This window comes from Sorex fumeus, unplaced genomic scaffold (assembly GCF_029834395.1).
Source record: "Sorex fumeus unplaced genomic scaffold, SorFum_2.1 ptg000098l, whole genome shotgun sequence".
NCBI classification, from domain to species: Eukaryota; Metazoa; Chordata; class Mammalia; order Eulipotyphla; family Soricidae; genus Sorex; species Sorex fumeus.
Window position 1 is genome coordinate 47,483,891 of NW_026606155.1, and position 72,089 is coordinate 47,555,979.

Consider the following 72,089-nt stretch of genomic DNA (forward strand, 5'->3'; position numbering starts at 1 on the left):
TTTTCAAGTATGAGATCATGTATAGCATGCACATGCTACCAAAGCTTGTGTGTTACTGCTGAATGTATGTGGTGCCTGAGCACATGTGGCACTTTAATCTCTCCTCTTGAGATGTACATTTTTATACTTTTGTATCTAATGTTGAATGTGTACTAGGGCTCCCTCTAGAGTGTGTTATTATCTCTTTCTCTCTCTCCCTCTCCCCACAACCCACTTTCCCCTTCCTCAAAATTGATTTTACTTTACTTACTGATGGATGGCAGAGCCTGGTAACCTACCCGTGACGTACTTGATATGCCAAACACAGTAACAAGTCTCATGATGGAGACGTTACTGGGCCCGCTCGAGCAAATCGATGAACAACGGGAGGACCGTGACCGTGACCGTGATGGACTCTTCCTGAAATTTAAAACTCTTCTTGAAATTTAAAAAATTTAAATTTAAAATGTAATTAAAATACTAAATTTGAAATTTAAATTTTAAATTCAATTTAAAATTTTAAAATTTAAATTCAATTTAATTTAAAAATAAATTAAAAATAAATTTAAATTAAAATTTAATTAAATTAAAAATTAAAATTTAATTTAAAAATCAAATAAAATTTAAATTTAAAAAATTTAAATTTAAAAAATTTTAAAAGAAAGAAATACAAAAGAGAGAGAGAGGGAGAGAGAAAGAAAATAGAAAAAAACCTTTATATATGTTTTAAAAACATAAGGAATAAACATAATAGTCTCAACTAATTGAATTGTCTTAAAAATCAATCACACAAACATTGTTTCAAAATCGCTGAATATTTAGATTGAAGCAATGTGCTTTTAGTGACCTGTGAGGCAAAAAATAGTAAATAAAAATTTTAAAACTAAATAAAAACTTTAAATATTGCTTACCATGATTTAATACACAATAAAAGCAATGCATAGAGAGACAGTCATAATTGTATACATTAGACAATATGGAGCAATAGCACAGGTAGGGCGTTTCCCTTGCATGCAGCCTTCTGGTTGACTCATGTTCGATTCCTCCACCCCTCTTAGAGATCCCTGCAAGCTACTGAGAGTATCTCGCCCACACGGCAAAGCCCGGCAAGCTCCCTGTGATGTATTCAATATGCCACGCACAGTAACAACAAGTCTCATAATGTTATTGGGCCCGCTCAAGCAAATTGATGAACAACAGGAGGACAGTGCTACATAATAGTGCTATATAATGGAAAATAATAAAGTTTTAAAACTAATGTCTTTACTTTTTATTGCAGAAACTAGAGAAAGAAAAAAAAACTTAAGCACAAAGCAAGAAGAATAAAATAATAAATTCTGCAGAAAGGAGTAGAATTTCAAACAGAAAACATGGAACTGTATGAAAAATGAGCTGAACCACTCTTTGCATGTAGAAGGATCAAGTTCAATTTCTGGCACCACATATCATCTAAGCCTTACCAGGAGCATTGATATGGAAACAGTACCTTAGCAAGACTTGCTGTGGTTCATAAATTAATTAGTGAATTAGAGAAATGTTAGGGAAATAGTGTACAAATAAAAAAATAATACTGAATGAAAATTTCTAGGCAACTCAATTATTTTTTATTCAAACCATGTTTTATTGAGAAAACAGAATTGTATTTTTCTAATTTGAACTCTTTAAGAAATGCATTATTTCCAAAGCAGTTGAGTTTGTAACTTACATTAATATTAAAATTCTTATTTTATTGCTGTTTTTTTGTTTGTTTGTTTTTGGTTACCACATTCAGTTGTCAAGGCTGACTTCTGGCTCTATACTCAGAGATTGCTCCATAGGAGATTCAGAGGACCATATGTGGTGTCTGGAATCAACCTGGGTTAACTGTGCATAAGGCAAATCTCCTAACCACTGTACAATTACTCTGAATCCTGAATCCTTATTTATTTAATAAGGCTTATTTTTAACTTGTTATTAATTTTGAGGCGGGACCTCCCAATTGAACAGTAGTCTCGAGACATGAGGTCCTTCCAGGTGAGAATCAACTAGGTCTTATGGTCCAATGCAGTGGCTCAAGGATCTGTTACCCTATTATTCAGAGTGTTTTAAATCATTCTTTTTGTTGTTGTTATTATTGTTAATATTTAGCTACAATTCATCAAATACCTCACCCATTTTTCCTCATTAGTCATTACTCACCTGGATGAGTAATATTTGTCTTTCCAATTTCGGCCTCAAAAATTTTACCCATCATTTCTACTTATTCTGTAGAACGCATATTTTATATAAACTGTTCCATTTCATCCTAGTTTTCAAAATGTGTATGAATAGATTTTTTTATAGTATTTCTTTAATATATTTGTACTGTCTATAATATAAGTAGTGATGACAATTTTTTTTATGTAGTCTCTAGTAACTTTCCTATTCTAGCTTGACAAGAGGTTCATTTTATAGGTATTTTAAAGAAACATTTTAAAATTTTATTATCTTTCACAATTGTTTTCAGCTGTGTGTAGAAGGAGGGGCGGGGGATGTCATACTTGGCAATGCTCGAGAGATAGTCCTGGCTATACACTCAGGAATCGCTCTTGGCAGTTCATGGGAGATCACAGGGAATGCTGGGGATCAAATCTGGGTCAACCGCATGCAAGGTAAATGCCCTACCTGCTGGACCATCACTTCTGCCCCTCCAGTTTTGTTTTATTCTTCATTAATGTCATTGGACTTTTTTACTCTGGTCTTTATTTAATTTTTTGGTCACAACCAACAGTGCTCTGGACTTACTCCTGGCTCTGAGCTCAGAGGACCAAACCAAGGTTTCTGCTTACAAAGCAAGTGCCTTACTCACTGTATTATTGCTCTGGCCCCAAAGCTTGTGTTCTCTCTTAAACATGTTTCTCTTTACTTCCTTTGCTTATTCCACTCTGGGGAAGCCATGACTCTTGAACAGTTGATCTCTCTCTCTCTCTCTCTCTCTCTCTCTCTCTCTCTCTCTCTCTCTCTTCATATTCTCTGTACATTTATGTCAATAAAAACTATTTTGCTATTTTGCTTCAGTAAAAAACTAAAAAATGTCTCTGATGATATTAATAGTTAACACATATATTTCCTTGATTGAAACAGAAAACACCTCAGAAACTTAATAATGTTTTCCAACAGTTATTTAAGAAATTAAAAAATAGGGATGAGCTTATAAGAAAGATTTCTGAATGAGTGACTTGTCTATTAATCTACTGATAAACAGATAACTGAGCCAGCAACCGTTATATCAGGATTTTGAGCTAGGAGAGGATATAATTTTCATCCATGTGTCGGTTCCACGTACCCTGGCTGTCCAGAAGAAGTCTTGCCCTATGCAAACAGTCTTTAAAAGGCTCCATATAATGTTCAGACCCTGAAAAAATTCCTCTGGGCTAAGTAGTGTTTTAATCTGTTGACAGCAATTTAATTTTCTTTTTCTGAAGAACCTCTGAAGGAGGCCCCATGGAGAGAGAAAGCAGGTCAAGAGGAAATTAAAAGTGAAGATCTTGCTTTTTCACAACTAGTATAAATCTGTTAATTAAGCCAACCCAGAAAAATATAGGTGATTTTAATTTACAAACCGCTGAAAGCTTGCTATCAAATAAATTGATTAGCAGCACTCATAATCAAAAGCTCTAGATTAGTAGTTAATTTGTGAATTCAATTAATTGTACTTTTTATCAAGTGATATTTGCCTCCAAAGAATAACAAAACCATGGCTGTTATGTTCCTGAAGATAAGAAACTCTGGACTGCAGCGCATGCAATGATTCCCAGCTATGTGGCTCTATGTGAGTTTGTGTTTTCTTGATTTTTTTTTAATTTCAAGAAGTGTCTTCTTGAATAATAAGATTTATTTTTATTTTTTTTATTGATTTGCTCAGGCAGGCCCAATAATGTATCCGTTGTGACAACTGTTACTGTGTTTGCATATCGAATACGTCACAGGTAGCTTGCCAGGCTTTGCCATGCCGGCAAGATTCTCTCAGTAGCTGCAGGGCTCTCCAAGAGGGGCAAAGGAATCAAACTTTGCTTGCATGGCAAACAGCCCTACCCACTGTGCTACGGAGCGATAGCACAGTGGGTAGGGCATTTGCCTTTCACGTTACCATCCCCGCGCCTGCACGGCAAAGCCTGGCAAGCTACTGGTGACGTATTTAATATGCCAAACACATTAACACATGGCTCAAAATGGAGACGTTACTGGGCCCACTTGAGCAAATCGATGAACAACAGGAGGACAGTGTCAGTGTCTTTTTTATTGAGGTAATATTGTATATAAGAGTTTAAATGTTGGGAATGAAGCAGGGGAGTTCATAGGATGCTGGGGTTTGAACCCCAGTAGGACGCATGCACTGTACTATCACTTTTGCACTGTACAACCCTACCCACTGTAATAATTATTTTTTTATCTGTTTTATATTTCCTTAAATTCCTATATATTTCCCTTATTTCCCTCTTCTATAGATTCATGGATTTCCAAAGTGGTATGCTTTGATTCTATTTTCATTATCTTATATTTGTAAATTGACATGTATATGTCAATATGTGAGAATGTGAGCATGAGTGAATGTGTGTAAATGCATGCGTATGAGTGTGTGTATGACTGTGAACATGTGTGAATGTGTCTGTGAATGTTAATGTGTTGAATTTTGTTTAAGAGGTCATAGCTACATATATGTTCAACTCTGAACTTTTTTGATAAGGTTGGGGTGTTTGGGTCTCAAGGGCTACTCCAATTTCTGTGCTCATACCTACTTTGAATGTGAAATTGATATGACATATACAAAATTTGAAGTGCTTTCCTAAAACTTCCACTAAAGGAATTTATTTAAAAAATCATTTTCATCCACAACAGTGAAGAAAGTTTAGAGGCATTACTAATAAGTCACTTACTGCTCATATAAATCTCCTGCTCACATAATCAGGGTTTCTGATAGTATAAAATTGCTGTATAAGGAATTTATCTATTAAAGATGAAAGTTATGTAGCACTCCTAAAATTACTTGTGAAAAATAAAGATATGTGTCATTTGTGGCTGCCAATTTTTTTCTGCCTCTCACAACCAAAATGCAATCAAAATGACCAAAAAATCCCCAGAAACTATTCATTAAAATTGATTTTTCTGTCTAGTTTCATTACCAGTAAAAATATATGAAATACAGAAATTTCATTTAGAGGAATACTTTTCTTCTCCAATAATGGAATGTCTTTCATAATATTTTTAAATAAGTCTATATCTCTAAAATAGGACAAGCAAAATTACTTTAATTTGTCATCGATATCAGGCAAAACCTTTGCATAAATAGGGAGAAATCTTAGATGTTTCTACTTATGGATTTTAAAATTTCAAGATATGATGAACATATACCTAAAATAGACTTACACCACTCAATTACCTTGTTTTTCTTAATTTTAAAGTTAAAGAACAACAGTAAGAAATTAATAAAGAGCTGAATGGCATCCATAGAAGTAAAGAAAAATCATGATACAGAATGTCATTCCATGTTTCATTATGTGGAGGACTTAATTATTACAGAGAAGGAAGGCCAAGAGGAAAAGAATGACAATTAAGAATATAAATCACTGTCACTGCCACTGTCCTTCTGTTGTTCATCGATTTGCTCGAGTGGGCCCAGTAACATTGTGAGACTTGTTACTGTGTTTGGCATATAGAATGTACCATGGGTAGCTTGCCAGGCTTTGCCATGCAGGTGAGATACTCTCGGTGGCTTGCTGGACTCTAGGATAGGGGCAGAGGAATAGAACCTCGATCGGCTGCGTGCAAGGCAAACGCCCTACCCAATGTGCTATCGCTCCAGCCCAAGAATATAAATAATAATTATGATCTTTTATTTTGAAAACTATTCAGAAAAGGTGGTTTCTTTACATTTTCTTTGTGAATGCTTTAATTGCAAAACTATGAGTATCATATAAAATCACTAATTTCAAATTCAACCTGCAGTCTATATATAATATGTGAATTCTTGGAAATTATCTCTTTTGAGATTTTTAGGTTTTTTTTTTGATAACCACTGTTATTTAATTATCTCTAAGTAAACATTATACAAAAACTCTTCTAGATTGTCTTTGCTCTGTTAAAAAATTACATATATTAAATTGGATCTGTTACCTCATAGAACCATATATATGTATCTATGCATACTATATGTCAATATATAATCAATATGACACGAAAACTGTCTGATTAAAATGGTCTATATATGAGAGCTCTAATACACTATTAAGGGAAACTGATAGGAAATGTCAAAATGTGTTTATTTAAGAGAAGTACTTATTTGATAATAGCCTTCAAGAAAAGAACATGAAGCTTCTATACCTATATTGTAATACTGTAGCATCCAACTGATCTAATATAAGATTCAGCTACAGACAACCATGTCATACTAGAATTCTTGTTTTATTAGTATTATTTCTTGTGCTTTTGCTTATGAACACAATATTTGTCTATTACTTTTGCCCCAGGAAGTCCTGTTTCAAAACTAAAAACAATAAACACTGTTAGAGTACTTAAGCATCTTCAGCTTCATTCTACATGCTACTTGTTAAAAAATTTTTACCCTTGGCAGGTTGCTTTGGCAAAAAGCTTTCAAGATTATGTGTCAGCCACGGAGTACAATAGAAAAAGCCAACATAGTGGTTTATAGAATTAACACGAGTAGCTATCTTCCTTGACAGATTGCTCTGTTTAATTATAGCTGTTGGGGATTGAGTCAGCTGCTTGAACAACAAGGAAAATCAGAGGGTCATTAAGATGGTCTATTAATTTTCTGTCACGAGTTCTGCATTTCCATGATCTGCTTGTGCAGAAGGGCAGAACACTGTCAAAATTACTGGCCTTTTAAACCCCCATGGTAATTTCTTTTTAATCCCTCTGGTAACTTAAGGGATAAGAAAAATATGGTGATTTCAAATGCAAACTTATGATAGTTAAAATTCGTCAGGTAGAAAATTTTCAATGTGAAAATATTTTTAAAGAAGAAAATAAAAAGAATCCATCTAATATATCACCATCTTCTTTCACAACTGTTCTGTTCTCACATATGAGAAATGAAAGGCACATTATATTCATTTCTTGGCCCGGTTTTTTCTTGGAAAGTGAAACATCTATTACAGGTATTAAAATAAATGTTGCTTTAAAATAGTAACAACAAAAAGTGTCTACAATATGCCTTTCAGGCGATATCTCAAAAATAAATAATCAAAACTTCCATTATGTGTCAGGAAAAGTCACTGAAGCAGGAGCTGCAATAATATTTTTGGTAACAAAACAGACTCTTAAAAGATAGCCCTTCACTGGTGGAGGGATGGGTATCTGATCATTGTATAATCGAAACCCAAGCACAAAAAAATGTAAATCTACAACTGTACCTCATGGTGTTTCACTAATAAAAAAAAGATAGCCCTAAACAAGAGCCAATTTATGTATTCTTTAATAACAACCTTGGCTACATCCTCAAATACTTTAGCAATCTAGTATATCCTTCAGAAGATATCATGAGAATATCATCATAGCAGAGTCAGTGCTGGTAATATTTCTCACTCCTACTACCCAGTACAGACAAGGAACTGGAACTGCAACTGACAATTCATGATTAGTACATGTTGTCCCGCAGATCTTGAAACTCTTGTCATACACAATTCATAGTATCTTAATATTAAATATCAAGGTTATTTTTGATATTTGGGAAGTTGGATTTTTCATTACAGATGCTCAGATTTGATAATTAGCTTTACTAGAAATTAGCAGGGAGAATATCAATTTTAAGAGACTTTCTAATCTACATATCTGATTATGGAGAAAGGAATTCACTTCTTATACTTAAGCCCTGTGTTTTCCAGGAGCAGGAAAGCATTTAAACAATAATTAGATAGGGGAAAAAAGGATATAAAAAAAATGACACAACTGTGGCGGTTTTATTATGTCTGGTGCTCAGTTGCAAATTTAGAACTGAAAATAATCTATGTTTCTATGGTTTAATCTAAGAAATGACCAACACATTCTATAATAAAATCATCTTTGACATTATTAAGACATTTTTAATTATGATATCTATTTCATTGCAACTGTATTCATCATGAGTAAAACAAGCTCCAAGAAATGTTTCAAACCTCTATTTTAGATATTGTTAAATTTATATATTCCTAAATTAAATAATTGTCTCCATCTTGATCATATCTCAATTTTAATTTTGTTGGGTATTTTGTTGTTGTTCTTTTATGAGCTACACAGAAATTATTTATCTTTATAAATAGGATGACCCCTTTTAGGAGAAAGTGCACACCTAGAAGTGATCAGGGCTTACTCCTAGTCTGAACTCAGGAATTTTCCCTGGCTTGCAGGATCAAACCCTGGTTTGGTAGAGATTTGCCTTGCAAGAATTCTGTCTTAATATTTTAAGAGATATGGAACTGTATGGGATTATACTAGGTAAAGTAAGTCAAGGAGAGAAAAACTGTAGTTTTTCTACACAGCATTGTAGCACAGTCCTCGCCTTGTTCATCTATTTGCTCGAGCTGGCACCAGTAACGTCTCCATTGTGAGACTTGTTGTTACTTTTTTTTGACATATCAAATACAACATGGGGAGCTTGCCAGACTCTGCTGTGTGGACAGGATACTCATGGTAGCTTGTCGGGCTTTCTGAGAGAGACAGAGTAATAGAACCTGGGTCAGCCACTTGCAAGGCAAACGCCCTACCATATTTCATTTGTGTGTGGGGAAAAAAATAAACAAAGCAAAGGAATAGACAAAATAAAGATAAAAAATCCTTTGTATTCTTACAGCAAAACTAAGTTTACCAGAATGAATGGGAGTAACATAAAATGATTCTACCAAAAGTGCTATAGGGACATTGGTACTCTGACTGTGGATGTGGTTTGGTAACATATATTTAAAGAGATATGAATCTGAACTCTTAAATTATATGCAGTGTTACAACTAAATGTTATATCAAATAAATAAGTATATATCAAATAAATAAATAAGTATATATCTCAAATAAATAAGCAAGCACCTTAACTGCCATACGATCTTTACAGCCCACCTAGGAGGTATTTTATTTATATATTTATATTTTTATATGGGCTGGAGCAATAGCACAGCGGTAAGGCATTTGCATTGCATGTGGCTGACCCGGGTTTCATTCCTCCGCCCCTCTCAGAGAGCCTGGCAAACTATCGAGAGTATCTCGCCCATACGGCAAAGCCTGGCAAGCTACCTGTGATGTGTTTGATATGCCAAAACACAGTAACAACCAGTCTCACAATGGAAACGTTACTGGGCCCGCTCAAGCAAATCAATGGACAATGGGAGGACAGTGCTACAGTGCTACAATAAATAAATGAGAAAATAAATATGTGTGGAAGAATCCTAGGAAATTTATATAAATTCATAGAATATAGATACCTACTTATCTGGTATGAACTGCATATACATAGAGGTGTTCTTTAAGAGAATAATACAAAAAGAATCATTTTAGAGAGAGGACACAGGATAAATATCCCCTGGGTCATCACTGTATCACTGTATCACTGTCATCCCGTTGTTCATTGATTTCTTCGAGCAGGCACCGGTAATGTCTCCATTTATCGTAGGCCTGAGATTTTAGCCAGTGCCACATTGTAAGCTCTTTCAGGGTTAGGGGAATGAACCCATCATTGTTACTGGGTTTTGGCATATTGAATATGCGACAGGGAGCTTACCAGACTCTGTCGTGTGGGCAGGATACTCGCAGTAGCCTGCTGGGTTCTCCAAGAGCTTGAACTAGACAAGCTTCTGGGAGTTTGGTTTTATAGTCTCTGGATCTTGACCATTGATGGGATTACACAGCGCTGGGGCAGTTGGTGGTTGTAACTGTCTAGCTACTGGAAGATGGGGAATCTGTGTGGAGGAGGCCCAGTCCCGATCGAGTAGGCTTGGAAATCTCAGCCCCGGGTCCTGCACACCTGGATTCCTCTGCTAGTTCCTTCATGTGTGAGGCTCATCCGAGCTAGAGGAGAGTGGTCTTAAGCCTGGCTGTAGCTGGGTTCCAGAGGTCTTCAGCTACTGGGACTTGTGCTTGAGGTGGGAGGGAAACTCAACCCGCCCCCACCCAAGGGGCCCTAGTGAGAGCAGTCAGGAGCAGGGACAGGAGACTCTGCCTGAGGGTCATCACTGTATCACTATAATCCCATTGTTTCTCGACTTACTCGAGCGGGCACCAGTGAAGTCTCTATTCATCCCAGCCCTGATATTTTACCAGCCTCTCCGAACTTGTCTTTACCAACAATTGGAGGCTCTTTCAGTATCACTGCAATGAGACCTGTTATAGTTACTGCTTTTGGCACATAGAACACCCCACGGTGAGCTTGCCAACCTCTGTTCATGCAGGCGGGACACTTATGGTAGCCTGCTGGGCTCTCCAAGAGGCATAATATATATATATATATTTGTTGCCTACTCATGTGATCGAATTTAACAACAATGGTACAACAGAAAGTTTTGTATTTCTATGATACAGGACTATTTCTTACCAAACCCCTAAACATAGGTGTTCTTTTAATAAAAAATCAGAAGTAAATCTTAATGATTGATCATCTATGAAATACTTGACTAATATGCATCAAAACAGCTAGATCATAAATGTCATGGAAAGTTGGAGAAAAAGCCACAATACAAAGAAGATAATAATGACAGCAGGTAAAAGAAAAAAAATTAAGAAATCTGAATAAGTATCAATTATGATTTTAAAGTTATCAACCAGAGAGAATTAATCAGGCTGTAATCAAGAAAGCATTTGTTTGATAATAGAAATCATTATCCAGAATGAAGGCAAAGGTGCAGTCTCAAATTTTGTTCTGTCAGGGTCAGAAAGGGATAGATTTAAAGGGTCTGAGAGCAAGGATGTAAATGGTATAAATTTAGGTCAGTTATTTTGAAGCTTTGTGAATTAATTCTTAATTTTATTCAAAAGTCATGAGCAAAGGTTTTCAGACTCAGACTACAATGTACAGGTTTTACTGTGATAATCAGCAGATGTCTTCCTTTTCTTTGCAGTAACTGAATTACAGCCTCAGCAATTTACCTACAGGTCTCAATGTTACAGTTAGAAATGAATCTGTCTTAAATAAGGTTCCACAATCATTTTTGGAGAAAATATGTTTCAAAGATACTCAAGAAAAGAAAAAAAAACAGAAATTACTTACAATGAAGTAGAAAACAGAGTAACTACAGATATTTTCCTTTGATTATTTCCCTTTTTTTCTTTCTTTTTTTTAGTTTGCTGTAAGGATTACACCTAGGGATATTCAAGGGTTACTCCAAATGCAATGTGGGCTGTGGGTGGAGTTCGGGTGGAAGGAACGTTTGTGCATGCAATGCTGGGAACCAAAACTAGAGCCTCACTTGTTCTCTGTCAAATTAGCCATGTCCTGGACCCTATAGATGTTTACAACACTTAAAAGATGATAAAATATATTTGACAAGTTAATAATATCAATGTTTTTTAAGCGGTAGGGTGTTTGCCTTGCATGCAGCCAACATGGCCAACCCGAGTTCGACTCCTCCGCCCCTCTCGGAGAGCCCGGCAAGCTACCGAGAGTATCTCGCCCGCACGGCAGAGCCTGGCAAGCTCCCCGTGACGTATTCGATATGCCAGACACAGTAACAACAAAGTCTCCAGTGGAGACGTTACTGGGCCCTCTCGAGCAAATCGACGAACAACGGGAGGGTCTTTACTTTTACTTTACTTACTTTTGACAATAATCTGACATACAAAAAGACATGCAAATTTTAGGTAGTACATGATCTATTGAAGTATTCAACCAGTTATTAAAATACTGCTCTAATACAGACAGGAGGGAGATCAGGAGGTGGTACAGAGGGTGTGGCGCTGGTCTTGTATGAGGCAAACCTTGGTTCATTTGAACCATCTGTTATGGTTCCCTGAGTTCATCCAAGGATGATCATTGAGCCTGAGTGAAGAGCCAGCGGTAAACCCTGAGCACCACCACTGTCAGTAAGGCCTTAAAACAAAAACATAAGAAAGAAAGAAAAGGAAAAAAGAAAGAAAAGGAAGAAAGAAGTAAGAAAGAAAGAAAGAAAGAAAGAAAGAAAGAAAGAAAGAAAGAAAGAAGAACACATTTACTTTAATCTATTTGTCCATAAAAGAGGACTCCAGGAAGCAATTTTTGTGAAGATTTGCATGTCAGACACTAAGGCTGATGAATACTATAAAAATTCAAAGTCAAGAAAAGACAATGAAAAGTTTATGTTTATATTTTCATAATATAGTGAGGAAAAAGACAAATTTTGTCAGATTAGATCTCACCAAAGGGTAACTATAGTTGCTCATTGACTGACCAATCTGAAAACCTTGGTCCTGTCTTAAATATTATTAAATTAGTTTTGTGAGATTTTAACACAGTAACTTGTCTATAAGAAATATTTTTCTTGCATTAATTTTAAATAAAAAGTAAAAGGAAGCACAGAAGGCACTCTGATAAATTTGTATAGAAATAATAGCAGATATATTTGTTGTGTAATTATTCTTTCACTCAAACTTCATGAAGTTCTATTAATTTTTTTGTTGTTGTTGTTAGTTACGGCACTTAGTCTCCTGCCCCCGTGCCTGGCTGTTCTCGCCGGGGCCCCTTGGAGGGGAGCGGGTTGAGTTTCCCTCCCCGCCCCGACCTGGGCTTCGGCAGCCGAAGACCTCCAGAACCAGCCACCACCATGCTGAGACCACTCTCCACACGCATGAAGGTACTGGCAGAGGAACAAAGGCATGCGGGTCCTGGGGCTGAGATCTCCAAGCCTGCTCAGATCGGGGCTGAGCATCCTCCACCCAGATCCTCCAAATTCCAGTAGGCAGGGGTCACACCCACTACCTGGCCTCTTGGATCCGTGTAATCCCATCAACGACCAAGACTCAGAGACTATAAAACCCAGCTCCCGGAAGTGTGCGGCCGTGCGACATCTTATTATCTCATTCCTACTCTGGACAAACTTGCAGGCTACCGAATGTAACCTGCCCACACGGAAGAGTCTGGCAAACTCCCTGTGGTGTACCCAATATGCCAAATACCAGGAACAATGATGGGTCTCATTCTCCTAACCCTGAAAGAGCCTTGAATATGGCACTTTTTAAAAAATCTAAGGGCTAGGACGAAGGAGACGTTACTGGGGCCTGCTCGAGGCAATTGACGAACAACAAGATGGTCGTGATCATGATCGTGATGGCACTTTAACCAATGTAAACCTAAAGAAAAGGAAATTAAATAATTGAAACTATTTCTTATAGCTATTGACCAGAATTTAAAAAGAGTGCCAGAGAGATTGTACAACAGGTAGAGTGCTTGCCTGGCATAAGACCTTTATCACTTGATCACATGATATCTCGTTACCAATTTACTTGAGCGGGTGCCAGTAATGTCTCCATTCGTCCCTGTTGAGTGCTAGTGTAGCCCAATAGCATCTGCTTGTGACAGGAAAATGAAAAACCTCAAACCATTTGTTCAGGGTCTTGACGAAGAAGTCTGACCATCTTGTAGGTGGGTGGCCACCCGTTCTTTTGACTTCACATGTAATCCAGTCGGTAACAGCTCGTTCTAGCCCAGTGGTCATCTTCAAATCGCATTATGTGTCCAGCCCATCTGATTTTTGATGCTTTGGTAAATGAGACAGCATCCCTGATTCTCGATCGTCAATGGAGGTAAGAACTTAGGATTCTTTCTCTCACTTGAGTGAAGTGTGGTACTCCAAGCATAGCTCTTTTGATTCTTCTTTAGGTGACCTGAATAGCATTCTCATCCTGTTTTTGTAGGGCCCAGGTCTCTGAGGCGTATGTTAGTGCAGGGAGAATGGTGAAGTTGAAGATATGTGCGCAGATCCATAGGTTCTTCATCCTCTTAGCTATTTCTTCAATGCTCTTGAAGGTGTTCCACACTGCTCTCTTCCTCCTGTGCACCTCAGGTGCCAGGTCGTTTGTCATCTATACCTAGGTACACATAACTGCTGCATTTAGAGATGTTCATTCCATTGAGAGTAAATGGAATGTCGGTAACAAGTCCATTTTTCATAAACATTGTCTTCTTGAGATCCAGCAGCAGTCCGATTTTTCCACACTCAGGGTCCAAGTCAGGCAGAATTTGTGCCGCTTGGCTAATGTTTGGTGTTATTAGAACGATGTCATCAGAGAAGCGGAGGTAGTGTAGTTGCCGACTGTCTATCTTCACTCCCATTCCTTCCCAATCCAGTTTCCACATGATGTTATTGAGGGTAGCACTGAAGAATTTCATGAAATGGTATCACCCTTCCGAACCTTTCTATGTCGATGATCACTTCCTTGTATAATGGTGAGATCCTGGTGGTGAATCCGTAATACAGCTCAAGGAGCATTCTGATAAATTGAGTTTGAACGCCCTGTTTGGCTAGGTTTTGATGACTGCTTAAGTCTCAACAGAATCAAAGGCCTTCTTTAAATCAATGAACGTTAGACAGAGCACCATCTTGAACTCCCGAGAAACCTCAATAAGCTTGGTCACCATGTGGATATGATCAATTGTGCTGAATCCTTTTCAGAATCCAGCTTGCTCACATGGTTGTCCTTCATCTAATGTTCTGCCAATCCTATTCAGGATGACTCGAGTGAACAGCTTGTAGATGATGGACAACAGGCAGATTGGGCAATAGTTGCCAATGTCGTGGATGCCTTCCTTCTTTTAAAGTAAAATGGTACTGCTGGTTTTCTATTGGGAGGAAAACTTGCACTCAGACAAATAGTCTGTAAAGAGCTGCTGCATTATCGTTCTGGCCCTAAGCTAAGTAATTTATTTTAGAACATTTTGCAAATAAATATTTGGAAATCTTTGACTTTAGTAGGATATTTCCAAAATGTAATCATAATGAATAGATAAAGGATGCTGAACAAACAGCACTAGTTGAAAAAGGTTACAGGTATTCACCACAAGTTTGTAAAATGGTGTCCATAAATTTTTTCTGTAAACACGTGGCAAGACCTTCACCTCTTTATTGACCTCAATGTAATTTTACCATGAAAGATAAATGAGCTAATGAACAGTTAGGTTTCACACACTGATTTCAACTGAAATCATTTTTTATTTTAGTTTATTTTTATTTGGAAGCCATCCTCAGCGGTACTTAAGATTTACTTCTAGTTCTGTGATTAGGGATTTCTCTTTGCAGTGCCTTTAGGGGCCATATGTGGTACAGGAGATGGAACCAAGGTTGGCATATGATAGGCAAGCAGATTAGTTTTGTATTGCATTGATGACCCTATAGTGCTTTAATATTTATACTTCTAGCACAAGATAAATTTTACTGAAAATGTAAGATAAGGTATATAATCTACAGTATATGTGGGTGGGTTTCCTTGGTGTGATGCTTTTGGTGGCAGAGAGCTGCCTCCCAGTAAAGGAACAAAGAGATAAGGGAACCCCAAACTGATGGTCAAAATGGCCGGTTTCTTTTCCAAAGTGAATAGTCTATTATAGAGAATCTGAATTGATCCAAGGTACACAACTGCATATAGGTGCAATTGGTTATTTTCAGAGGTAAAGGCAAAATGTTCTGATGTTGGTAATTCTTTCTTGGGGATTATATTATACTGAGAAATTTGCTCAGGGGTGACAAGCATCCGTATTGCTTTTCTCTTTCCCTTGCTGCTAAAATATATTCAATAATTATATTAAGTTTTAATATTATCAGTTATTTGGAAAAACATTAAGAAATATAGATTCTAAAACTTATTTCTCTGGGAACAAGGGGAAAAAATTAAAACCAGGTGCCTTAAATTGTAAATCCAGGACTAAATCCTCAGAACAGTTTTACTTTTCACTGCCCATATCGATTCTTTCTCTTATTTGAGTGAATGGTAATACACCAAGCATAGCTTGTTCGATTCCTCTTTGGGAGACGTGAATAGCGTTCTCATCCTGATTCGATAGGGCCCAGGTCTCTGGGGTGTATGTTAATGCAGGAAGAACAGTGGAATCAAAGAGATGTGCACAGAACCGGAGATCCTTCATCCTCTTAGCTATTTCTTCGATACACTTGAAGGCATTCCAAGCTACTCTTTTCCTCCTTTGCAACTCAAGTGCCAAGTCACTTGTCATGTAGACTTCTCAACCTAGGTACATATAACTGTTGCATTCAGAGATGTTCACTCCATTGAGAGGGAATGGAACATCAGGAATGAGACTGTTACTCATAAACATTGTCTTCATGAGATTCAGCTGTAGTCTGACCTTCCCACACTCACGGTTGATGTCAGTCAGCACTTGTGCTGCTTGGCTAATGTTTCGTGCTATTAGAACGATGTCATCAGCGATGCAGAGGTGGTGTCATTGCCGACCATCTATCTTCACTCCCATTCCTTCCCATTCCAGTCATCACATGACAGTCTCCAGGGTGGCACTAAAGAGTTTCGGTGAAATGGTATCACCATGCCGAACCCCTTTCTTTTTTTTTTTTATGTGAATAATAATTTCTTTATTTTATTTTTTTTAAAGTTGTAGATTTACAATTTTTTGTGCTTTGGTTTCAATTATACAATGATCAGATACCCATCCCTCCACCAGTGCCCATTTTCCACCACCATGGATAATATCCCTCCCACCCCCATCCCCCCATCCCCCCTGTCTCTGTGGCAGGGCAATCCCCTGTGTTCTCTCTCTCCTTTTGGGTGTTGTGGTCTGCAAAAGAGGCATTGAGTGGCAAACATGTTCAGTCCATAGTCCACTTTCGACATGCATCTCCCCTCCTGGGAGGATCCTCCAAACATCCTTTATTTGGTGCTCCCTTCTCTATCTGAACAGCCCTTTCCTCTAGGATACCCGGCTGGCCTCTAAGTTATGGAGTAATCCTCCTAGTGCTGATCTCAGCTATTCTTGGGTATTAATCTCATACTTTGTTACTTTATATCCCCCAGATGAATGCAATCTTTCTATGTCTATCCCTCTCTTTCTGACTCATTTCGCTTAGCATGATACTTTCCATATTGTACCACTTGTATGTAAATTTCATGACTTCATCTTTTCTAAGAGCTACATAGTACTCCATTGTGTAGATGTACCAAAGTTTCTTTAACCAGTCATCTGTTCTTGGGCATTCAGGTTTCTTCCAGTTTCTGGCTATTGTAAAGAGTGCTGCAATGAACAAACAAGTGCAGATGTCACTTCGACTATACATTTTTGGCTCTCTGGGATATATTCCCAGGAGTGGTATTGCTGGGTCAAATGGGAGCTCAATTTCTAATTTTTTGAGAATCGTCCATACTGTTTTCCAGAAGGGCTGAACCAGTGGACATTCCCACCAACAGTGAAGGAGTGTCCCTTTCTCGCCACATCCACGCCAGCATCGGTTGCTTTTGTTCTTTTGAATGTGGGCCAGTCTCTGAGGTGTGAGATGGTATCTCATTGTGGTTTTGATCTGCATCTCCCTGATGATTAATGATGTAGAGCATTTTCTCATGTGCTTTTTTGCCATTCGGATTTCTTCTTTGAGAAAGTTTCTGTTCATTTCATTGCCCCATTTTTGGATGGGGTTGGATGTTTTCTTCTTGTGGAGTTTAACCAGTATTTTGTATATCCTGGATATCAACCCCTTGTCAGATGTGTATTCGGTGAATATCCTTTCCCATTCTGTAGACTGTCTTTGTATTTTGGTCACTGTTTCTTTGGAGGTGCAGAAGCTTCTTAGTTTAAGATAGTCCCATTTATCTATCTCTGTTTTCACTTGCTCGGCCAGTGGCGTGGCATCTTTGAAGATACCATTAGCTTCAATGTCATGGAGGGTTTTGCCAACTTTATCTTCAATGTACCTTATGGTTTCTGGTCTGATGTTGAGGTCTTTAATCCATTTTGATCTTACTTTTGTACATGGTGTTAGGCAGAGTTCTGAGCCTATTTTTTTGCATGTAGCCGTCCAGTGATGCCAACACAATTTATTAAAGAGGCTTTCCTTACTCCACTTCACATTACTTGCACCTTTATCAAAGATTAGATGAGCATATGATTGAGGAGAGATGTCAGTGTATTCAACCCTGTTCCATTGGTCTGCAGTTCTGCCTTTGTTCCAGTACCATGCTGTTTTAATTATTACTGCTTTGTAGTACAGTTTGAAGTTCGGGAGGTTGATTCCTCCCATTTTCTTTTTCCCAAGAATTGCTTTAGCTATTCGTGGGGGCTTATTGTTCCATATAAATTTCAAGAGTGTTTGCTCCATTTCTTTGAAGAATGTCATGGGTATCCTTATAGGGATTGCATTGAATTTATACAATGCTTTCGGTAGTATTGCCATTTTGACAATGTTAAGTCTCCCGACCCATGAGCAGGGGATATCTTTCCATTTCCTCATGTCCTCTTTTATTTCCTGAAGTAGCGTTTTGTAGTTTTCTTTGTACAGGTCCTTTACTTCCTTAGTTAAGCTGATTCCTAGGTACCTGATTTTCTGGGGCACAATTGTGAATGGGATTGTTTTTTTCATGTTGCTTTCTTCTCTCTCACTGTTTGTGTATAGGAAAGCCATGGACTTTTGGGTATTGATTTTATAACCTGCAACTTTACTATACGAGTCTATTGTTTCTAGGAGTTTTTTGGTGGAAGTTATTGGGTTCTCTAAGTAGAGTATCATATCATTTGCGGATAGTGAGAGCTTGATTTCTTCCTTTCCTACCTGAATGCCCTTAATATCTTTTTCCTGCCTAATCGCTATTGCAAGTACTTCCAGTACTATATTGAACAGCAGTGGAGAGAGTGGGCATCCCTGTCTCGTCCCTGATCTTAGAGGGAAGGCTCTCAGTTTTTCCCCATTGAGGATGATGCTTGCTGTAGGCTTGTGGTAGATGGCTTTAATTATGTTGAGGAAGGTCCCCTCTATACCCATTTTGGCTAGGGTTTTCATCATAAAGGGGTGCTGGATCTTATCAAATGCTTTCTCTGCATCTATTGATATGATCATATGCTTTTTATCTTTTCTTTTGTTGATATGGTGGATTATGTTGATTGATTTCCGAATGTTAAACCATCCTTGCATCCCTGGGATGAATCCTACTTGGTCATGGTGTATGATCTTTTTGATGAGTAGTTGGATTCTATTTGCTAGTAGTTTGTTGAGGATCTTTGCATCTGTGTTCATCAGGGATATCGGCCTGTAATTCTCTTTCTTTGTGGTATCTCTGTCTGCTTTTGGTATCAGTGTGATATTTGCTTCGTAGAAACTGTTCGGAAGTGTTTTTGATATTTCAATTTCGTGGAAAAGCTTAAAGAGCATCGGGATTAAGTCCTCTTTAAAGATTTGGAAGAATTCACTAGTGAATCCATCCGGGCCAGGGCTTTTGTGCTTGGGGAGACTTTTTATTACCATTTCAATTTCCTTGATGGTGATAGGTCTGTTCAGGTATTCCAGGTCTTCTTGGTTCAGCCTTGGGAGTCTGTAGGAGTCTAGGAATTTATCCATTTCCTCGAGGTTTTGATGTTCCGTGGCATAAAGCTTCTCAAAGTACTCCCTGAGGATCCTCTGAATTTCTGTGGTTTCTGTTGTAATGACCCCCTTTTCATTTCTGATTCGGTTTATTAGGCGAACCCCTTTCTTGACATGGATGATCACTTACTTGTAGAATGGTGAAATCCTGCTAGTGAATCCATAATACAGCTCATGATAATCATATGGGAATAAAACTGTTTAAGAAATGAGTACGCTTTGAGGAGTTAAAGATGGGTTTATACATTTTTGTACAGTAAAGGAATGAAGGAAATATTATTAGAAATCATTCATAAGATTAGGATAAGTTTTAGAATTAGTAAATTGGAAAGAAAACTTGAATGCCGAATTATTTTATTAAAAGAATTGAAATCACATTTAAGCAATTACATCATTGTACTTTTAGTTAGAAACATTTGTGTACAAACATTGTAAGTCCAATATTGGTAGACAAGGACTTTTCATAAAATTTTATAATCTTCACAAGTTTACTTGCAAAATAATACGTTTTATTATAATTGAAAAAGCACATCATTGTTTTTTTTAATTTTATATCTGAGTCAATGTTAGATATCTAGTTACAAAACTGGTTCAGATCAGGTTTCAGTCATATGGTGATCCAACACCCATCCCTCCACCAGTGTCATCCATTTCCCACCATCAATGACTCCCAGTTTTCTTCCCACCCCTCAACCTCCTCCAGTCCTCCTCTATGGCTCTATGGAAGCCATGGTGCTCTCTCTCTCTCTCTCTCTCTCTCTCTCTTTCTGTGTCTCTAACTCTGTCTTTGTCTCTGTCTCTATCTCTGTCTCTCTCTGTCTGAAAGTCTCTATCTTTGTCTCTGTCCCTGTCTCTGTCTCTCTCTCTTCTGGGCACTATGGTTTGCAACACAGATACTAAGAGGTTATTATGTTTTTTTCTTTACCTATCTTCAGCATGCATCTTCCTATCCAGAGAGATCATTTCCTACTATCTTTGTCATAATGGTCCCTTCTCTCATTGGGGAATTTTATGAGGAGATTTTGCAGTTAAGAAAATTTAGTCCCAAGACATAAAATACAACAGTTCAATCAGTTATTGTGGAGAAAAAAAGGAATTCACTTAGAAAAATAATATAAACAAAATTCTATAGTACAAAACAATAACAATAGATTTCTGCAACTTCTTTAATGAGAATAAATTGACATTTAATCATATATATATATATTGGCTTTTCACTAGTAGTATACTTCTTCAAACATTACTAAAGTGTCATTATCTGAGGTGTACAATTATTAACTGATCATCGAATTAAAGATTAACTTTCTTTGGATCAAATAAGGTAAAAATCTCATCAAAAGTATATCAATTTTAAATCTTTCTGAATAGATATAAGGGGAAAATTCTCATGCATACATGCTATGCTTTAGTTTCCAGAAAAATATATACATTTCTAAATTGAATAAGATAACTTTATTTATCCAGAGTGCTTACTTTCTGGATCCTGCTCTTATTCAGGTTCTGATAACTGTGCTGGAGCTGTTATCGCTGGAATCAATTTGATTATCAGAGTACCTTCCTATTTGTTTGACAACTTTTTATCACTATCCAACTTAAAGCAAATTCAACTTAAGTTCAAAACACCAAATATCATTTTACACAAAAAGAAAGAGCTATTGGTTTTGATTTAGTTGAAAATATAAAAGGAGTCTAACAAGTTATATATATCAGCATTTGAAAAAGGCTAATATCCATGTCAGATACCTCTGGAATCATACAAAACTGGCTTTATTTCAGTTGTTTTGGAGATTCATCACAGATAATTTTCCAATGTTAGTTTTTCTCTTGTTATTTTATAAAGCAGTAGGTTAATACATCTTATTTAAATGCCATCAATCTGGAGAAACACAATAGAGTACAATCAAAGAGAAGGGAATCATGAAAGATCATGTGCTTCCTTGCATTTTTCCAATACGTCAACCCACGTAAAGTTCTTTAAATTATAACATAATAATAATCAATTGATGGCAAATTTTAAATGACTACCATATATATCAAAATAATTTTATAAAAACCTAAAAATCACATGCATTTTATAAAATACAAAATCGAAGCACATATTTTGATCAAAAAAAAGTGCTTATAAGTATTTCCTTAAGAAACAGAAAAGTTGAGCTGGAGAGATACTAGAAAGAAAAAGAGTGCTTGTCTTGTATATATTGGACCCCAGTTGAATCTCCATCATAGAAAATGGATCCGTGATCACTTCTAAAGATATTTCTTAGCACAGATACAGGAGTAGTTGCATCTGGTCATGACGCATTGTCATGAGCACAACTTGTCATAAGCAGACACATTTTTTGCCTAGGAAGAGTATTAACTAGTAAGACAAGAAAGATGAGCAGTTAAAAGCACCTAACCCTTTAAGTGGTAAATCTAGAATTTGCTACTTAGTGATTTCTAACAAGATGGATTAATGGCTACTTAGAATATTAGCTAAGGTATACACCATAGACTATGGGCCCACTTGAGAAGATCAAGTGGCTTCCCAGATAGATCACTTTAAGTAAAATGGTTTTGATAAATTCACTGTAGTTGAACACCTGATTCAAAATTATTTAAAGTAAGAATGGATCAAATTCTAGTTTAGATACTCTTTAGCCAAATTCCTAAAGATGTACTATAAAACATTACAGAAGCATTAGGTTTCTCATCCAACAGTCAAACCATTTTATCTTTTAAATAAAATACATGATAAAAATATCTGAAAACTTTGAGAAAAACCAAATAAATTAATAATTATAATCATATATTTAATGTTATCTGTATCTTTACATTGGTAGTTTGACTACCACTGAAACAAAATGAGTCATATTCTTTTTCTCTAACAAACTCTGTCTTGGAGAGTGCTTACATCTTGACACAAACACCATTTTCTAAGATATTTCCTTCATTCCTTCCTTCCTCTTTTCCTTCTGCTTCTGTTGATGATCATGGCCACTTTTAATGATTCATAATTTTCAAGATATTTAAATACTCTCATCAATTTCCTATAAAGTCTGATGGTTTAGAAGCCATTCTTTTCTAAAATGTGAATGCATCTACATCTATTCTTTTTCTTCATATCTTAAGGTAATATTTAACATATCTTCAATTGATTGAAGAGCCTATTTTATTTTCATGAATAACGATAATAATGCACCAGATATTTTACTAAACAATTTTCACAACTGAGTAAGATGTTATTATTAGTAGTAAAAGGTAAAGGTAAAGGCCCTCCCGTTGATCGTCGATTTGCTCGAGCGGGCCCAGTAACGTCTCCATTGGAGACTTTGTTGTTACTGTGTCTGGCATATCGAATACTCTCGGTAGCTTGCCGGGCTCTCTGAGAGGGGCAGAGGAATCGAACTCGGGTCGGCCATATTGGCCGCGTGTAAGGCGAACGCCCTACCCGCTGTGCTATCGCTCCAGCCCTTATTAGTAGTAATTTATAATAATGATATATGTAAATGGAGATGATAAACAATTACAATATTATACCTATTATTTAATTTGTATATTTTCATATAATAAAAGTAGATCCCTCCTTTATAAGTAGAAAGTAACAGACAAATTTTTATTATACAAAAGACATTGTAGTAACTATCTGGAGTCCAAGTTACAGAGAGAAATAACTTAAAGAGAAAAAGTAAGAGATAGAAAGGCCATTGAAACAGTTACTCCAATAATCAAGTACAAAACAATAAAGCTAGAACAAATGTGAGATGGGCTGAGGAAAATGATTCATAATCAGAGATGAAAAAGAATCAGTCAAGGATGTAAAGTCTTTACTGGTTAAGAAAGTTGCCTTGCGCGTTGTCAATTCGGGTTCAGTCCCCACATGTGGTTCTTCTGAGCACCGAAGGTGGTGTCTGAGTTAGGAGTAAGCCTTGAGCATAGCTCTATGTGGTTCCAAAGCAACAATCAAAACAAAACCAAAAGAATTAGTCTAAGTAATTCAGATAACTGAATCGGTTAAGAAGTGAAGATAAAATGACTTAAGCAGGAGGAGGAGAACTGTGTAATGTCTGATGTGGACAAATAGCTGATGGTGACAGCCTGTACTTTACTAATTACAATTAATGAAAAATGGGAATGACAAGCAGTTAAGTTTCAGACACATTAAAATTAAATATCTGCTAGGAGTTACAAATAGAAATATCCAGTAAGAGGTTTACTGTCAATGTCCTGCAGAAGAAATGTTTAATTAAATGACTAGTGTGAAAAAAAAAACATGGATCTGATAAATGAAGACCAGGATGCAATTCAAATTATTCAATGAAAATTGGTAGAATATATGAAAAAAATATGAAAATTATGGGAGCACCAATATACCTGAAGTAAGGCATATATCCTACGAAAATTATATGAAGACAAAGAAACTGAGAGAACATTTCAAAAGGGACTTCATTGAATGTCATAACTTCCCTTTATCCGAAATTTTGAAAAATTGATTAAGCTTGAAAGGAAGCAAAGGGTTTTAAAACATGATTTTGGCCAAACTCCTGATCTCATCTTACCTACTTTCTATTCTTATCATACTATTAGGGCCAGCACTAATTTGGAGATCGATAGAAATCTTCAACTCAAATCTTGGACTAAAACAATCAAAGTACAACAGCATATAAACTAGCTTGTTTAATTTAAAGGATTGCTTCTCCTATTTTCTTTGTCCCTGAATAACAAAACAAGAGAGGACTAATTCGTATGACCAACATAGGGTTAATTATCCTAATTGATGAATAACAATTGCAAATTAAATATTTGATTTTTTGGTAACAGTTTTCTTATCTGAAAAATTGAGTGTCATCTGGGCTCTGCTGGAGTGGTATTAGGGGGCAGGTCACATGTCTTGCACGCCCCGAGCCTGATCAATCTGATGGGGCACCAAAAATGGGATGGCCAGGTATAGCCTGGTCACCAAGAGCCAGCCACCACTGTGTCCTTGGACCCTCCATTGTACTGATTGCCAAATCACCAAGAAAGATCTCCAAGTCTCCTGAGCATCACTTGAGAGATTGTTATATCCCTCTCCCCTAAATTTAGCGTGAGTTGGAATGTAATTTTTACATCTGAAATGACTTTTATATCTGAATACTTTTGGGATTTTTTGGGGGAAGGTAGTATGGAGTCATAAACAGGTGCTCAGGCCTTACCTTTGGATCTGTGTTCAGAGATCATTCCTGCTGGTGCAGGGGGACTATACTGGGGAGACAAATGCAGGTAGGCCTCTCTTGAGGAAAGTACTTAATGTACTATCGCTCCAGTCCCAATATTATATTTTTTTGCTATCTGTATGTTACTGCTTCCCTCTGTTATTTTGAGTTTTAAAAATATGGTATTTAAAAAATATATACTAAAGGGCCAGAAAGATACTACAGTGGGTAGGGCACTTGCCTTGTCTGCAGTTAGATCTCTAACACCACATATGTTCTCTGGAACCCAGTCAGGAGTGATTCTTGAGTTCGGAGCCAGGAGTAAGGCCTGAACATTTACTGGATGTACTATCATACTTTCAAGTATGTGTGTGTGTGTGTGTGTGTGTGTGTGTGTGTGTGTGTGTGCGTATTATTTTATATATTTGTACTTAGTATCACTTTGAAGACCACAGTAAATAAATTCAAAGTAAAAATTACAATGTAAATCAGTCTGCTTATCAAAGGATGAACTAACAATCACCATGTGTAATTTTCTTCCCTTACTTTGAACAAATTTTCAAACTTACTTGCTTAAATCTATTACAACTAAAATGTAAAAAATTTAATTTCTGTAAATAAAATTTCTTTAGAAATGAAGCAGTAAGTTTTAACTTTGTAGGCAAACTAAATAATTAATACATTTTATTTCTAACTGAAAATGCTACTACGTCTGTGGGACTGTGTTACAGACCATGTGAAAGTCATAGATATAAAAAATATTAAAAAGTTACATGCAGCAAAACTTCTTTAAAGATAGCCAATGAAATTATAATTTTTAAAGAAGGAATAAAAATAAAGCATCTCTGAAAAGTTTGAGGTGAAAGAACAAAAAGATAATAATCTAGCAGAATGTTTAAGAACTTTTTCTCTTAAGTTTCATTCATTAAAATGATAAATACTTCCCATCTTGTAGATTTGTTTGGAGTGAAGAAATGTCTTACCCTTCTAGAGATAAATTTAATAAAAATAAGCCAGTTCACTAGTATGGCAAAAATAATCATTTGAACTACTTTTATAATATATCTTTCCATTTTTGGTCTGTGCATGTGTAAATTATTTACAATAAACTAGGCAATTAGTTTTGAGTTATTTTGTTTAAAGATATCTACTGACCTTTCAGTACTGTGAAACTGTGTGAAGGTTTGTTAGCATAGTCACCTATTGAATAGTCTGTGTTAAATTATATAAGAAAGTATATGTTTATAAAATGATATGTAAGGGAAATACTTAAATATTATTTTGGATATTCTAAAAGAATAAGATTTACGGGTAATTCTGACATTCTTTTGTGTGGGATATTCTAAAAGGTTTTATATAATTTCTCACTGTAAGTGTTTTGTTGCATAACTAATTTGCTGTACAGTGTATTTTGCCTTCAGAGAGCAATTTCTTTTTCCTTTTCTGGGTTACACACAGTAGTGCTCAGGGACTATGTTTGGAGCCAAGAATCAAAGTAGAGTTCATAGTGCACATGGCAAGAGTCATAACCCCTCTACTCTCTCTTTGGCCCTGGAGGGGAACTAATTGCAAAAGACATAATTAAACACTTTCTTTCTTCAATTAAAGTCTGCTCTTTTGTTAAGAGAGAATGAGTTTCCAAATACCAGGGTGCATGTTGATAATCACAGTTTATATTGTATTATGAAATCTATCTACACTGTTTGACATATTGCTATAACCATGCAACTATTTTATTGTTATATGTAATGTGTTAACTGCCCTTGCATATCTTGACAATATCTCAGGATTTTATCATATACCCAGTTCTGTATTTTACCAAATATTCTAAGCCAGACGTCATGTTAAATACGAAAATTCTGCCTACATTACATACTTTGCTATCAAACAACAAATAATTTTCACTATTTTTTAAGATGCTTACCAGGATTCATGTAATGTTTATGTTAGGAGTAATAAGAGGAGCTTAGTTACTTCACCTCAAACTTCTAATCCTTGAGTGCTAAATTTTATAAAGACAACATTGGAGAACAAACAGTTTTAATAAATTAAAGAACTGGTAACTAATGCAAATATCTATATGCCAATTTTATATCTGCCATTGTTTGGTAAACTTTAGTTTGAAGGATAGAAGGGATAAATGTATTCAAAGAATTGACATATTGATACACTAATTTTCTACTCTTATTGGATATTAACCCCAAGTTTTTTAGTCTTCATCAGTGCATTGCACTTTCCCTAACCAGAGAAGCTTACAGTGCTCTTAAAAACACCCCTAAATCCCCGAGTTTATCTTTAACCTTTCCTTTTTGCTTCACTTCTCATTGTTAGCTACTAAATTCCCCAAGTCAAACCTTCTGATGACTCTAGATTTTGTATTTGTAATCAATTACTTGCTTTTCTCATTCCCCTTGCTTTTCTCTGTCCTTTGCCAACTACAAGAACAAGATGACTGCCCTATGACATCCTGATGGATCTATCACATCTTTCAGAAGGGCAATGGAGAAGATTATCTATGACTTCTACTCGGATCTTTTCGATAGCCACGTCCACCTACCCACATACCAAATTCCGCAAGATGGATATATTGTTCCCAACATCCTCCCTTCCAAAATCTGACACGGCATTTTGTCAGTAAAGAAGCGAACAGCATCTGGTCCAGATAAGGTCAGACCCGAACACCTGAAGAACCTACCATAGGTTCTCATCAATAAACTGGCTCAGCTCTTCACACGCTACCTGTCTGAATGCAAGATTCCATCCCAATGGAAAACCAGCAGGACTGTGCTACTGTACAAGAAGGGAGACATCCACAATATTGGCAACTATCTCCCGATCTGCCTGTTGTCTGTCGTCTACAAGCTGTTCACTTGAGTCATCCTGAAGAGGATTAGCAGAACACTAGATGAAGGACAAGCATGCAAGCAAGACAGGTTCCAAAAAGGACTCAGCACAATCAACTATATCCACATGATAATCAAGCTCATTGATGTTTCTCGGGAGTTCAAGATGCCACTCTGTCTAACGTTCATTGATTTAAAGAAAGTCTTTTGATTTTGTTGAGACTGAAGCAGTCATCGAAGCCCTAGCCAAACAGGGCGTTAAACTTAATACATCAAGATTCTCTGTGAGCTGCATTACAGATTCACTACCAAGATATCACCATTCTACAAGGAAGTGATTATCCATGTCAAGAGAGGGCATTGGCAGGGTGATGCCATTTCACCGAAACTCTTCAGTGCTACCCTGGAGAATGTTATGTGATGACTGGAATGGGAAGGACTGGGAGTAATGATAGATGGTTGGCAACTACACCACCTCCGCTTTGCTGATGACATTGTTCTAATAACACCAAACATCAGCCAAGCAGCACAAATGCTGGCTGACTTCGATGGTGATTGTGGAAAGGTCGGACTCTAGCTGAACCTCACGAAGACAGTGTTTATGAGAAACGGTCTTGTTCCTGACGTTCCATTCGTTCTCAATGAAATGATCATCTCTAAATGCAACAGTTATGTGTACCTAGGTTGAGAAACCAAAATGACGAATGACCTGACACCTGAGTTGCACAGGAGGAAGAGAGTGGCTTGGAATGCCTTCAAGAGCATTGAAGAAATAGCTAAGAGAAAGAAGAACCTCTGGTTCCGGGAACATTTCTTCGAATCCACTGTTATTCCTGCATTAACATACACCTCAGAGACCTGGGCTCTACTAAAAGAGGATGAGAACACTATTCAGGTCTCCCAAAGAGGAATCAAACAAACTATGCTTGGAGTATCATGCTTCACTCAAATGAGAGAAAGAATCCAGAGTTCTGACCTCCATCAATGATCAAGAATCAGGGATGTTGTCTGTTTTGCCAAGGCATCAAAAATCAGATGGGCTAGACACGTAATGCAATTTGGAGATGACCGCTGGAGTAGAGCCATTACCGAATGGATTCCACTGGATGTCAAAAGATCGCATGGCTGCCCACCTACAAGATGGTCAGACTTCTTCGTCAAGACCCTGAAGGATCGGTTTCGGCTCTTCATGTTCCTAGAATGAGAAGACACCATTGGGCTACACTAGCACATGACAGAGACAAATGGAGACATTACTGGTGCCCTCTCAAGCAAATTAATGAGTAATGGGATGTCAAGTGATCAAGTGATCAAGTGATGATTATCTCATCTGATTAACCCCATTCTTGCCATACAATCCTGAAGACACCTCTATTCTATTGCCTGACGTTAAATTACAGTAGGTAGGTTCTTGCCTTGCATGAGCTCAGCCCAATTTGAATCCTAGGCTTCACATATGATTCCCCGAATTCCATCAAGAGTGATCCTGGCACATTGCCTGGAATAAGTAAGCTCTAAGCACCAATTGAAATGTCCCACTTCCAAAACACCAAAAGCAATATAATTAAGAAGCCAAAATGCTATACCATATTATTAGAATATGCTTAATTTTATAAGAAATCGTCAAATTGTGGCAATTAGCAAAGTAGTAGCACTATTTTGTGTTCTTGCCAATGGTAACTGAGAGTTTCTATTGCTCCCTATTTGCACCCCATTTGGTATTGTCAATGTGAAATCTTTGCACTTCTAAGTCGTATTTAAATGGTATTTCATTTGTTCTAATTGACAATGAAAATATAATATGATGTTTAGCATCTTTTCATAAACATTTGTTGGTCTGTGTATGTGTGTGTGTATCTTGTGTATCTTGTTAGGAAACGGTTCAGGTAGCTTGCCAAGTTTTTAATTATAGATTATTTTCTTACTATTGTTTTAAGAGTTCTTGATATATGTGGGATAATAGTTCCTTTATTAAATATGTCATTTGAAAATGCTTTCTCCGATTTTTATGAAGTTTACTCTGTCTCTTATTTGTGATGATTATCATTTTTCCCTTACATTTTCAAAGACGTCTTTTTTGATAAGAAAATGCATATAACATAATCCTATGAGTATGTATTATATATGGACTATTGGTTGTATTTAGTTTAGTGTTCGTGATATTCTTTTTATTTATTTATTTTATTAGTGAGACACCATAAGGTACAGTTGTAGACTTAAAAATTTTTGTGCTTGAGTTTCAATTATACAATGATCAAATACCCATCCCTCTCATGACATTCTTATATAAATGCCTATCTTTGTTAGGTCCTGAACACCATGAAGAATGGCCCCCAAACAAACAAGTATTCTAAAGTAGTATTTGAAAATATGATTTACCAAAAGTTACTACTGTAGGTATTCTTAGTTATTACACATACATAACTACTAAAGATTATTTGTGCAGAGTTAGTTGCATTTTGGGGATCAAATAAAAGCAAATTTCTTAAAAGCTGTATACTATTATATGTTAGTATAAAATACTAAGTGACACTCATTGACAATATATAGAAAATTAAATATTAAAAATGGAAACCTAATGTGACATGAAAATAAAGTAAAGTAAAGGCCCTCCCGTTGATCATCGATTTGCTCGAGCAGGCCCAGTAACGTCTCCATTGGAGACTTTGTTGTTACTGTGTCTGGCATACCGAATACGTCATGGGGAGCTTGCCAGGCTCTGCCGTGCGGGCGAGATACTCTCGGTAGCTTGCCGGGCTCTCTGAGAGGGGCGGAGGAATCGAACTCAGGTCAGCCATTTTAGCTGCGTGCAAGGCAAACGCCCTACCACTGTGCTATAAAAAAAATCAGTCATACTATAGATTTTTTCTATCTGAAAGGATTTTTTTTCTCAATTTTATTGCTTTATTTGTGTGAATTTCTACTTTTATCCTCAAACTTTTAAAATTGAAATGCCCTGAAGTTTAGTTCTTGGTGCTAGTCTTTTAATATGATTTCCACTCACATACTTGATAAACTAATTTATTATACTGTGAAAGGCCTTATGTAAGCCAACGATTACACCCATTATTTCTCCAGCTCATGCTTCTTCTCCAAACTCTGTCTCATAAGTCCAAAGGAATTCATAACATTGTTAACTGGATAGTTAATTTGTCAATAAATAATTAATTTATATTGAATCAAGTGTCTAATATTCCTTACCAAGCTTGTTCCTCTATAGCTTACTTTTAATGAAATACAGCAACTACAACAATAATAATCTTTATTATCATCATCATTAGTTTTTGCAATGCCTTGGATCAAATCCATGACTTCATACATGCTAGATAAGTGCTCTACTGTTGAGCTACCTCTTCCAACTAGAGTGATGATTTATAAATGAGGGTTAATTTATCTTCTCTGTTTAAAATATTGTAATCTTTTTACACAATATAAAAAATTCTAATTTAGTTTTCCAGTTTTTCACAGTTATTACCTGGACTCAAATTTAGTACTTTAATCTGGATCAACCTGTGTGTTCTCCCTCTTAGCGTAACAGTAAAACTCCATCATTAGAAGAATCATACATTCTTTTACTAGCTTCCTCAGTTACCTTTGTTACACATGCTTAACTTAAAAATATCAATTCAAATACCATACTTAGGATAAGATTTATCTAGACCATGATATTAAAAATTGCAATTAACTCATTCCCTGGCATTCCAAGAGGCTCACTCTATTTCACTGTTAGATTTCTATAACACTTTCTATGTATTTCCATAAGCAATTCTTATTTTATATTTTTAAAAATGTATGTCTCATAGTGAAATTGAACTACACAATAACTGATTTTTTCCCACTTTTATTGACTAATGTAGTTAGCTGCCTAGTTCAGTATCTTGTTTCATAATTTGATTAATAAATCTTGGCTAAATTAAAGAAGAAGTACCACGAATGTTAAAAGTTAATGTATGATAGTCCTAAATCAAAATTGTAAATACAGATATAAATTTTTTCAAATTATATTGTTTTAATCCATTTCAACACAGAAGCTCTAAAATTATTTTGAATATGTAACAGATTACCCATCTATACTGAACTATTCAAAAATCACTAAATTGAGTCCAAACTGCTTCTTAGATGTATGATTGAGTTGTAAATATCTGTTTGTAAAAGATAGTCACATGGAGTGAAATTAGCACTAGCTAAAGTACTAACCTGCAAAGCTATGAAATTATTTCAAATAAAATTGGTATAGGCAGGGAAACATTTTATTGTATATATTTTTAAAAGTGCTTTTTCATTCAAATATGCATACTAGTTTATTTCTTAAGCAATTTTAAGAACAATAATTTTTGAAACAAAGACTGAACAGAACATACAGGAAGGTGCTATTTTACAAAAATAGGCTAGTAAGAGTGAGTACTCATCAATTAGACCAGATTATGGACTAGTTCTCCGCAGTAAATTGTAACTGTATATGGAATTTTTTAAATGTAACTTTCTTTTTTCTTGTAAAACTTTTTCTTTTTAATAGAAATGTAATACTCTCAGCATCTGAGTATCATCTAGCCATATTCCTCAGGGGATGACTTTTGATCAGCTAAAGCTAATCCATTAAATCTTTTCCCCTGACAGGGCTAATAATGTTTATAAACAAAATCTGGTGTAGGTTAGAGAAATTTTTCAGTGTATAGGACAATTAGCTTCCACATTAGTGACCTAGATTTGATCCCCAACAACTCATTTGTCTGCCAATTTTTCCAGCAGTAACCCCTGAAGTTAGAACCAGGAGTAAGCCCTGAGTATAACCAGGTGTGGCCCAAAGCCCCAAAAAACAACAAGATATTCTGACAGGTTCAGAGAAGCATAAATCTATTGCAATCTTTTGATAAATTTATTTCACTCTAAAAGAAAACTGTGCGTTTTTTTAAATTTTATTTTTTAAATAAATAAATTGATGCACTCATCAATGTTCACAGTAATAAGATTGTAATAGCTTTATTTTTCACATAGGGAACAAATCCAGGATGATCATGCACTGTAGCACTGTAGCACTGTTCTCACATTGTTCATCGACCTGCTCCAGCAGGCACCATTAATGTCTCCATTTTGAGACTTGTTGTTACTGATTTTGGCATATCAAATACGTCATTGGTACCTTGCCAGGCTTTGCCGTGCCGGAGGAATACTCTTGGTAGCTTGCTGGGCTCTCCAAGAGGGGCAGAGGAATCAAACCCAGGTCGGCCACTTGCAAGGCAGGTGCCCTAATGTCAAAACTTATTATATTTTAGATATGGGAATTTAACTGTGTATCTTCTCAGCCAACTTATGCTAGACTACTTCACCCTACATCTCGCAAAGGAATTACAGAACTCAACGTTTTCTTGTTGAGTTTGGGAGCTTGGGGGAGAAGGGCTAAACAGATACTGCATTAAAGGTGTATAGATTGTCAACAGACAGTTGAAAATTGATCATTAACACTTTTCATGGAAATGAAAATCAAAACGACAATAATATATCACTCCATGCCTGTGAGAATGACCTCCATCGAAAAGCTATACATAATAAGCATTGCAGCAAGTGGAGGAAAGTAAACCTTATTTGGTGTTGAAAGTAAACCTTATTTGACTGCGATGGTGGGGTAGGGGTGGGGATACAGGGGATTTAGCAGGGCTGGCACTTGGCCACCTACCTCCTAAGGATGCACCATAATTTTCATCCTTTGAAACTGATATTTCCATTAATTATAACTGTTTGGCCTTCATCTCCTGGGAAATTTAGTCAGTAATTGGTAGAGCAGGGCTGGTGAGTGACTCAAAATGGTAGAGACCACTGATGCCACACAAAGCACTAAATTTCACCACTTCCTGAATTCAGGTTGTCTCTGCACAGATGCAAAACTGTGAAAAATTTCACATATCCCAGTGCCTCAAATGAAAACTGATGTTTCTCATAGTTGTGGTATACTGTATGGTCCCAAACCCCACACCCAGACCTTCCAGATGCCCAGGCAAACCATGCCTACCTTCCATGGTCTCCTCCATGTTGACTAACCCACTGGCCCTGCTCTACGGATTCCTGATTAAAACTCCCAGGTGATAGACACCGAGCAGCTAAAATTCATGAAAACACCAGTTTCTGTGAATGAAAACTCCAGGGCACCATTGGGAGGTGGGTGAGCCCAATACCCAGCCTGCTGAAGTCCCAGAAGCTGAAGGCACACCACACTACTGCAGCCATGCTGAGAGTTCACTTCCACCATTTATGAATACTCTGTAGAGAGGCCAAATTTGAATCACACCCATCTCCCTTCTATGCTGATTCACCAATCAGCCCCACTTTACCGACTCCTGACTAAGTCTCTCAGGAGATGTACCCAAGCAGCTATAAATCATGGAAACACTGGTCCCAAAGGATGTAAATTATAGGGTTCCCTTGGAGTTGGGTGAGTCAAGTACCAGAACTGCTGAAGCCCTGGCATCCCCATCTGCACCCTACTACTGCAACCATGCAAAGCATTCAACTCCATTACTTCCTGAATATTTTCTGCAGACACCAAACTGTGAATAATTTGACATAATCTGGTTTCCAGGCTGAGAACTCTGGTGTTTCTTCATGTTTTGTGAACTGCATTCCCCCTAGTCTGCACCTCTCTCTCCCCAACCCATGCTTTTCACTTATCTTCATGAAGTCCCCACAGCCAACTTCCAGTATATTTTCTTACCCACTGACTCTGCTCTACTGATTCCTGCCTAAAGCTTTCAGAAGCTGCATGCTAAGCAGCTAAGATTCATGATAACATCAATCCCTGTGAGTGAAAAAATTTCTGGGTTCTGGTGGGAAGTAGTCAGACTCAAAACCCACCCTTCAGAAGCTCTGGCAGCTGAAAACCACCCTCAACTGTTGCAGCCATACTAAGAGCTCAACTCTACCACTTCACAAACACTCTCTGCAGAGAAGTCAAATGTGATTAAGTTCATGGACCCTGGTGCTGAGACAGACAACTCTTGCTTTTTGGTGTCATGATGGTCAGCCTTTTCCAAGACCATGTCCTCCATAAGCCCAAATTGACATACTCAATCCCACAGCCGTTGATTCACCCCGACCCTGCTCTAATAATTCCCAACAAAAGTCACTGATGAGATTCAGATTAAGCATCTAAAACTCAAGGAAACATCTATTCCAGTGGCAGAAAATTCAGGGGTCCCGTTGGGAGGTGGCTCTAGTATCTGCCATGTCAATATGCACCCAACCCCCACTGCTGCAGTCATGCAAAGCACTTAACTCCAAAACTTAGCAAATATTTCCTTCAGAGATGGCAATCTGGAAATAGTTTTAGGTACCCAGGTGCCAAGATGAGAACACTGGTGTTTCTCAGACTAGCCACCATTCTCTGAGCTCCCAGAAGCTCTAGCCCGCAAGCCCACCTCCCACAGCCAATGACATGCTCACTCACCCACCAGCCCTGCACTACTGGTTCCTAACTTATTCTCCTATGAGATGTAGCCCAAGCAACTAAATTTCATGGAAACCTGAGTCCCAGAAGCTGAAAAAAAAAAACAGATTACTTTCCATAAGTAGAGGGCCTAAGTATGCACCCTGCAAAATTCCAGCAGTAGCATCTGCACCCCACCACTGCAGCCATGCCAAGGGCTCAATTTCAAATCTTCACATTTTCTCTGCAGAGACACCAAACCGCAAATCATTTCTGGTGCCCCAGTGCCCAAGCTGATAATTTGGTATCTATTGGAGTTGGGCTTGGAAGCCTCCCTGTATCACCTGGGCTTCCAGAAGCCCCATAAGCCTTGCCAGCTTCCCACAACATGTCAGTCATTTTGAATCACACATAGTCCTCCTCTACCAATTCCTGACTAAATAAATCTCCAGGAGATTCACTCCAAGCAACTATAATTCACAGAAACACTAGTCCTGAGGGCAGAAAACTCTGGGATACACCTGAGATGTGGGTTTTCCAAGTATTGGCCCTGCCAAAGCTCCAGTATCCCTACCCACACCCCACTGCTGCAGAGATTTAACCTACTCTATCAATTCCTGACTAAATCTCCCAGAAGGTGCATGCCGAACAGCTAAAATTCTTGGTAAAATGCATGTCAAAGAACTAAAACACAGGTCCCCATGGCTGAAAAACTGCAGGGAGCACCCTTGAAAGGCAGATGAGCCGCATATCCTCCCTGCTGAAGCCCTGGGAGTCAAACCCACACGTCACTGCTGCTGTCATGCCAAGGGTTCACCACTACTTCACGAATACTTTCTGCAGAGACACCAGATGTGAATAATTTGATAGCCCCAAGCTGTTGTTTCTTGGAGTTATCTAATGAATTTCAACACTACAATTGCCTCTACAGTTTTTGCTTTTGTCTACTTAAAATAAATTTGAAAAATTAAAAAAATTTAACCTCATAATATTTGCTCAATAAAAAAATAAAATGAACTGTAGTAGTGTCAGGTTTGAAATCCATACATCAGTATGGAGATATGAGTCTGTGATAGTGCCTGATATAGAAGACTTGGGCTTCTATTTATAACAAAAATAAATACAAAGGTAATGAATTCACTTTTAAATAAGTCTAATGAAAAAGTTAATTGGTAATAATGAAAGTAGATTTCAGTTTCTATAAACCCATAAATCCCTGATTAACTCTTAAGAAAGACTACCATTCTTTAAATCCTATTTGGTAAGTACTCATACAGAACAAATGTGATCAAATTAAATACATTCCTCACTTCTAAATATATTACTGGTTTTATTAGGATATATGACCCCAAATACAGTAAATCTAAATAAAATTGCTCTAGTTATCAACACCCACAAATACAAACTATAATTCTGAAACTGTGCTCACTAACATATGCTTCCTTAAGAGGGATAGAAAGTATTATAACTGGTACAATAAGTCACTAATATCCTATTAGTGTCTCCTAAAGAGGAATCAAAAGAGCTATGCTTGGAGTATCATGCTTCACTCAAATGAGAGAAAGAATCCGAAGTTATGACCTCCATCAATGATTGAAGATCAGGGACGCTGTCTCATTTGGCAAGGTGTTGAAAATCAGATAGGCTGGACACGTAATGCGATTTGGAGACGACCGCTGGACTAGAGCCGATACCCACTAGATTCCACGGGATATCAAAAGATCATGTGACCGCCCACCTACGAGATTGTCAGACTTCTTTGTCAAGACCCTGAATGATCAATTTGAGGCTCTTCAGTTCCTGGAGCGAGCAGACGATATTGGGCCACACTAGCATGCTGCAGGGACGAATGGAGATGTTACTGGAGCCCACTCAAGCAAATCAATGAGTAACGGGATATCAAGTGATCAAGTGATTTTATTATAATACTCATGGAAAGAGGTAATTCTGGTAAGAAAGCCCATTGGATCTAGTGAACTAGATTATCTACTGAAAACCTCTCTGCTACTTGATAGTTACATACAGAACCTTAAACAACTGAGTTTTTTTCCCCATAAAATAGTGGTGGTATTTCCAACACAATACTAAGACCACACAAAATAAAATATAAAAGCATTGTGTTCAATGTCTTTCATATGTTGGTGCTCAATAAATATTAGCAATTATTTTTGTTATTCTTATTTACTGTAGAACATTGAGTTCTGATATTTTTGATATTTTCAGAGACCCAGAGGGAAGTTTAAGCAAAACAAAACAAAAACAACCTTGAATCATGACTTCTTAAGCTTATTCTGAGCTCTATTTATTTAGGTATAATACCTTGACGTATGTGTTTTCCATAAAATCTAAGATTCTACTATTCTATTACTACATATTATTTATTGATAAGAACAGAAAAGTCTTATTAGAAAAAGTATTTTTTTTATCATTCGAAATTTGTAAAAACTGACTAAATTTTAGCACACACTTTTTCCAAATTTTATGTATAACTACTTTAGTAATCATTTTAAATTTTATAAAAAAAAATAAGTGGCATAGATGTTATGGTATATTATGATATTTGGGAGAAAATAGAGGAATTATTAGTGTATTATCAGACATAATAGCATCCTACTTTTATGACCTGCATGTTTAATTCCTGAGGAATGCTGTATGCTGACCCAAATATTTCATCATCAATTGAGGTGAAGTAGGTTAATATTTTCCTAGTTTTATTTTGGATTCATTTTCTTCAAGCTCTGTACTATTGATGGTGAGGAATGCTTTTGTTCTCTTATGTATAATAGTTAAGCATTCATTTCCAACTTGTCTATAAGACAAGTGTTATTACCTCAAGTCGTGCCTCTGGTCTGCTCTTTTAACACTTTTAAAAGCATAATCTTGACAATAGTTTTACTATACTAAAATAGTGTCCCTTTATTAAAATCTTTTGTGTCCCCTTATTAAAATTAACAAACATAATTTATAAACACTAACTTAAATTCCATGACTTTTAATACTATAAATACATCAAGGATTTTTCATATATGATAAAATTACTACTGTGTAACATAATGAAACAAATAATTAGGTACAAATGTATGCTTTTTTATATTCCCTTCCTACGGTGCTTTTCAAACCTTTTACATTATGGAATACAGAGAAAATGACTAATATTTCTAGACTGAACTTTATAAATTGCCTTCATGTGGTTTAGCATTAAAATTGGCTCACTTGTGGTGGAATAGATAGCACAGTTGGTAGGGTTCTTACATGCAGCCAAACCTCATTATATCCCTAGTACACATATATTCCCCCTCGCATGGCCAGAAGTGATCTCTGAGCACAAAATTAGGAATAAGCTCTGAGCACAGCTGCCCCCCAAACAACAAAAAAAGTGAAAATAAATTAAATAAAATAGAATGCATTCATTTCTGGGAGACAATACAAGACTTTATATACATGTAAGACAAGTAAGGCTTATGTATAACCAATCTCATTTTAATTCCTGATATCATACAATCAGCAATGCCAAGAGTGATTCCTGAGCACAGAGCCAGGAATAAGCCCTGAGCACTGCCAGATGTTGCCTTACCCCAAGAAATTAACAAATAAACTCCAATCATTTTAGTATTTAAGTAGTTTCAAGAAAATAAAATATAAAAAATAAAATTGAAATAGTTGAGTTTGTGCAGCTTAAATTGACCTTTTACTTCTGATATTATGGTTGAAATGGCTATATTCATGTTTGCCCAGATTTTGAAATGATTGTATCTTCTAATATTTTTGATAAACATTTTCAAGTGATTCTGCATAAATCAATGAACAAGAAGGAGTTTTCAGCATCCAAGAATATATGACAAAAATAAATTTTAAAATCTTAAGTCCCCACCAAAATGCAAAATACTAAAAGTATTATAAAATGAAAAGTATTGGCCAGATAAATAGCTAAACGGTCTAAAAGCATGCTCTGCTTACAGGAAGCCTGGATTTTATTCTATGCTTAGCCCCTGCATGGTGCCCTCGGCACTACCAGGAAAAACACCTGAGCATGGATCACCACCGGAGTCCCAAAAAACAAATAATTAAATGAATGAATCTTATATTTATCATTACACAATAAGACAAAAATTCCAACAGTAAGAAACCATTATAATCACAGTTTTGATTATGTAGTAAACAATTCTTAAAGTAAGAGATTTTGCAGTTTTTATTTATGCACATAAAATATATTCAACAAATGACAAAATTGGCAAAGAATCAAAATTAATTTGTATAAGGAAGCAGTAACATGTGCAATTTTATTTTTAAACTTACTATTTATTGTATTATATTACATATCTACTCTGGGGTTTTAAATATAGATGGGTATATGAAATGAGAATGATTCTGCTGAGATATTTTTCATAGAGCTAAGTTAGACTATTGTCTTTTCTGCTATTTGGAGAAGATAGAATTCTAATGTGAAATTCATTTCTTCCTTTTCTTTTTAGGGATTTTGGGCCACACCCATCAGTACTCAGGGCTTACATTTGTGGTTCTCAGGGAAACATAGGTGGTACCTGAGATGGAATCCCTATATGTCCGTGCAAGTGAAGTGCTTTTTTTGCTGAATTATCTCTGTGATATCAAGTCTATTTGATTCTTAAATGCCTTTTGTAATGTTTTATTGGCAAGGCATCAGTTTCTTCCCTAATCTCTTTTATCTCAACTCATTATTTTAGTAACTTGAACCTTAAATCCATAAGGAAATGATATATATTTCATGTACTATCTCAACAGGAGAACTATTGTGTTCTTTGGATATAGAATTTACTGAATGGCTCCCATAACTTCAGAGTTCCAAAGATGAAAGGAAGTCGACATTATAAGTTTTACTAGGGATTCTTTAACTTTTATGTAGCACATGGATTTCTCTGGTTTGACTTAAGATTATAATTAATAATTAATGATATTGTTAATAAATAAATTTACTAACAATACGGCTGGCTTTCAAGCCATGGAGTGAACCACCTGGTACTTATCTCGGCTATTCTTGGGTGTTAGTCTCCGATTTTGTTACTTTATATTCCCCAGATGAATGCAATCTTTCTATGTCTGTCCCTTTCTTTCTGACTCATTTTGCTTAGCAAGATACTTTCCATGTAGTACCACTTGTATGTAAATTTCATGACTTCATCTTTTCTAACAGCTACATATTACTCCATTGTGTGGTTGTACCAAAGCTTCTTTAACCAGTCATTTGTTGTCGGGCACTCAGGTTTTTTCCAGATTTGGCAGCTCAGATAAAGAAGGGAGGACCAAATAAATGGTATTGGGAGGATCCTCCCAGGATGGGAGATGCATGCTGAAAGTAGACTATAGACCAAACATGACTGCCACTCAATGCCTCTTTTGCAGGCCACAGCACCCAAAAGGAGAAAGAGAACAAAAGGGAATGCCCTGCCACAGAGACAGGGTGGGATGGGGGGGAGGGGAGTTGGGGTTGGGATATTGGGATCAGTGGTGGTGGAGAATGGGCACCGGTGGAGGGATGGGTACTCGATCATTGTATGACTGTAATCCAAACACAAAAATTTGTAAGTCTAAAACTGTACCTCATGGTATTTCACTAATAAAAAAATAAATAAAAATAAATAAATAAAATAAAAAATAAAAAAATATATTAACAATAATAATAACTGGATAAAGCGGGTAGGGCGTTCGCCTTACACGCGGCCAACATGGCCGACCCGAGTTCGATTCCTCCACCCCTCTCGGAGAGCCTGGCAAGCTACCGAGAGTATTCGATATGCCAGACACAGTAACAACAAAGTCTCCAATGGAGACGTTACTGGGCCCGCTCGAGCAAACATTCTTAAAAAGATAGAAAATTGCAAGTAATTTTAGGTGCCCTGTTACCTGGTGTCTTCTCAGATTGGGGACTGACTGCCTCTTCCACCCTTAGTATTCCAGATCCCCAATATCCATTTTTTATCACCTCCAACATGTCAACTAATTGGCCCAGACACCTAACACCTCCTTGTTTTTCAATACTGAAATTCCAGTAGGAGTACATCAAATTACATTGGAAAGTCACATAGAAGCCAACTAAACTCGATAAATAAAAACAGTAACACACAAGACTCAACTAACAAACATCTTTGTAAATTCTTATGTAGGACTTGACAACCTCTTAATGAAATACAACAACTTTGGTATTAAAATTCATTTTTAAATATTTACTAATTTTAACATTGGAGCTTATTAATTTATGTAATCAATTTCAACTGTAGAATTATATAAACAGTTGTGGATTTTGTCTACATTTAGATTATTTTTTAATAAACAAATATTTTAAAAACTATATATTCTAGTTTATTACTCTTTTCATATTTGAGGGGATAGATGGGCCATACCCTGGTATGCTTATATCTAACTCCTGGCTTTTTGCTCAGGGATCAGTCCTTATGGGGCTTAGGAATCATATTCAATGCAAGGGATAAAAATCAGGTCAGTTGCATGCAAGAGAAATGTCCTACTCCTGTACTATATCTCCTGTCAATTTCTTCATACTTTTAATCTTATATCCTTCATTAATAATGTTAAGTTTATATCTTAATTTTTAGATAATGTATATAATATATATAGCACTGTAGCACTATAGCACTGTCCTCCCATTGTTCATTGATTTGCTTGAGCGGGATCAGTAAAGTCTCCATTGTGAGAATTGTTACTGTGTTTGGCATATCGAATACATCACAGGTAGCTTGCCAGTATTTTCAATGCAGGTGAGATACTCTCAGTAACTTGCCAGATTCTGTAAGAGGGGAAAAGTAATCGAACCCGAGGTGATGCACCAAAATATAAATGATACTAAAAATAAATATATAAGCACTTTAGCAGATTATGTTTGGGGATAATAATGACAGGCATATGTCTTACTATTAAAAAAATACATATTCATATCAAAATTTATTATTGTCAGGAGATAAGGAAATAACACAATATTACTAGGAAGCATTATTTTAATAATTTGAAGGCAGAATTAAACATATTATGAGTTTCAGACCAGAATACCTTAATGTTTATGTGAGGAGAATCCAAAAATATTTTTAGATTTTTTTAAATTTTTATTAGGAAACACCATGAGGTACAGTTGAACACTTACAAATTTTTGTGCTTGGGTTTCAGTAATACAATGATCAAGTACCCATCACTTCACCGGTGCCAATTCTCCACCACCAATGATCCCAGTATCCTTTCCACCCACCCATCCCACACATCACACCCTTCTTCTGTGGCAGGGCATTCCCTTTTGTTCTCTCTCTCCTTTTGGGTGTTGTGTTTTGCAAAAGAAGCAATGAGTGGCAATAATGTTCAGCCTATAGCCTACTTTCAGCATGCATCTCCCATCCTGGTAGGATCCTCCTAACACCGTTTACTTGGTGCTCCCTTCTCTATCTGAGCTGCCTTTTCTCCTAGCATGTGTAGCTGGCCTCCAAGCCATGGAGTGAATCTCCTGGTACTAATCTCAGCTATGCTTGAATGTTAGTCTCCTATTTTGTTACTTTATATTCCCCAGATAAATGCAATCTTTCTATGTCTGTCCCTCTCTTTCGGAATAATTTCACTTAGCATGATACTTTCCATATAGGACCACTTGTATATAAATTTCATGACTTCATCTTTTCTAACAGCTGTATAGTACTGCATTGTGTGGATGTGCCAAATTTTTTCTAACCAATCATGTGTTCTCTGGCACTTGGGTTTTTTTCCAGACTTTGGCTATTGTGAACAGTACAGCAATGAACACAGAATTGGAGATGTAATTTCAACTGTACTTTTTTGCCTCTCCAGGATAAATTCCCAGGAGTAGTATTGTTGGGTCAAATGGGAGCTCAATTTCTAATTTTTTGAGAATTGTTCATACTGTTTTCCAAAAGGGCTGAACGAGTCAGCATTCCCACCAGCAGTGAAGGAGGGTCCCTTTCTTGCTATATCCACGCCATCACTAGTTGCTTTTGTTCATTTGAATGTGGGCCAGTCTCTGTGGTGTGAGATGATATCTCATTGTGGTTTTGATCTGAATCTCCCTGATGATTAATGATGTAAAGCATTTTCTCATGTGCCTTTTAGTCATTCGGATTTCTTCTTTGAGAAATTTTTTGTTCATTTTGTCACCCCATTTTTTGATGGGGTTGGATGTTTTCTTCTTGACAGTTCAACCAGTACTTTGTATAACCTTGATATCAACCACTTGTCAGATGGGTTTTGGGTGAATATACTTTCCTATTCTGTAGACTGTCTTTGTATGTTGGTCTCTGTTTCTTTTGAGGTGCAGAAGCTTTTTCGTTTAAGATAGTCCCATTTGTCTATCTCTGTTTTCACGTGCTTTACCAGTGGCATGTAATCTTTAAAGTTACTGTTAGCTTCAATGTTGTGGAGGGTTTTGGCAACCTCGTCTTCAATGTACCTTATGATTCCAGTCCGATGTTAAGGTCTTTATTCCATTTTGATCTTACTTTTGTACATGGTGTTAGGTAGAGATCTAAGCCCATTATATTACATGTAGCTGTCCAGTTTTGCCAGCACATTTTGTTAAAGAGGCTTTCCTTGCTCCACTTCACATTTCTTGCAACCTTGCCAAAAATTAGATGATCATATATTTGGAGGGAGATATCAGTATATTCAACCCTGTTCCATTGGTCTACAGTTTTGCCTTTGTTTCAGTACCATGCTGTTTTAATTATTACTGCTTTGTGGTAGAGTTTGAAGTTAGGGAGGTTGATTGCACCCATTTTCTTTTTCCCAAGAAATTCTTTAGCTATTGGTGGGGACTCATTGTTCCATATGAATTTCAGGAGTGCTTGTTCAATTTCTTTGAAGAATGTCCTGGGTATCATTATAGGGATCCATTGAATTTATACAAAGCTTTGGGGAGTATAGCCATTTTGACAATGTTATTTCTCCTGATCATGAACAGGGGATATCTTTCCATTTTCTCGTGTCCTGAAGTAGCGTTATTTCCTGAATTAGCGTTTTGTAGTTTTCTTTGCACCAATCTTTTACTTCCTTAGTTAAGCTGATTCCGAGGTACTTGATTTTCTGGGGCACAATTTTGAATGGGATTGTTTTTTTCATGTCACTATCTTCTCTCACACTAATTGTGTATAGGAAATCAATGAACTTTTGGGTATTGATTTTATAACCGGCAACTTTACTATACAAGTCTATTGTTTCTAGGAGTTTCCTGGTAGAGCTCTTAGGGTTCTCTAAGTATAGTATCATGTCATCTGTGAATAGTGAAAGCTTGATTTCTTCCTTTCCTACCTGAATCCCCTTAATATCTTTTTCTTGCCTAACTGCTATTGCAAGAAATTTCAGTACTATATTGAACAGCAGTGGAGAGAGTGGGAATCCTTGTCTCATCCCTAATCTTAAAGGAAAATCTCTCAGTTTTTCCCCATTGAGGATGATGCTTGCTGTACGCTTGTGGTACATAGCTTTAACTATATTGAGGAAAGTCCCTCTTATCCCATTTTGGCGAGGGTTTTCATTCCAAATGGGTGCTGGATCTTTTCAAATGCTTTCTCTGCATCTATTTATATGATCATATGTTTTTTGTCTTTTCTTTTGTTGATATGACGCATTATGTTGATTGATTTCCGAATGTTAAACCATCCTTGCATCCCCAGCATGAATCGCATTTGGTCATGGTGTATGATCTTTTTGATGAGTTCTTGAATTCTATTTGCTAGTATTTTGTTGAGAATCTTCACATCCTTGTACATGAGGGATATCGGCCTGTAGTTTTCTTTTCTTGTGGTGTCTTTGTTTCCTTTTGGTATTAGAGAGATATGGGCTTCATAAAAACTGTTTGAGAGAGTTTCTGTTTCTTCAATTTCCTGGAAAAGCTTGAGAAAAACTGGCAATAGGTCCTCTTTAACTGTCTGGAAAAATTCTCTAGTGAATCCATCTGGACCTGGGCTTTTGATTTTGGGAAAACGTTTGATTACAGTTTCAATTTCCTTAATTTTAATAGGACTATTCAGGTTATCTAGATCTTCTTGATTCAGCCTTGGGAGATTATAGGAATCCAGGAATTCATTCATTTCTTCTAGATTCTCTTGTTTCGTGGCATGCAGACTTTCAAAGTAGTCTCTGATGATCCTTTGAATTTCTGTTGTGATATTCCCCGTCTCATTTCTGATTCATTTATTAGGGTTCTCTCTCTTTCTTTGTGAATCTTGTGTGTTTTATCTATCTTGTTTATTTTCTTGAAGAACCAGCTCTTGGTTTTATTGATCTTTCAGATTTTTTTTTGGTTATTGTTGATTTCTGCTCTAAGTTTTGTGATCTTTTTCCTTCTGATGGTTTGGGGTCCTTTTGTTGGTCCTTTTCTAAGATCTTGAGCTGAGAAGTCAAGTTCTTTATGTGGGCCTTTCTTCCTTCCTGAGAAATGCTTGCAGAGCTATTAATTTTCTACTTATACAGCTTTAGCTGCGTCCCATAGGTTCTGGTAGTTCGTGTCTTCATTCTCATTTGTTTCCCAGTATCTTTTGATTTCGTCCTTGACTTCCTTCCTGACCCACTCCTTGTTCAACATTGAGTTGTTTAATTTCCAGGTGTTTGATTTGGTCCTCCTTGTCTCTTTGTGATTCACTTCTATCTTCAGTGCCTCAGAGTTTGCCTTGCATGCATCCTGCCCGACTGAGCCGGTTCGATTCCTCGGCCCCTCTAGGAGAGCCCGGCAAGCTACCGAGAGTAACTTGCCTGCAGGACAAAGCCTGGTAAGCTACCTGTGACATATTTGATATGCCAAACACAGTAACAAGGGTCTTACAATGGAGCTATTACTGGGCCCTTTCGAACAGATCAATGAACAATGGGAGTGTAGTCTGCAGTGCAGTGTGTCTCTTAATTGGAGAATTTAGAACATTGATGTTGAGAGAGACTATTCTTTTTATTTTATTTTATTTTATTTTATTAGTGAAGCACCATGAGGTACAGTTGTAGATTTACAAATCTTTGTGCTTGAGTTTCGGTCATACAATGATCAAATACCCATCCCTCCACCAGTGCCCATTTTCCACCACCATGGATAATATCCCCCCCCACCCCCCTCCTACCCTGCCTCTGTGGCAGGGCATTCCCTTTTGTTCTCGAGAGAACTATTCTTATGGAATTTTATGTCATCTTTCTGTAAGGGACTGTTATGCTTGTAGGGTTTGTCTAGTCTTATAATAGCGCCTTTAGCCTTTCTTTTAGGTTTGGTTTTGAGTCTATTCAGTTCCTGAGCTGCTGTTTATCCACAAACAGTGTACTGTTCCTTTGAGATTAAGTGAGAATTTAGAGGGATAGAGTATTCTTGATGAAGCGTTCATCTCGGTGAGTTTTTTCACTTTTTTTTTTTTCATTTCATCATCCTGTTAATCATCGATTGCCTCGAGCAGGCCCCAGTAACGTCTCTTTCATCCTAGCCCTGACATTATATTCACGGCTCTTTAGGAGAATGAGACCCATCATTGTTACTGGTATTTGGCATATTTGGTACGCCACGGGGAGTTTGCCAGACTCTGCCCTGTGGGCAGGCTACATTCGATAGCCTGCAAGTTTGTCCAAAGTAGGGATGAGATAATAAGATGTCATAAAAATAAAGTTTTGATAAGATGTCGCGCGGCCACATTCGCGGCCGCGCGGTTCCGGGATCTGCATTTTATAGTCTCTGAGTCTTGGCCGCTGATGGGATTACACGGCGCCAGGGGGACAGGTGGTGGGTGTGACCCCCGCCTGCTGGAATTTGGAGGATCTGGATGGAAGATGCTCGACTCCAATCCGAGTAGGCTTGGAGGTCTCGGCCCCGGAACCCGCATGGCTTTGTCCCTCTGCCAGTACCTTCATGTGTGCGGAGAGTGGTCTCAGCATGGTGGTGGCTGGTCCTGAAGATCTTCGGCTGCCGGAGCCCCGGTCGGGGCGGGGAGGAAAGCTCAACCCGCTCCCCTCCAAGGGGTCCCGGCGAGGGACACCCAGGCACGGGGGCAAAAAGACTGCAGCGTTCTCGTCCGGGATCTGCATTTTATAGTCTCTGAGTCTTGGCCGCTGATGGGAGTTTTTTCACTATATCCCACCATTGCCTTCGGGCTTGGAGGCTTTTCTCCTGATAGGTCTGCTGTGAATCTAAAGGGTGCTTACTTGTATGTGATTTCTTCCTTTGCCCTTGCTGCTTGCAGTATTGTGTCTCTATCCGCGGCATCAATCATTGTAACTAGGATATATATTGGAGTGTTTCTGTTAGGGTCTCTTTTAGCTGGCACTCTTCGGGCTCCTTGAATCTGAATGGCTGCATTGTCCAGCTCTGGGAACTTTTCAGTAATGATTTGTTTAATCGTGGCTTTTTCACTGGGTTTGTTTCCCTGACATTGGTAGTCCAATGATTCTAATGTTGTACCTCTTGGAATCATCTCCTAGGACTTGATTTGCTCTCGAGCTATTTTGAGGTCTCTTGTCATTGTTTGTTGTTGCCTGTAGGCTTTGTCCAGATGATCTTCCAGCTAACTGATTCTGTCTTCAGCTGTGGCCATTCTCCTTTGAGGGCACAGACTGAGTTTTTTATTTTATCTACAGAATCTTTGATTTGTGACATTTCTGTGTGTAGCTTTCCAATTTCTGCTTTCATTTCTTCCCATAATTTCTAAATTGTTTCTTTCATGTTACTGGATATCTGTCTGACTGATTCATTGAGTTCATTGAACATTTTCATTACTTCATATCTGAATTCTTTCTCAGATAGTTTCCTTAGATGAGTAGCACCTACTGAGGCTTCTGGACTCTTTTCATTGTCCTCTCCTCATGGTGGGGATTTGCATTCTTCACGTTGGTGTTGAGGTATGGAGACTGAGATATGTCACAAGATTGCTTGGTATGACTAAACTAGCTGCACCTGCGTGAGCAATTGACGACATCAAATTAGGCCATCCCACTTCTCCAGAGGCCACGTCCATTACTGAAGAGGTCACGCCCCCCACAGGTACCTGGTGTGTGTGTGGGGGGGGATATAGCCTGAGGAGCAAGAAGACTGGGCACAGCGTTGGGGATAAACAGGAAGGGGCTCAGGAATGGTGAGCATTCCAGGGTCCTAGAGGACACTTGGGGCTTGTATGCAGAGAAAGCCATGTCCTGGGTTCGAGTACTGACTGACCTAGGGGAGGAAGAAAACTGGGCACAATGTTAGGGACAAAGAGGAAGACTTTTAAAACTTAATTACTTTACTGCACAGCAGGTAGGGCGTTTGCCTTGCACGCAGCCAACATGGCCGACCCGAGTTCGATTCCTCTGCCCCTCTCGGAGAGCCCGGCAAGCTACCGAGAGTATCTCGCCCGCATGGCAGAGCCTGGCAAGCTCCCCGTGACGCATTTGATATGCCAAACACAGTAACAACAAAATCTCCAATGGAGACGTTACTGGGCCCGCTCGAGCAATTACTTTACTACAGTCTAAGAAGTTATAGTAATGTTAAAGTTGATGGTATTACTGTAGAAAATTAGACTACCAAACCACCATCAAAGTGCTATCAACCCTCCACTATTGATCTTGTCTCTTCTAATCTGGATTTTCTTCCCTCCTCCTACTTCTACTTGTTTGATAATGATTTAGGTATTTCCATGCTCCTTGTATATTATTGTTCAGTACTATCTACCTTTGTATTTTGAAAGTGAAAATGTGTTAATAGATAGTTCATACATTGACAGAGAAGACTGAACCAAATAATCACTAAACCATACTTTATTCTTATAATTGTCAGTATAATTATCTCACATAATTGTAAATCATTTATTCTAAGTCTGATGGATTACACATTATATACAAGAAAAATTAGTATTATATCACAAAGAAGTAAACCCAAATTCTAGCCTTATATCTTCACCATTTTTCTGCATCAAAATTAAGAGTTTAGATGCATGCACACATATTAACTCACTCCGTCCCAAAGAGGTATATGTTGATCACTTGATCACTTGATCAACATCCATTTACTCATCAATTTGCTCGAGCAGGGCCAGTAACATGTCCATTCGTCCCTATTGCATGCTAGTGTAGCCCAATGGCTTCTGCTCATTCTAGGAACACAAAGAGCCTCAAACTGATCATTGAGGGTCTTGATGAAGAAGTCTGACAATCTTGTAGAAGTGCGGCCCCACAATCTTTTGATGTCCCATGGAATCCAGTCGGTAGTGTGATACTCCAAGCATAGCTCTTTCGATTCCTCTTTGGGAGACCCGAATAGCGTTCTCATCCTATTTTTGTAGGGTCCAGGTCTCTGAGGCATATGTTAATGCAGGAAGAACAGTAGAATTGAAGAGATGTGCCTGGAGTTGGAGGTTCTTCGTTCTCTTAGCTATTTCTTCGATGCACTTGAAGGAGTTCCAAGCCACTCTCTTCCGCCTGAGCAACTCAAGTGCCAGGTCATCCATCATGTTGACTTCAAGACTTAGGTACACATAACTGTAGCACTCAGAGATACTCGTTCCATTGAGAGCAATTGGAACATCAGGAACGAGACTGTTTCTCATAAACATTGTCTTTGTGAGATTTAGCTGGAGTCCGACCTTTCCACACTCACGGTTGAGGTCATCCAGCATTTGTGCTGCTTGACTAATGTTTGGTGTTATTAGAACAATGTCTTCAGCACAGAGGAGGTGGTGTAGTTGCCGATCATCTATCTGCACATCCATTCCTTCCCATTTCAGTCATCGCATGATGTTCTTGAGGGTGACACTGAAGAGTTTCGGTGAAATGGAATCTCCCTGCCAACTCTCTTGACATTGACGATCACTTCTTTGTAGAATGGTGAGATCCTGGTAGTGAATCTGTAATACAGCTCACAGAGGATCTTGATGTATTGAGTATGAATGCCCTGATTGGCTAGGGCTTCGGTGACCTCTTCTGTCTCAACAGAATCAAAGGCCTTCTTTAGATCAGTGAATGTTAGACAAAGCGGCATCTTGAACTCCCAAGAAACCTCAATGAGCTTAGTTATCATGTGGATATAGTCAATCGTGCTGAATCCTTTGCGTAACCTGGCTTGTTCACGTGGTTGTCCTTCATCTAGTGTTCTGCCAATCCTATTCAGGATGACTCGAGTGAACAGCTTGTAGATGACAGACAATAGGCCGATCAGGTGATAATTGCCAATGTTGTGGATGTCTCCCTTCTTGTACAGTACTACAGTCCTGCTGGTATTCCATTGGGGTGGAAACTTGCATTCAGAAAGGTAGGATGTGAAGAGCTGAGCCAGTATATTGATGAGTACTGATGGCAGGTTCTTCAGGTGTTCAGGTCTGACCTTCTCTGGGCTAGGTGCTGTTTGTTTCTTTACTGATGCAATGGCATGTTGGATTTCTGATTGGAGACCATTGGGAAAAACATATCCATCCTGTGGAATTTGGTATGTGGGAAGGTGGACATGGCTAGATCTGAGTAGAAGTCATGGATAATCTTCTTCATTGTTCTTCTGGAAGATGTTATAGATCCATCAGGACGTCAGAGGGCAGTCATCTTGGTCTTGTAGTTAGCGAATTAGAGGCGCTAACTACAGGCGGGCATTACAAATGCTTTTCCTGGCTTCTGACATATCCACCAGCACTACTGCTCTTCTCTCTTTGAGGTCTTCCATTATTGCATTTCTGCACTGTTTGCGAGCTCAGCCATTTCCTTGTCGCCTGATGCATGCGCCAAACCACGTTGGCGAATAAGCACAAGAGTTTTCGAAGACAGTTGTTTTTTTGAGGCTATCTTTCTCTTGGCGTTCCTAGCACAATCATGGAGGTGCTGAACCAGTTGATCGTATTCCTCGTCAATGTTGTCAATGACGGCATCTTCCTATGTTGAGGCAATAGTGCCAAATTGCTCCCAGTTGATGGTTGTTCTGGGAGTTCTCTTCTTAAACTTTGCAGCTCTTTCTCCTTGCTCTGTGAAGTAGAATTTTGCACAAAGGAGACAGTGATCCAATCCCATTTGGAAATTTGGGACAACAGCGACATCGATCAGGCAAAACCATGGATTGAATATTATGTGGTCAATTTCATTGTGGAACCGTCCACCAGGAGACTCCCATGTCTAATGTTTAGATTCGGCCTTCTGGAACTGTGAGTTATCATGGATGGTCTTGGTTGACATGATGAATTTGGAGAGTCTCTCACCCTGTTCATTCCATTCTAGGCCATGGGTCCCAATGTGGAGTTCTTTGGCTGATCTTCTTGTTTCTATCTTGGCACTAAAATCACTGACAATGATCTTGTAGAAGGTGTGGTCTTTTTTATAGAAGTTCTCCAGCTCCATGTAAAATTTTTCAATTTCTCCTTCATCATAACTGGATGCTGGTGCATAGACAATGAAGATAGAAACTGCCAGCAGTGAGCCACATCTATTCAAATGTAATCGTCTGATTAGTGTTGTTATGCATTCAAATGAATCAATGCTCATGGCCAAGTTCGTGTTGACAAGGACAACGACGCCTTCGATGCCTCTTTTGTGGCATGTTCCGAGGAACAGTTCTTCTCCAGTGTCGAAAAGGGCGTGATGTGATTGATGCTTCTTATCTCGGTCAGACCAATGATGTTGTACTTGATCTTTCTTGCTTGTACCATCTGGTCCTCGATGGATGTATCTGATGTCAGCATATGTGCATTGATAGTACAGACAATCATTTTTGTCTTTCTTCGTTTTGGCAGCGTAGTTCGGCCTTGAGATGTTTTAGCCTCTCCTTCCACATTCTTCTCAACGCTTCCTTATTGGTGACTCCTTTAGGGCCAGAGAAATGAGACCCATTGTATTTGCTAGTTTTGGCATATTGAATAAGCCACGGATAGCTTGTCAGGCTCTGCCGTATGGGCGGAATACTCTTATTAGCTTGCCAGGCCCTCTGAGAGGGATAGAGGCTTTTGGAGCCGCCTCTAATCAGGGAAGCAAAAGAAGATTATTTGTTTATATTGAGCAATATATTTTGCTGAAGTGAAATATTTTATTTTCAAGCTACGTGTCTAACTATTCTGTCTGTGTATGGTCCTGAGTTTTTGATGAAGACAGGACAGAACGGAAAGTGTACACATGAGGAGTGTGAACTCTGCTTCTTTCCACATATCAGAATCACATCTAACTCTATGGATATAATTTGCCTTAATTAATAACATTGCAAAATTTTATTCTTCCTCATATTCTATCTTCGGTCAGAAATTTTCTTGTAATAAGGAACTCAAGCAATAACTAGAAAAATAAGAAAGGAGAAAATTGATTTATAATAACTAACTTTCAAATTAAATTTTCTTATACCTTTTTTATATATAAGTTATTTGCTTAAATGTGGTTATCTGTCAAAGTTAACACATAAAATTTTTAAATATCATTTATGCTAAGGGACATAAAAGAAAATATATGTATATTTATTCAATTATCACTGTGACCATAAAAATAATGTGTAACAGCTAATGATGACTGTATGGCACTGTATTTTATGAATCACATAAAAAGATTTCCTTAACACTAATCACATGTAGCTAAAATAGTAGCATTTTTTTTTAATTTACAGACAAGGAAGGACATGCTTTAGGAGGGAAATAAACAGTAATCTGTCCAACTTTTTAAGACCTTGGAGTGAAGATTAGGATGTTAGTGAAGCAAAAAGGAAAGTTTGTACATTTGAAAATTTTTAGAGTCTCACCAGAATGAAAGAATTATCATATACATTTTGCGGTTCATTGACAAGATTCAATACATCACTTGAACTCTAAAGAAACTGAAAATAAAAAATAAGTTGAAGTTATGAGAAAATTGAATCATCATAAACCTAAAGAACAGAACTAATCAACTATTGCTCCTGCATAATAAATATAATGCTTTTCAACATCTATCAAAATTATACTAAAACAAATGCAAGTAGAACCTTCAGTAAGTAGTAACGTACAGTATAAATTAAGAAATATGTCTCCATGTTAAAACTGAGTCTTCTGTACTAGCAACGACCTTCATTCATAAAACAGTGAAGTGCATCACCCTGTGTGAAAAATGTAGTGTCATTCTGAAGGATTCCCAAACCATGTGACTTGTCATTTTACATATAACCTTGTTAGTAAGTAAGTATATAGATATTACCTGCTTGACTAAATTTTAGGTCAAGCCAAGTTTGGTACATATTGAGATCATAAAATAATCTTCCAAGATACAAATAAAAAAATAACTGTTTGCCAAAGAGTAACAATCTGGGGTGTCTCATAGCATAATCCCCACAATAATAAAAGTGGGTACAACATCTGACTTTCATCTCTTTTTTGTGTTAATTCCACAAATACATGTGAACTCATTTACTTCTACAAATAAAAAAGTCAGACCATCTGTTCAGGTAAATCCCAAATCAAGTAAAGTTAAATGTGGTCTTTGGAGACAGATTTTTTTTTTTTGTGATTTAAATAGAAATTATTTCTGTTTTGAGAAGCTTTGATCAACAGTATTTGAAGAGTTTGCTTTACTAAGAAATTCTTCAAGATAATTACATATCATGGAATTATTCAGTGCTGCATCATAACACTAACTCAAAATGACAGTAATTATAAAGGACGTGATATTTTTATATCGTTTCTATATAAACAATGATAACTTTGTTAACTTCAACTCATTATCATGTTTTTTAATTTCTTTTTTTTAATTTTACTTTTTTCTTATTTTTCAGTCCTTTACAACCATCATACTTCTCCTTTCATTAGATCCATAATCATTCTTGGTCTCTCTTTCTCAACATAATTATCAAAAATGGAATCGCAGCTAAAATAATAATAATATGAATAATTATAATAACAACAACAACTACTACTCAATGAGAATTTACAAACTGTTTTACATTTGCTTAATTAAGTTTTAGTCCTTACCTTTCAACTCTTGAATTTCCTTACTCTATCAATATCTATTCTACCTTCACTATTATTCACAAGATCATATTGTAACTATTAATCTCAGTTAAGCTACTTCTAGGAATTTTTCAATGTTATTTTGATTATTCCTCACCCAATTACTTATAATTTTGTCTATATACATTTGTCTATATAATTTGTCTATATACAAATTATATCTGTTTATAATTTGTAATGCATCCAAACACCTCCAAATCTGGGAAGGTTTTATAGCTATTTTTATGAACTACAAAATAAAGAAAACACAAGCAGAGATAATAGTGATCCATTTACTGAGTATAAAACATAAAAAATTTGCATAAGTGCAGAAAATTACAATAAAAGCTAGATTTTAGATATTATTTTAATTTTATTTTTCAGAAGAGCAGTATGAGGTCAAAACATTGTTTTCTGAGATTAATTATGTTCTGTTTTTTTCTCATTCACTGATGCATTGACTATGTAATACATTTTTAATGCAGTTAGATATATTTATATGATCTGTATTCCATCTTCCTTCTAATGACCCAATTTTATTTTATTGTTATTTAGGATTATTTATACCAAAACATATTTTGTGCTATGTGATTCCACAGGTTTTGACAATACACAGAATCCATAGTCACTCCAAGAACTGTACCTTTGTTATCATAAAAGATGCATATTTATGGACAACTCTGTGTTCCCAAATTCTTCATCATTTTAAAGACATTTTCATATTTTCTTTGAATTATTTTTCATGTGAAATATTCTCTCATATTTATATTAGATTCCTTGTGGACACTAAATGACTTATTTGATGGCAGATTTAGACTTTTCTTTTCATGACTAGTTTAAACAGTAAAAGCCCTCCCATTGATCATCGATTTGCTCAAGCGGGCCCAGTAACGTCTCCATTGGAGACTTTGTTGTTACTGTGATTGGCATATCGAATACGTCATGGGGAGCTTGCCAGGCTCTGCCGTGAGGGCGAGATACTCTCGGTAGCTTGCCGGGCTCTCCGAGAGGGGCAGAGGAATCGAACTCGGGTCGGCCATGTTGGCTGCATGCAAGGCAAACGCCCTACCACTGTACTATCGCTCCAGCTGCAAGCTACCGAGAGTACCTCACCCGCACGGCCAAGCCTGGCAAGCTACCCATGATGTATTCGATATGCCAAACACAGTAACAACAAGTCTCCAATGGAGATGTTACTGGGCCCGCTTGAGCAAAAGACTAGTTTTGAGCTATTTTATTCTGACATGTTTGGCAAATTTTATTCATTTTTCTATGACTGTATTTATTCTAATTATATTGTATTTGGGCTTAATATTTCCATATTTGGAGGAATTTACTGATCATTTATTGTTCAAAATTTTCTTATGCCGTCACTCCCCATTAAAAGTCTATATCATAACTAAACTTTGAAAACAAGCTTGAAGCTAATCTATTAAAAAGAGCTGATGGTCTTTACATTTAAAAATATTTCTGCATTTTATTTTGATGTTTTATTATCTGTATAACCTGTGATATGGCATTTACTTTATTCAGGATTTTTCATCTCTATCATCACAATATTTTATCTTTAGAGGTAAGATTTTTTATTTATTTATTTATTGAATCACTGTGGGAAAGGTTACAAAGCTTTCAGGTTTATGTCTCAGTCATGCAAATATCAAACACATTTCCCTTTACCAATACTTATTTTTTACCATGAAGAACCCCAATAAAACCCCACCCCCCACCCCTCCCCGTCCCTGTGAGGCAGATGAATTCTAGTTAACACTCTATCTGCTTTGATTAGATTCATTGTTTCAATAAAAGATTCACCACTATTATTTAGAGTTTACCCCCCCCAACTCAGACATGCTGAAAAAGCATTGTGAAGTGATTTGCTTTCTACAGCTGGGTTCAAGAATTAAATGTTGGTTTTGGATTTCTGCTCTTTTACCTATTGACCCTGGAAGTATTTCTACTGAAAGTCAGATAGTTAAGAAATTGGTTTCTGTGTTCTGGAGTCGTGGCCGTGCTGGAGAGCCGCTCGCGGGGGGCAACCGGTGGCCGTGGTAGGGCGTGAAGGGCGGAGCGAAACGCCCCCCTTCCCATGAGGTTTTAGTCGCCCCCACACTCCCTGCTCATACCTGCTGTCCACAAGGCTCCCATGTGGCCACCATCTTTCTTTCCAGAGAGGAGAGGGCGAATGGGGCAACACCCTTTCCCCTCCGGCAGACTTGATGGCCTGGATCAACGCATAGTCCGTTCACTTTTCTGCTCCAAGCTGCTGGGTTCTGCATTAAGTCCTTGTGCTTCTGGGGCCGTGGCCGTGCTGGAGAGCCGCTCGTGGGGGGCGACTGGTGACCTCGGTAGGGCGTGAAGGACGGACCGGAACGCCCCACTTCCCATGAGGTTTTAATCGCCCCCACACCCCCGGCTCATACCTGCTGTCCACAAGGCTCCCATGTGGCCGCCATCTTTCTTTCCAGAGGGAGGAGGGCGGAAGGGAGCAACACCCTTTCCCCTCTGGGCAGAAATGATGGCCTGGATCAACGCATAGTCCTTTCACTTTTCTGCTCCAAGCTGCTGGGTTCTGCATTAAGTCCTTGTGCTTCTGGGGCTGTGGCCGTGCTGGAGAGCCGCTCGTGGGGGGCAACTGGTAACCTCAGTAGGGCGTGAAGGACGGACCGGAACGCCCCCCTTCCCATGAGGTTTTAGTCGCCCCCACATCCCCGGCTCATACGTGCTGTCCACAAGGCTCCCATGCGGCCGCCATCTTTCTTTCCAGAGGGAGGAGGGCGGAAGGGAGCAACACCCTTTCCCCTCTGGGCAGAAATGATTGCCTGGATTAACGCATAGTCCTTTCACTTTTCTGCTCCAAGCTGCTGGGTTCTGCATTAAGTCCTTGTTCTTCTGGGGCTGTGGCCGTGCTGGAGAGCCGCTCGTGGGGGGCAACTGGTGACCTCGGTAGGGCGTGAAGGACGGACCGGAACGCCCCCCTTCCCATGAGGTTTTAGTTGCCCCCACACCCCCGGCTCATACCTGCTGTCCACAAGGCTCCCATGCGGCCGCCATCCTTCTTTCCCGAGAAGAGAGGGCGAATGGGGCAACACCCTTTCCCCTCCGGCAGACTTGATGGCCTGGATTAACGCATAGTCCTTTCACTTTTCTGCTCCAAGCTGCCGGGTTCTGCATTAAGTCCTTGTGTTTCTGGGGCTGTGGCCGTGCTCCAAACTTAACTCTGATTTTCAGGGAGAAAGATTGGGTGGTTTACTTCTCATTGATCACTTTGTATATAGAGAGATGTCGCGTGGCCGCATAAGCGGCCGCGCGGTTTTGAAAAAAAGTCCTCGTTCCCACATACTCGAGCTGTGTTTGTAGAGGCTTCTGGTCACCGGGGTTCCATCTGGGGGAGGCGGGATGCGGCACCTACTCCATCTGGAACTTGCCGGTGATCTCGGCTCTTTTTGGAACCGTTTTTTTTTTTTTTCCCCCTCCGGGATCTGTGGTTCCCGCACCCTCCATGTGGTTCTTCTCTTAGACTGAATGCTTCAAAGATGGCGCTGGGGGGCGGACTGTGGGCGTGACTTCCGAAATCAGAGGTTACCTGGGAGGTGTAGTCCGGCAGATTTGAGAGAAAGTCCTCGTTCCCGCATACTCCAGCTGTGTTTGTAGAGGCTTCTGGTCACCGGGGTTCCATCTGGGGGAGGCGGGATGCGGCACCTACTCCATCTGGAACTTGCCGGTGATCTCGGCTCTTTTTGGAACCTGTTTTTTTTTTTTTTTTTCCTCCGGGATCTGTGGTTCCCACACCCTCCATGTGGTCCTTCTCTTAGACTGAACGCTTCAAAGATGGCCTAGAGGTAAGATTTTAATAACTTAAAATATCTACCATATATCTAGTGTTGATATCTATTTTAATAACTTTTCTGATAACTCATATATTCATACTATTTTGGAATGTTAATGAATTATTTTATTCAGAAATTGTTGATGAATACCTAACTTTCTGCATTTAATGTTCTGCCCGGGATATTATTTTTAAAATTTCTAAATGTATTCTTTGTCTTTTTTCAGTATGGTTATTACTAATAAATAAAATTAATTAATTATATTATTTCATATAATAAAATTACTTAAAAAAAGGTAAAGGCCCTCCCGTTGTTCATCGATTTGCTCGAGAGGGCCTAGTAACGTCTCCATCGGAGACTTTGTTGTTACTGTGTTTGGCATATTGAATATGTCACGGGAAGCTTGCCAGGCTCTGCCATGCGGGTGAGATACTCTTGGTAGCTTGCCGGGCTCTCTGAGGGTGGCGGAGGAATCGAGCTCGGGTCGGCCATGTTGGCCGTTTGTAAGGCAAACACCCTACCACTGTGCTATCGTTCCAGTCCTTAAATAAAGTGTAAAACTTTTATTTTGTCATTATTATTTGCTATATGGATTTTAAATAGTACAGGACTTATTATTACCCACCACTGAAATTAAGAAAATTTTTGGAACTGAACAGATAGTTAGTATAGCAGATAAGGGGGTTGTTGATCAAGGTTTTGTCCCTGCACCACATTATGGTTCCAGGATCCCTTCCAGGAGTTATTCCTGACCAGAGAGTCAGGAGTAAGTCCTAAATCTAAGAATTGGAAGGGAAAAACATGTTTTTATGAAATTCTGCTCAATGTTTATGATTAATGAATTTTTGTAGGTTAGGAAGTTACACTATGTACAACCCTATTATCAGATAATATTGTTCTTATTAGTCCTCAGCTGAATTCAATGCATAGGTCCCTCGCAAATCTTTTGGGTTGTTTCTTTTTAATGTTCTCTTCACTGTGTATCTCTATCCTTTAAGCTTGCCTTCTTTGGTCTCTCCAGATGCTCAGCTCTGTATCTTCAGTCAGAGAATGTACTGGACTCCCCCTTCAGCTTTTATTTCTGAAAGTGTGTCCTGTAACTTTAAAAGCTATAAGTTGGGCAGCCACAGGATTAATCTTATTTGTTCCCCATCTCCCTTTCCTTTATTGTCAAGTGTCCAAAGTTTTGAAATCCAATATTGATTATATTTTCCTGGGAGCAATAGCACAGCGGGTAGCGTGTTTGCCTTGCACGAGGCCTACCCAGCCAACCTGAGTTCGATTCCTGCCCCCCCTCGAAGAGCCCGGCAAGCTACCGAGAATCTCACCCGCACTGCAAAGCTTGGCAAGCTACCCGTGATGTATTCGATATGCCAAACAGTAACAAGTCTAACAATGGAGATGTTTATTGGGCCCGCTCAAGCTAATCAATGCACAACGGGAGGACAGTGCTACAGTGCTATTCTTTTTGCTATAGGTGTTATTTTAGGCAGGTCTACTTCATTCTTGATACTCCAAGTTGATCGAATAATGAATTTTCTGTTCTCATATATTGACACTGAGAATAAAAGAAGAAATCCAGTTTTGGTTAATGAGCCACAAGATCTTGAATTTAAGAATTTCTATACTGCTTAAATTTTTCAGATTGGATAATTTAATAGAAATAATTTGGAGGCAGATCTTATTGTTTTTTTTCATTTTATAGTCTACCTACATGTAGATTAAAATGTATACTATTAAATGTTAAATTACAGAAAGTATATAATTTTATTAAAGAAACTAAATTTGTGTAGTACTCAAAATTTTTTTATGCTGAATAGCTAAAAGACAAGTTTGATCTCCAACCAGTTCTGGTTCCTGAGGTCTACTGGGAGTGATTCTTAAGTGCAGAACTTGCAGGAAGCCTTGACCATCATCATTTGGCCCAGAAACCCCAAAAAACTAAATAAGAAGTTGTAAGCAAAAAAATTCTTAACTTGTAAGAAGTGAAATATAATCTTATTCTAGGAGTAATTTTATTCTAGTAATCTTAAAATAACAAATAAGTGCTGAGTGATACTTCTCTTAGGTTAAATTTTGCAGAACCTCTGGGTCTTCATCATTAGAACACAAATATGAGTGAGTTCAAAGAACAAGTGAGGTGAAAGAAAAATTTCTTTTGATAAAACAAAATTAAAATAACACTAAGGCCTTTAACAAAAATAGATTAATAAATTTAGTAAAATAATTAGTTAGACATAAAGGCATACATTGGTTTGAAAAAAATAACATTTAACTAAAAATTCATTTCTTATCATCAGAATCATATATCCTAGTTCAGTAACAAAAACAATACCAAGTAGGGACCTGGAGAGATAGGAGAGCAGTTAGAACACTTGCAAGCAGACAATCCAAGTTTTTTTTAATGTAATGTGTCTTTGTACATATCAAATATATTGATTGTTTTTTCATTTTTGAACAAAATTGACTGTCTAAATTAGATCATCATGATTTCAGTTTCATACTGTGGCTGATAAAAGGCTCAAACAAGGAGATAGCTTGTGCCCCCATTTTCTGGTGGATTCCTTGTGACTTTATCATCAATATTATATCCATTTTGTGGTTTATTTTTTTTTGGTTCTTTTTCTTTTTTTTTTTAATTTTTATTAGTGAGACACCATGAGGTACAGTTGTAGACTCACAAAGTTTTGTGCTTGGGTTTCAGTTATACAATGATCAAGTTTTATCACCTCTAAAGTTAATAGTAAATTCTGAGCACATCTGGGTGTGCCCTATCTTCCCTCCCACCCACCCCCTGCTAAATACCAAATTGGTCATAGAAAACAACTACTATCGATTTTTAAACCACTGAAAGCATATTTTACTCCTTATCTTTGTCTCATTTTATCTTTAAAGAAGATGGACTATCTGCCAAGTAGGGGAAATAATTTTAAGTATCTTTTTCAGGAAGGTCTTTGATCTGCCACAACTTCCTGCATTCATTTGATTTGTTGCTTCCATTTCCCAATATTAAAAAAGTGTAATGTGTATAATCTTTTTTTAATGAAAGGAAAAACAAAGATTTGTATGGCTTTGCCTAGATGTGTTGGGAACATACACAGTCTTACCAAAGCAAAAACACTCTATTTATCAAACTGTTGCCCATTCCAAATACTATTGGGAGAAGTGGAGAGTGAAGGAGATGGTAGCCTCGAGAGAGAAAATGCTACCTCCCTCCTGCTTTACCTACCTCCTTCTACCTGGGTAAGTGAATAGTCTGGAGAGAAAGGATGTGGTGAAGGATTCAGACTGTTAAAATGTACATAGAGGGGGCAGGGTGTTGGCAGTACAGCCAGAATTAATTCCTGAGTGCAAAGCCAGAATTGATCCTTAAGCATCTCAGTGTGGCCCCAAAACCAAAACTAAACTTAACTAAACAAACACCCCAGATACAAAACACATAAATCACTCCAGAGTGTTAAAATCATCTGCTCAAACAATCACATGATGTGGACACCAGAACCCTGCCACTGTGCAGCCAACAAGCAGCAGCTGAGGTACACTTGTCCTTCAAGATCAGGAATTTGTTCCCCACCAAGATGGGACAAGGGGTGGCTCTTGGCAGCAAAAAGAAAAAGGTTCCTGCTGTCAACCCAGGTTTCCAGGCCTGATATCTGCTCTCTCAGGTGGGGAAAAAATCAGGACACACAAATAGTGAAGTCAAACTCTGTGTGTGTGTGGGGGGGGGGGGGGTGTTGGGAGGGGGGCAGGGATTTTGTTGTTTTTAGAGGTCCTATTCAACAGAAAATATGAACTTCTCCACAGGGAAGAGAACTGAAAGCATATATTCTAAGCTGTGTGGCAGGCACCCTCAGAATGGATTTATATGCTGCTTATGATTATGAAGTTAATTTTATCAAGTTTTTCAATATGTCCCACTTTGGGCTTCCTCAACCAGAAAGTCTGTTGCTAGGATGTTGTCAGAGAAAGAACCTTAAACTTTGACTGGTCTTTTAAATTTTTATCATAGTTATTTGTTTCTATTGAAGTTTCTCCTCTTAGCAAAGGTACGATCTTTTGCTTTCTCTGGGGCTGACACTAGTGACAGTTTTATAGGTTTCAGTTCCTGTGTCAACAAAGGGGCACTGCTTTCATGCTTTGGGTCTATTTGAGAGCTGGTTACAGAGCAACTTTAAATCACATTTTAGTTTTGTTACTTCTGCCTGGAATTCATTTCAGGTCCCCTGTCTACCTGGCAGCTTTGTTGTTTTCTGCTTTAAATTTTCCAGTGTATATTTAAATTTTATTAACTTCTTCCATAAAACCTCCCTATTATAAATCCTGGTGAAACATCTATGCTTATTAGAAGGTCTACATGTGAGTTTTAGCAGATTTACATGTTTTACTCAAATTTTGTGTCTTAGCAATGATATGAGTATTTCCAAACTCTCATTAATATTTTTCTTCAATTCCTGCTCCCAATTAACCTTTATAGTTTCTTTAATGCAAAAACATTGCACTTTCTACCATTGGCATTTTTATCTTTCTAATCACATTTTTCATCTCCTTCTTTTGATTTTGAATCTAATTATTTTGAGATTGCTATCACCTAAGTGTTTTAAAAACACTGTTATCAATATCAATAAGTTCTTTTCATTAAAAATAAAAGTTTACTTTATCATTGTCTATTGCTCAACATTCTGTTAGATGTCATTACCTTAGAGGTTTAAAAAAATTACTACTATTTCAGAAGACTTAGCTCATGAGGCTTAAAATGTCTATGTATGTCCTGATGTCAGTAGGTAAGTATTAAACTTAACCAAGCTGAAGAGTTCTGCATTTAACAGTATGCACCCAGAATTTAAGTCCTTTCTATTTAAATTTGCAAACAAATATATGTGTTAAAGTAAGGCACTAACATCTCTGTGTTTGATTAGCAGAATCATATGGTTCTCTGAGCATCTCCAGGTAAGGTAAAGTTCCCTAGAATTCCCCTGCAATATCCTATACCACAAAGGATGGTCCAAATATGTCTAGCCCAAACAAAACAGAATGTGGAAAAGCCAAAACAATTGACCAAAAATCCCTGATGGGACCCTGGACCTCCTGATCACAGCTTGAAAGCCCTCATTCCAAGTAAATTAACAAATAAATATGCAGATTGTCATTTTCTGATGATTACATAGAATTGGCTGATAAAGTTAAACGGGATATTCCTGTCCAGGAAATGGGTCTCTTAGTGATACTTTTAACATAAAAATGATATTAAATTCACAAAATTAATTGTCGTCTATCATTCCACTGTATGGCAAAAATAGAACAATTTTATAAGTGTATCAGCAATAACAATTCAAAAGATCAATGACATACAGTTTTAATATATCATGTAACAACATTTTTAGAAATGCTATTATTTACATAATTCTTATAGTAGAATTCTTGTCTAATGTCAAAATTATGAATTAAAGAAACCCTTATGTCAAAATCATAGAAGTATTTCTTTGTTTAGTCTTTAAATACTCTGTTCATAAAAGCTGAAAAAATGCTTTGGGTTAACTGGTGGTAATGTTTGTAAAATGCCTATGATTTTATGTTGATTTCATTGTTTAAATTTTGTGCGTTTTTCATTATTTTTCAGCATAGAGTAATGTGTCAATTATTGTAAGACCTTCTACTATGCCATAGAATCTGTCAGATTCAGTATTAAAGTTTATATCCACCAGAAAACAGATAAGTGATTCTCATTCCTAGGACTATCTTTGCCTCATGTTGTAATGATTTCCTTAGGAAATTAGTATATCCAGAAAATAAGTTACAATGTTTGCATAGTGGTACCATTTTAGATGAAGTATGCATGATTTGAAAAACACACAAAGAGTGATTCAATTAAAAAATATCCACTTCTGGAGAAAAACATAACCATATACTTAATAAATGGAGGGGATAAGATGCTTTTAGAATCTAATAACCACATAAATATAAAAATCCTTAATAAATATCAAAACTACAAACTATTCATAAGAAATAAAGAATATGTGTTCAATTTAAGGGAATAAGATTATATTATCACAGAAAACTCTATCTATTATACTATGCCAAGACCTGATAATAAATTGAACATCTACTGGAAAATATGTGACAGGATAATCCTGATATAAAAACCTTACAGTAATACAAAAGGCACTTACTTAGCAATGAAACAAAAATTCAATTACTGGTTAAAATAATTATAAAGATAAGTTGCTTTAAAATATACCAGAAAATATAACATCTAATAAAACTATTATTTATTATAACCTAAATGATACATTTATAAGTACCCTACCTCTAGGCACTGTAAATTAGATTTTTAATTCATTTTAAAGAACAAAAAAATTCTAGGGAGTATGGTGCCGCCAACAGGTCAATCTGTACCTGTGAAGCGAGTGCATCAGCAGCCTGATGGTGCCTTCAGATTTCCAGATAACCCAAAATTACTGCTGTGCCTTTGGCCAGACCCCAAAAACTTGGGGCAAACTTTACCAAGAAAGTAAATGGCCAAGTTAGGTATGTGGAAGACACACCCACAATCCGACTCCAGATCAGCTATATAATTGGAGGCAAGGCCTCTCTGGTTCTTGATTGAACTGTTAATGGCCATGATCCCAGAGACTCAGAGACAAAACTCAGAACCCAGCGATTTCTGGCAGAGATGCATCCAGTCCCCTCAATGGGTTACCGGCGCTGGATCACAGCAGGGAGGAAAGGGAGTTGTCCTTCCACCTACTCCCCCTTGGCAGCTCGGTGGCCGTTATCTTCCAGAGGCCATTGGACAGTCAGGTTTGGGCCCACAGTGACGAGACATGCCGGGCCTCATGGGATGGGGGTGGAGCCGGCCCTTTCCTCCACACCCCAACAAGATTCCGAGTTGCCGCCCATGAATGGTCTCTCTGGCTCCTGATCAAGCTGATAGACAAACATGATCCTAGAGACTCAGAAGTAAATCTCAGAACCCAGCAGGTTTTGGCAGAAATGCGTCTGGTCCCTGCAGTAGGTTACCGGCACTGGGCCACCCCAGGGGGGAAAGGGTTGTATTCCTCCACCTGCTCCCCCTCAGCAGCTTGGAAGCCGCCATCCTCCAGAGGTCATTGGACAGTCAGGATTGGCCCGCAGTGATGAGACACGTGGGGCCTCGGGGGATGGGGGTGGAGCTGGCCCTTTCCTCCCTGCCTCAATGAGATCCCAAGTTGCCGCCCACAAATGGCCTCTCTGGCTCCTGGTAAAGCTGCTTAATGGCCATGATCCATGAGACTCAGGAACAAATCTCGGAACCCAGCAGGTTTTGGCAGAAATTCCTCCAGATTTAATTGTTAAAATTTTCAAATTCCAAAATCGTGCTGCCACTACTGTGGCCATGTGACATAATATGTTATAATATGCAATAGAAAACAAATTGTCTACTCTTGCCTTTTCAGCAGATCTGAGTGTTGGGGTAAAATCCCAAATAATAATGGTGGGTCTGCTGTCAAAATATTGAATGTGTTTAAAGTAGAGAGAGAGTAATGTGGAACTCATCTGCCCAACAGGTAGGGGGAGGGTGTGGGATGAGGGGTATACTGGAGTTTTTGGTGGTGGAAAATGGGCACTGGTGAAGGTATGGGTGTTTTATTGTATGACCAAAAGTTAAACCCAAAAGCTTTGTAACTGCTCTCATGGTGACTCAATAAATAAAATTATAAAAAATGAAAAAAAAGTAAGGTGGAGTTTGTTTCCAATTCAATCAACCTAATCAATGGCTAAATAAATAGCAATACTAAATTTCAATTCCAATTGATTTTTCAAGTTAAATAAGTATGGATATATATTTAGAACAAAAAAAATTAGGAACACTTGAAAAATATTACTGATAAAAGTTCTCTTGGGAACCACAGAGATAATCAGGGATTAAGGCACATGTGTTGCTGTGTTGCATTCTATTTACCTTAATTTGATTCCCAGCACCACATAGTCCCCTGAGCATGGTTAGGTGCCTAGCAGATTCCAGAGAACCACTAGGTGTGCCAGTGGGGGGTCCCTAAGCACCATGGTGATCTGGATTATTCCCAGCAATGTAGGACTTGAATAGCATCACTTCCTGAGACCCTTACATTAAACCCCTGCCTGATTGGCCAAGAATCCTGGGAGGCACTCCTAAATATTGTTAGTCAATGTTTTTGTCTCTTTTTAAGAAAAAATTCACACCAGATAAGTCCAAAAGCGTTTGCCTTTAATTCTTTCATTGAGTGATATGTAGCTGCTAATTATGTTTTATATTATGTCTGTTTGATTATATTTCAGTACATTTTATTTTGTGTATTTTTTAATATAAAGTGGAGGGCTGGAGCAATAGCACAACAGGTAGAGCAGTTGCCTTGCATGTGGCCAACCCGGGTTCAATTTCTCCATCCCTCTCAGAGAGCTTGGCAAGCTACCAAGAGTATCCCACCGGATGGCAGAGCCTTGCAAACTTCCCATGGCGTATTTGATATGCCAAAAACAGTAACAAAAAGTCTCACAACGGAGACTTTACTGGTGCCCACTCAAGCAAATCAATGAACAATGGGAGGACAGTGCTACAGTGCTACAGACAGTGTGTTTTCTAATTTAAAATACTTCCAAATTTCCTTTTCAGCCAATGAACAAATAGTTATATAAAACCTGGGAAAAGATAAATATGTGACACAGATATGGAATGGTGACCAATCTTGCTAAAATTAAGCTCATGTAAAATAAAACATAAATTTAATTCATTCTTAACTCACTGAATCTTTAAAAGAATAATAATAAAATATTTAAAGCTAGGTTTTAGTGATAAGTGAATTTCTGAGGATACCTACTGGATTATAATTTGGTCAAACTTTTATGAAAATTTATCTTCCTATATATTTTGTGGCTTAAAAGATATCCACTTTTTTCTAAACAACTTTTACGTCTACTCTGGAAAAATTAAACAAAACCAAAGCAATACTCGTGGCACAGAACATGATGTTAAAAAAAAACAGTTTTCAAACATAGGTTACATTTCCATTTGTGTTTGAAAAAAGAGATTACAAAAAGAAAAGTTTTGATTTCTAGTTGACTCTCTCTCTAACAAAGTTTACTTTAATCAGAAAAAAGTCCTTTATCAACACATACAAATACCTTATATTTAAATAACATATTCACATAACATTTTAGTATGCCTTAGTTTAAAATTTTACTTTAAAATAATTATATAAATATGAAATTTAGTCCTTCTAATAAAATTCACTTATTCTTTCAAAAATTGATTTCAGTTTAGGTAAAATACCTACAATCATGTTAATGTTTGTGTTTTTGGTAAACAAAGTTACCTTCACTATCAACAAAGTTAGATGAGATCAAATGATCAAAGTAAAATGAGTACTATAAAATGAGAGTAGTTGAAATACCATAACATTTATGGCTATGGAAATGCAATGCTATTAACATCTTTGCAGGATATTTTTCCTATATTACAGATATTTGACTGCCTCACATGGATGGCCTTAGACATGAGGTCCACATGTCATAAAGTCATAGATGGCATAATGAAAGATAAATCAGAATTTCCAGCTTTATAGCACAAAGCCAGACTCACGTCTACAACTAAGCAACATAAATTTTAATGAGGTGTCTATTTCACTCATTTAATTCATGGTAGTTTAATAACACACAGACACACAAACACATTTAAAACCTTAAGAAGTGAATTTAAAAAAATAGATGAGAAAGAAGTCATATCAGAATACTATTGTAGAGGATATTTAATGATAGGAGTTTTCAATTTTTTTCATGCTTTTGCTTAGAATCACTTCAAAATTGCCTCTTTCTTGCTTATTGTGAATAAATGGAATAACAATTAGTTACAAGTGTCAGTGGTAGAATTCTCTTTGTGTGCAAATTCTATTTGTTAAAGCAACAACTTTCAGAGTTGTCTATTTTAAGGATGGCAAAGTGAGCAGAATCAAATTTCTGAACTTAATGACAATGTCAGTGTAGCTCATGAAACCCTAACAATGTAAGGAGAGACATCTGGTGTGCACCATGCATGTAATGTATGGTTAGCTTCAGTGATTCTTCCAAGTTCCCCTCATGCTATAATATATGTGTGGCAGAGTGCCACTCAAACTAAGCAGAATCATTCAACTGTCTTGAATATAAAGTAAAGAATACAATGCTTGACTAGACAGGCTAGTTGCACATGAATTTTGATGCGGATGCCCAGTTAAAATGTTTTTGGTATCTGGCAGTAGAAACATCCAAAGGAATCAAAAGAGAAAGGTTTACTTCTAAGGAATACACAACTGTGTTTATGGTGTAATCATTCCAAGCACAAGGTTTGTTATATTCTGTCAGTATGCTGGAACTGAGGGCTACAAGGGGCATGGCAACAAAAGGAACAGAAAATATATGTGATATATAAATATATATGTATATTGAGTCATAAATATGAATTATGCCTCTTTGTATGTACAGTTTCTTGTATTCTTTGAAATGACACTGTTATGTAGTGTTAATACATAAAGAGGAAAATGGCACATGTGTATGGTTATATAAAATGATTTTTATATGTTACTTGATTATATATATAATGTCTATTTTTATCTCAGATTTCTTTTTAATTAGAAAAATAATGGGTGAGACCCTTTGAGGTTTCTTAAACCTTTTTTTTTTTCTCATTCCCTATCCTCACCCATCTAGTCAAGATTCTACCGAAGCAGCGCTAGTGCATTTGCTTTGTATGCAATGACCTGGCTTTGATCCCAACCACATATATCCCTCCAAGTACTACCAGGGGTCACCCCTAAGCACATAGTGAGGAAGAAGCCCTTAACAAGTAACTCAGGGCACAAGCATGAACAAACAACAAATATTGGGCCCGTCTGCTGACAATTGGTGATAGGAAGCTCTAGAACTCTATGAGAATCTCAAGTACAAAAATATTCTGAGCAGTTACCACTCCTGGGGATTATCAGATAGTTAATTACAGAACATTCCATTTTAGTGAAATTTGAAGTCAATAGTAGAATTCATTGAATTCTGAAAAGTTTTTCTATAAATCCATTATTCTTTGTGGGTGACGTTGGTATAGTTAAAACAAAGGAACCTGGCATCAGATTTGAGTTCTAGAAAATAAGCAGAGAAACTGAGTGTCTTGGTATGAAATTAAATGATAGATCTTGTTTGTTTTGCTTGGGGGCCACACCTAGCAGTGATCAAGGCTCACTTCTGGCTCTATGTTCAGGGATCATTCTTGGTGAGCTCGGGGAACCATTTGGGGTGCCAGGGATAAAACCCAGAGTCACATGTAAACAAATGTTCTCCACACTGTACATAACAGAAAAACAAACATCTATAATCCAAATGTCAGAAAAACATTTTGGAGGAAAAATATTTCAGAGCATCAGTATAGTTCTGTCATGTATGACGAATAATTTTTACTTCACAGTGTAAAGATATACTTAGTCATTTGGGAAATTTCCACTCAAGAGCGTTACTCTGCAACAATAATAAAAAGAATATTATCAAATTATGCCTAATTCTTAGAGCTTCAATTTTAAGAAACAGACAATTTTGACTCGATTAGGAAGATACAGATTTTTTATAAATTAGTTTTGGGAATTTGATTAGCTTAACTTTACCAAATTGTTTTAGCAATCCTTAATTGTATTCATAAGTTATTTCAAACTAAGTTTGCGAGTTGAGCAATACTCTGATACCAAAATCAAACTATGTCAAAATAAAGGAAAATTACAAGCCAATATATCTTATGAACATAGATAAAAAAAATTCACAACAATCACAATCAAGATAAATTCTATAGGGAACCGGCTTGTCCTTCACACCCTACCGAGGCCGAGTTGCCCCCCAAGAGTGGCTCTCCAGCAAGGCCATGGAACCAGAGGCACATGGACCTAATCCAGAGCTTAGCAGCTTGTGGCAGAAATGTGAATGCACTATGCATTAAACTACGGCGCCATGTAACCCTGGGAAGGAAAGGGTGTCTGTTTCTTCTGCCTTTCCACGCCCCCAACCCCTGGCAGCATGGTGGCTGCCACCTCAGAGCTTATTGGAAAGCCAGGTATGAGCCGGCGGTGACGGGGCAACTGCAGCCTCATGGGATGGGGGGCAGAACCGGCTCGCCCTTCATGCCCTACCAAGGCCACGAGTTGCCCCCCACGAGTGGCTCTCCAGCACAGCCATGGCACCAGACACACAGAAACCAATCTCTTAATTATCCTGCTCTTGGCAGAAATCCCTCCAGACTTAATTAGTAAAATATTAGGAATCCAAAATTGCGACATCATATGGTTTTCATAACCAGCAATAGAAAACTAATTATTTCACAATGCTCTTTCAGCAATTCTGATTGTTTGGGGAAAATTCCAAACAATAATGGTGCATCTTTTGTCGAAATAATGGATGTAATCAAAGTAGAGAGAGTTAAGTAGAAATCATCTACCTCACAGGCATTGGGAGAGTTGAGAGGGTGGGTATATTGGGCTTCTTGGTGGTGAAAAATGTGCACTGATGAAGGGATGGGTGTTTGATCATTGTATGACGAAGAATTAAACCTGAAAGCTTTGTAACTTTTCTCATGGTGGTTCAATAAATAAAATTTTAAAAAAAGATAAATTCAATAATACATTAAAGAAATCAAATATCATTTCAATAGACCTGGGATGTATTCCAGGTAATCAAAGATAACTTGACACATGCTAATCAGCATGATGAATAATATCATTAAAATGAAGTTTAAAATAATTAAATAAGGAAGAAATCATCTCAACAAATATAAAAATTGACAAGATTAAGGATAAAGTGATAATAAAATTTTGCAAAAAAAGAAAAAAAGGACATAAAGTGTCCACACACAGCAGGTAGGATACTTGCCTGGTACCTGACCTACCTAGGTTCCATCCCTGCAAGATCCCAGAAGTTAGATTCTATTGTTGTAAGCTATAAGTAAAGCTGGATATGACTCAAAATGAAAAAAAAAACAGCAAAGAAAGGGATAGACTGTGCCCATACATTTTGAAAGTTTATATATAATTTTATATATAACCTGTGTATTTGCCCACAGCAAGCATTATGTGCAACAGTTTAAACTAAAAGCATTTCCTCTAATACCAGTAATAATTCAAGTATGTCCATTCTCACCACTAACAATCAATTTGGTATTAGATTTTCTAGAAAGAACAATTAAGTAAACTTATAAAGTAAAATAAAAAGGCATCAAAATTGTAAAAAAGTTAAGTACAGCTATTTGAAGGTTACCTTACTTTATACCTAAAGAATTGCTTGACTTCACTAATAAATTAGAACAATAAACAAACGGTAAGATTGCAGACTAAAAGATAAACATACAAAAATATGTAATGTTTGTTATATGAGCTTGTTTGGAGGTTCTAGCAGTGGAGCGCAGCTACTCATATTACCTCAACTGAAGATTGGTCCATCTCTATTAAGGGCTGGAGTGGTAGCACAGTGGTAGGGCATTTGCCTTGCACGCAACCAGCCCGGCCAAGCCAGGTTAAATTCTTCCACCCCTCTCGGAGAGCCCAACAAGCTACCGAGAGTATCTCACCCTCACGGCAAAGCTCTAGCAAGCTACCCATGACGTATTCAATATGCCTAACACAGTAACAACAAGTCTCAAAATGGAGACGTTACTGGGCCTGCTCGAGTAAATAGATGAACAACTAGAGGACAATGCTACAGTGCTTGTATTATGCAAACTATGAACATTCAGAGAGAAGCTAAGAAGAACAGTTTCATATACAATTACATCAAAAAGAGTAACTAGAAATATATTTAACTGAGAAGGTAGAAGATATGTACAATGAAAACTATTAGACATCCCTGAAAGACAATGGAGAAAATATAAAGAAATGGAAAGACATTTTGTGCTCACAAATAAGAAAGAATTTATGTAGTTTAAATTGTCATTTTGCCTAAGTGGAGATTCAATTGTGATAATCCAATTCCCAATGACATTCTTCACAAAAATAAATAAAAATAAATAATTCATTTTCAACCAAAAAATATGTCAAATCCCTAAGGAATCCTGAGGAAGCAGGAAATAAAGTTGTCAGACTTCATGAAATAAATGACAGTAGGAAAATTAAAATGGGATAATATTGAAATAAAACCAAATATACAGATCAAAGAAACAGAGTTGAGAGCTCAGAAATAAACATGAATAAATATAGACAGTTAATTTAAGACAAAATATAAGCAAAATACAATGGAAAAATGAAAGTCTCTTCAATAAATCATAGGGGGTAAGTTAGACCTGTAAAATAAAACTAGATGCCTCCTTACCTTAAAACATTAATTTAAAGTAAATTAAAGATTAGAAAGTAAAAAGTGAAACCATAAAATACATGAAATAAATGAAAAAGTGTAGGCAATGAATTTAATATCGGCAATAAATTTAATATTTATTTAGTT